The sequence below is a fragment of the Crocodylus siamensis genome, chromosome 8, assembly GCF_052110815.1.
Source record: "Crocodylus siamensis isolate JL-2025a chromosome 8, ASM5211081v1, whole genome shotgun sequence".
Classification (NCBI taxonomy): domain Eukaryota; kingdom Metazoa; phylum Chordata; order Crocodylia; family Crocodylidae; genus Crocodylus; species Crocodylus siamensis.
This window is the reverse complement of record NC_143402.1, coordinates 34361046-34433134: the sequence shown is the minus strand read 5'-3', so window position 1 is coordinate 34433134 and position 72089 is coordinate 34361046.

The window sequence follows — 72089 nt, the reverse complement described above, 5'->3', positions numbered from 1 at the left end:
TGTATTTAAGGGCCTGTGTATTTTTTGTAGTTAATCTTCATGTCCAAATGTCACACTTACACCTAGGCACCTCGATCAGGACCAAGATGTAAAAATCTTATTTCATTTCTGTATAACTGCCGCGCGGCATTCTCACATTTATGTGACCTTGTAGTCTTGGCTGTTAATCAAAATGAAAGCTTTGTAGTTTTCCATGCTTGTACCAAGCTACACATGTGCATTTTATAAGTTTCTTTTCTTATCTGTAAGTGTCATACCTGCAGAAACGAAGCTTATGTAGAAAATCTACCTAGTAACTATTGTGTAAAAGAAACTATCCTATCCCTGTATGCTTAGCTTATATCATAGTTAGTGTCATAGAGGCAGTCCAACCAACATCTATAAAGAGGCAAAGAAGCAGGAAACAGCAGAGACGACGACTGGACAACCCTTCAGGACTGATCACCCTGTAAGCCGGTCCTCAGCCTCCTCGCCTGGGCGTATCCCAGCGAAAACCAAGGCCTCGAAAATCCAACAATCGACAGCGATTCACCGTGTTACAGTTTTATTATTTTTCATCCTGTTCATGAGCTGTTGACTAGCCGTAGGACTAACTAGTGGGCAGCCACACCTATCATTGGACTAGTTCCAGTGGTGGAAAGCAAGGGCTTACTAGTGAACCCTGTGGGCCAACAGACCCCCTTTTTATCCGGCATACTGTAACTGAAGAAACATTGGAGACTCCACTTCTTGACTGCCTCTCTTCATAGCTTAGACAGCATATCTACGCTTCTGTACTTATATTTACCACAACTTCGTTCCAGATGGTCTCCCCTCTTATTCGTAAGAGTGTGAGGCCAGGTGAGTGAATAAAACAAATTTTTACTTCACTTTATATCTACTCCGTAATAACTTCTACTACTAACATCCCATCTCAATGAGCTGTTGACCAGTTCTGGGACCTAAGGAGTCAGCAGCCGCACCTATCATTGGACTAGTTCCAGCGGTGGAAAGCAAGGGCTTGCTCCGGAACCCCGTGAACAAACAGACATCCTATAGACTTATTACAGAAAACTAACAACTTACTCTAACTCATCTACTTGTGCCAACTCGGCAAACCTCAAAGGCGGTTATAAAGCTACCTCCAATCCCGCCCCACAAGCTGCGTGCTCACACAGCTCCATAAAGCCCGTGGCTCCCCAAGCGGTGCCGGAACCGCTAGCCCGGCATTCCACCACACAAGAAAGATTTTTGCCAGCACAGTGAAGAACTTTTCTTTGTGGACTTAGCTAATATGGCTCATTTAACTCTATGCCTGAGAGAAATCTGTAATTGGCAAGCCATTTTAATCAAATGAATACTTCCAGAAATGATGTAACATCTAGTATTGAGGTGTAAAGCTACATAAATATTTGTGTATTCTCAGTAGAGAAATAAATTATGTCTGGAATAGCAAGTCTGCTTTTATTTCTATATCATCCCTTAATACTACTTTTTTATTTTTAGAACCAGCCTATAGACTGCTACCTGCAAATTATGACATTTACCTTAACTCCAACTGATTACATGATCAGTAATCCCCTTTGGAACCCCTCCTTCAGAATAGTGCACTTGAGGTGCTTAGTATCCTGTTTAGCTATCACTTCTCTCATCTAAGATGGTTTTCAACAAAAACTTCCTTACTATCTGGTTGAAAACTGTCTTAAATAAATTGGCAAGAAATACGTCTTTTATCATGGTGTGCTTGATTTCACACACTAACTGGCCCAGTGAAGAGAAGGAGCAAATCTGTGGGTATACAGAGGGAAATATAGAGAAAGGGCATAAGACAATTAATGGGTATTACTGGGCATGTCTGCATGTGCAATTAATGTTCCTGAATTTTCTGCACAGAAAATTCAGGTGCATCAAACTGCAGCCCTGCACACATCTGAAAATGCGCCTATTTGGAGCAAATTTGCTCCTGATGGGACCAGTTCATTCCAGGGCTGCTCCTGCCCTGCTCTGGCCCCTACAGCAGCTAGGGGGAGCTCTAGGCTCCATGAGATGCCACCATGCTCCCTGCCAGCCCAGGGCTGGTATGAGGGGCAGGGGAGAGCTAGCCTGGCAGCCAGGACAACATGTCCCAGCCATGTGGAGATCAACATGCCTGCTGAGCTCCACATGGCTGGAAGACAACATTCCACAGAGCCTGGATAGCTCTCCCTACCCCCTGTGGACCTCTGCTGCCTAAGATGACTGGGAGCAATTTGCTCCCTGTCAGCATCTACACATCTGCTTTGGTGCATTAGTTTAATGTGCTGATTTCTACTACCTGTATGTACAGGTACTAAAAAATGGCACATTACAATAATCTACTGCTCAATAATTGCTGTACACATATAGACAGTGACACTTTACTGCTCATTAGCTTAGTCTAATGAACAGTAAAGCATCTCATTTAGATGCACCCACTGAATGGTAAATAATCATCAGTGATTTGTGAGGGACAGGGAAAGTGGTAAGCATACGAGAGATAGTTATGATGCAAGTGACAATAAATGATCAAATAAATTTCAGCATTATAATCAGTTCTGACAGGTGATAGATACAATTAACTGATGGAAGGAATACTGACCAGGAAGCATTGGTTCTCCCTATCTGCTTTCTAGACATTTAATGTGTTTAACTTTTCTACTTCAAAGGATAACACATAATATACTTTGTTAGTTTTTGATGGGTCCCGAAGATCTGATGTGGGTACAGTGACAGCATTCAGGTTCAGAAATGAGTGCTGCCAAAAGTCTTTCTCAACACATTCCCTGGTAGTATTAGCGTATATCAGTCAAGTCTGTTATCTGCAACTGCAAATGATTGCCCAGATTGAGTTGTAGACACAAAATCAGAAACCACAATTTGTAAGCTTGTCTTGTCTGCCAAATCCAATGAACAACCACAGGAATAGATCTGATTCCCTAACCACAGCACTTATATCTGATCCTGGTCCCAAACTGCGACTAACTACAATGAGAGCAGGACTGGAACCTTAACAAATCTAGGAAATGTTAGCCAAATCCCCACAAGGGATTGTGTAATCCCTTTCTCCTATTAATGAAAATTATTGGAGAATTTTATGCTATTAATTAAAATTATTGGTGAAGGCAAAGGCTTTGTTCCTTTGGGCAAAAAAATGAAAGAACCCATAGGAAAGTCCTTTAGGTAGTATACTGGGATGAGTGAGCAGTAACAAGAAATTCTCATATTTAGAGGACTTTAAATTTGTATTATTTTTTTTATATGGAAACAAAAGACACTTATTTTGGAAGGGTCAAACTGTAAACATTTAAAACTCTTGTCTGACCTTATATCCTGCACTCAGTTTTTTGGTCATTATGTTGACTAGATTTCTTATGTATTCAGCTAATGCTCCTGAACTGCTGCTCCTGAGTTTACAAGCTCTTGAGTTTTTTGGGTTTTTTTCAGAAAAGCCATGAAGCACGGGTAACATACTAATGAAATATTTTGACACTGCTCCATCAAATATTTAACCACTTGCAATTTTGTTTTAGACACTACTTATTCCAGCAGCTCTGCTTTAATTGTTTAGGGCTCAGTTCCCTCAAAATGAAGTGGCATTCTCCTGACCTACTTTTAGTGGCATCTTTTCCAAAGTGTGAATGGGAGACACAGGAATTGGGACAACTGTAAGCAGCTTTCTTCAAAGCTTGAAGAAACTATAACAACAATATCTATTTTATTTAGATATGTAATGATACTATAGACCTAACCAGTTTTCAAAACACAGTTTTTAATTTTTTGTCTGCAGCTTTACTATGTGACATGCTGAAAAGGCAACATTTACATAGCACTAGGGGTAAAAAGATAGATTTGGGAGGCATAACACTTACTAGTAATGGAAACTCACATAATGTTTTGATAGGACCCAATTCTTGGGATTAGATTGCAGGATTGTAACCCCAGGGTGTGGAGTCAGGTTAAGAATTCTGTATACATTTTCTCACTGACTCGTGTCTTTATCGCCTCCAGCTACTCATAGTTAGACATAAGGAAGAACTTCTTTACTGTCTGAGCTTTACTGATGATTACCACATAAATAAGTGTATTCTTTGGGCTGGGCAACATCAGAGGTGGGTTCAGACTCTGAGTATTTCCTCATTCTAATTTTGTTCTTAATCTACTAAACTCTGTGACTTTGGGTAAGGTAAGGATGCATAAGCCACAACCTCATTCTAATTCAGAATGGAAATTGCTTGCTGCCTGTCTTCACCACGTAAAAAGCAGCTGCCAGCCAAATTGCTTGGTTACCCACATTTCAAGAATAGTTCAAACAGATGGCATTAAATACTTCATGTGAAAGAATGGTACCAGTATATGCCATTTTGGAGAGAATTGAAGATTGTAATGAAATCTGGTCTTCTTTTCTATTATGTGTTCTTGCACGACGGAGAAATGCTTGTGTATGGAGTTTTATTTGAGTCTGATGGTGACGTTAATATCCTGGGAGCCTTGATAGAATTCCAATCTGTTTTTCTCACAATTTTCTACCTCACCTTTGTGTGTTCTGTCAGGGGTGTGCCTATGAAACCTAAAGATATAGAAAGGTTTTCATTCCATTTTCTTTTCAAGCTTATTTTGTAAAGATTACTCTGAAGAGAAAAGATTTGAGTGAAAGGAAGGTCTTTCTTCTCTATAAAGTAAATATCAAAAGTAATACTATGTGCTTTTATAAAATAATTATTAAATACCATTTATATTATGCTCATATAAACAGCAGTGCAACCTTTTGAGAGAGGCTGAACAGCTATAAGTCCTTTAAAGTGAATGGGAGTTGCAGGTACTCTGTCACTGTTAATTTCATGATTATGCTATAGAAAAAAAAAATTAATCTCTTTTGAAGTCTTTATTTGGTACCATCACAGCTGCATGAAAATAAATTTGTAGTGGGGAAAGTAGCCTACTAAAAAAATTGAAGGAGGATATAAATATGTTCAATATACATCTAGTGAAAATGAAAAGTATAGTGTTTGAAAAGCAGGAAGAGAAGATAAACAGTGACCAGTGCTATATACAAATATGTTGGAAGGAATTTGGACTAATGTAAATGTTAATTATATATTTATAATTAATAAGCTAATGCAAGGAATTTAATTCGTCTACAACTTGTGCGGGATAAACTGTATTTTGAAAATGTGTAAGTCTCTCTCTCTCTCTCTCTCTTTCTTTTCTGGCATTAGTCCCAGAAACTATTAACAACACAAGACAAAGAATGGAAGAGACTTCCTGAACCATAGTGTGAGTACCCACATGTGGGTGTGTGCTTTTGCCATGGTACAACTAACAGTGGAACATATTTGTGCCACTGCTTTGTGCCCCAGGGCTCACCTGTGCATGCACACTCTGACATACACCAAATTGTCCTAGGTGGAGTAGGGGAGGCTGGAGCCAACACCTGTGCTGGCCCCAGCAGCCTTACCTGGGGTACTGCAACCTTCCAGGGCAGCAGTGGTGCCAATCCAGTTGTACAGAGCCTGGCCAGAAGCCAGACTGTGGCTCTGGATGGCCAGGCTTCATTTCTAGTGGCACACGCTGCTGCTGCATGTGACATACCACTTTTTTTTTTGGCAATGTGTTTTTTTTTGTTTTGTTTTGTTTTGGGGGTTTTTTTGACACTGGGATTTCTCATTGTTAAATTTTGGCATGGTTGCATGTGCACCATATGGAACTTCAAACAGCCTTGTTACTGTTAGGAGGGGGTCTAGACTCTATAGGCACATCCCATCACAGGCAACCATGTTGCATGAAATTATCCAGCTGCATCTTAAAACAAGATAGGACTCTTACCTTCATTTTTCCCATTGGAAAGCTGTTCAAACTTTTAGTCACATTACCCTTGTTGTTGGAAAGGATTCCATTTATGCTTGTATAATTAAATAGGATCTGAAGGATTATGAAGCAACCTTTTCTGCAACGCCCCTCAACCAACAGGAATTAGAATATTAATACCATAGTGCTTGAGAGAGGATGGGTTGATGACCCCGTAGCAGTTCTACACAACCCATGTGGCATACGTATGAGCTGTTCACTCACATAGTTGATACTGTTTTCACACAGCATAATAACGAGAAGATAATCTTCTGTAGGTATGTGTGTCTATGTACTTCTGTGGGCTCTATTCATACATGCTTCATGTTTTTTTCTATTTTCTGAGAAAAGTAACCAGAAGGGCAACATAACACTCCCTATTATCCAGTAAACCTATGTGGTAACTTAGGATGGAGGCCCAGTTAATTTACAGAACTACTACATTTGATAGCATGACTGAGCTTTTATGTAATGGCACACAAGCTGTGAAACTGCCTTTGACAGAGACATGTTACGTAAGTAAGATACTTTCAGAGTGAAGAGAAAAAGAAAATGATCAAAGGTGGCTTTATTAGCATTTGAACCACACACAGACCAAGATCACCATGAAATTCTGCATCTTGTCACAGAATTGATATAAGTGGTGATGCTCACTGATATGATATCGTGGTTGTGGTGATTATTTTTGGATCACTTATAGGTGCAAAGTTTTAGTTTAGGGACTGACAGTCAGACCATCTTGTAAAAACTTTAGACTGTCTTTGGTTTAGTTTAACTTTGTCCTGGTGTATGTGTTTCTTTTGAGACCAAAATCTAATTATCAAGTGATACATGTGCAGCATGAAGTATTTTCCTAAAGAGCTGATGTGGGTTAAAGATGCATTGTCTGCTTAGAATGTGTGCCAGTAGTCCTTTACTCTCAGCTGGTGAATTAGGCCGTAGTGGATACTGGTTCTGAATATAATCTTGGAGCAGTGTTTGTATGTGTCCATGCATGCACATAGATGCATCAGGGAGTTGATATATGTCAGGTCTGAGAACAAAGACCATAAGCTTAATGTGAACATGCTCATAAACACTGGCCATTTCTTTTACAATTTGTTTTCATCAACTCGAATCTCCATGTCAGAAAGGGAAAAAATCATAGACAAAAGAGCTCTAACTGGGAATCTGTTCTTTTTTGGGAATCTGTTCTCCATATAATGCCTCTTAATTCTTGAATTGGATTTAGATTAAATTGGTTTATCAGTACTTTTCTAATCTGACCTGTGATGCACCAAACTGCATTCTTTAGCTGGCTGACTTTGGTGTAGAACTGTGAAGAATAAGAATAAACCTTCTGTCCAGGAGATAAACCTGGTTATGTCTCTCCATGGTGCTAAATATTTTCTTCCTCCATAAGTAATTTAATTTGATAGAGAAAGAGAAATGAGTTTGATATATAGCAGGGGTCAGCAGCCTCTTGCCAGCATGGCCTGGAGCTTATGATCTGATCACTGCTGTGGCCCAAAACTCTCTACCCTATTCATATGGGCAGATCTAGGATTAAAGCGAGTATAGTACACCACCCCTTGGACCATGGTTGGGCATGGTCTGGCATGGAGGTAAGGTATGGTAGGAGCCCTCGGGCCAGCGAGGGACACTGGCAGGGAGTAGATGCAGGAAATGTGGACTTTTCTATACCCCCACAGACCCAGGCATAGGGTGGAGCTTCAGATCTACTCTTCTCCTATCATGGGACATAGTGACTAGAGGGGAGGCTGCAGGGAGCAACTGCAAAGAGTACTGGACTCATCTGGGTACAATGGCAGTGGTGGATTCTTCCTCCTTAAACCTACTCCCTATTCATCTCCTTCCCTGACACCCCCTGCCAGTGTCCATCACTAGCCAGGAATAGGTGCTGGAAGGAACAGCCCACCCTGTCTACAGCTGAGCCTGACATCCTGTGTAGCCTGTCTCTGAATCCTGCAGCTGGAGTGGGGCAGGAGCTGCTCTGAGCTTCCCTTGAGCCTGCATCAACTCTGGACAGTGATGGCAACAGTGAGTGGGTTCCTCCTTTCAGTGCCTTCTCCCAGCCCCTGGGAACATGGGAAGGAGCAGGCAGGGAACCGAAGCAGAAGGAAGAAACCCACTTACTGCTGCTCTGTCCCCACCAAGTTCAGCACCCTGCACAGCCACTACCCATGACTGCAGAGGAGCAGTAGTGGGTCTAGAGAACCAGGTTCTTTGGGACATTGTAGCAGTAGACAAGTTGCCCCTTCCTGTGTCTGATCCTTGCCCAGCTCCCCAGAATCTCCGCACTGGCCTGGAATTTCCAGCTTCAGGGTAAGTTTGCACAAGACACTCACCTCAGCCAGAGACTGGAAGGGGGTTGTAACTTCTCCACTGCATTCCTTTGGATCAACACCTCCAACACCTAAGCATCTGGCTGCCAGATTCCCAGGCCTTCCACAGCAAGGGGAAAAGCTCAGACACTGCAGAGAAGTGGGTTCAGAATGGAGGGGCAGCCCAGCACTGACTGATTTTGCAGACTGTAGGTTGCTGACACGTGGTCTAAAGCATGAGGCAGGTTATCGGCATGTCTATTCCTCAGTCTACATCCCTGTATCCAAGTTATAAGAACCCAGACATATGTCCAGTACATGCTATCTCATCTTCTTTAGACCAGGAATCAAATAGCTGTTAAAAAGATCAATCAAATCAGTAATAGGTACTAGTATTGGATCTGGACTACAAATTTTATATACCAAATTTCTGACATAGCATAGTTCTTGCTTTGATTCTAAGTATGTTCATCAGATCAACTAGTCAATGAGCTGAATCTGATTTCATGTTATAACAAACAGCAGAAAAGGCCCTAGAAATACTTTAGCCAAGCAAACCTTACGTCTCAAAATTTAAACTCATTCTTGCAGACATACCCTTCCAAGATTTTTAGGCATCTGTTGTAAAGAAAAGTGCAGCACTATATTAACAGTAGTTATGCTTCCTTTATACTTAAACTGAGGGCATACTGTCAAAGATACATGAGAATTTAAAAGTGTGGGGGGTTTTTTTAATTTAAATTTTTATTGCATCTAATTCATGTTGACACTTTGTGTTTCATCAACATTACTTCTGTTGTCTTGGGAATTTATAATAAAAAGTGGTAGAATTTTATCATCAGCTTAAATGCCACCTTTTCTGGAACATTTCCAATGTGTCTCTTTTGAGAATGCTCATGGGATGCAACAGGGGTGCCTTTGATATAAGTTTAAAAAAAAACTTGTTTAAAGTTTGATGTTACTATATAGCAATGGTAGCTATATAGTACCTTATATAATGTATATAGTACATTAGAAATTAATGCGTCATTGAATGCAATAAATGAGCTCCAGAGACAATTCAACCTTAAGAAACTCACATGCTATGATAATGAGCCTGGCATACATATCTGGTTAGATCTTCAGTGACTGGAATGTAATTGAGCTGAATTGTGAGCAATTCCCACTGCTGGTTATTTAAAGTGTATAATCAATTGGTTGAACTGAAATTAGTTGCATCAGGGAAAATGAGTACACCAAGAGTAACTATTTAATCTTCTCTGTAAAAGATGAGGAATTGTAAAATTAAACCTTTTTACTTCCTGCTAGAACAGGATGAGAGTCAGTCTCTTCACAAGATAAAAAGAATGACAACTAATATATATATATATATATATATATATAGTATATTGTTATTCTAGTTGTCAACTAATATATATATTAGTTGTCATAGTTGTCACTATATATATATATATATATATATATAGTGCTATTAGCTATTATATATAACTAAACCACTAATAATATATATATATAATAAAATCAGCATTTATCACTCATAGATATAGATATAATTGTCTATATATGTGTTATATAAAATAGCATTTCTGTAGAAGGAGGGAAGGCTCCTCTGCAGTAGCATAGTTTTGCTCTCAAGGTAAAATTTAGGGTGAACTACGTGCATCTACACATGCATATTAATGTGCTGAAATAAACTCTAGTGCTTATTTCACTGGAGTTTGTTGCTCCCGGGTGCACATTTGTGTGTGAGCCTGGGATTGCAGCACATTGAACTGAGTTCCAAGCAACCCTGGCTAGCAGGGATCCTGAGGGGTGAGCCTGCAGACCTGTAACTGTTCCCTCTGGCTCAGAGGGAGTAAATACAAATACTATCCTTCTGCATAGAAAACTAGTTAATTCCAGCCTTACAGAGGGACATGTGTAGACATGCAATGTTAACTGCACAGCTAATTAATCTACTGTGCAGTAAAAGTTTCATGTAGATGTGCCCACTGAGGAATAACATATACCCATGTTCAAAATTGAATTTTATCCATAAAGGTTATTATTCATTTAAAGGTCCAATCATGTTGTTATTGAATTCAGCAACACAACTCTTCTTGACTTCAATGGTGTAGAGCCCAAGGCTACATACAGAAATTACTCATGAACTGGTATAACTGATTGGCAACCAGTCTAAATCTGTAGCAGGACTGAAGTTCAGTTCACACAGACTGATTTGAAAAGACTGGAACCCAATTTAAGATAGATCTGGATAGATGTAGTATCAGATTTAATCAGTTTGGGTTAGACCAGTCTACTGAATTCTGTTCCAGATCCCCTCCCTGCTCAAGATACTTCTCAGTCCTCTAGCATCTCAGGATGCTTTGCAGCCCCCCACTAATTCCATGTCCCCCCTGCAGGGTGGGTCACTAGCCTCCAGCAGTGCTCCTCTGCTCTGGCAGAGCCAGGCTGACCATGCCCACAGGCTGTCGCAGAACCAAGGCAGCAAAGCCTATGCTCCCCACCTTGCAGACTGCCTGTACCTGTTAGCCCAGGGCAGCAGGGGGGAAGGTGGGGGAACACCTTCAGCTCCCCCTGAGCTGGGGTCTGCCCAACTGAGGGAACTCCAGGCAACGGGAAAACCCCCACAGTGTGGATGGGCTGGGCTGCCAAGACCTGCCTATCATGAGTCTGACTTGTGGAGAAGTCCAGACCCTCTGCCCTGGTCCTGATTTCCGCCCCACTCCCGCCTGCCATGAGTTAGTGCTACTCGGTGTGTGTAGATGAAACAAGAGGCATGTGTGCATGACACTTTAAAGTGGGCTAAATGTTTTTGCACTGCTTTAATGGTGTCAGTGTTTGCATGCCTCGGCAGTGCATTGTACATTCATTCCAGCCATTATAGGATATTCAGCAGCATAATATGCCTTAAATGACTTGGGGCACAGCAAACTAAAACTCCTTTGAAGAGTTTTAGTTTGCTTCCCCTACTTCATGCAACTCCATGGCTCTGCAGGAGGCCCTGCAGGCAGCCTGGCAGTAGCCCAAGGAACCAGGCTCTGCCAAAGAAAAGTGGTGAGCTTGATCTCCCCCCTCCTCCCCACCTCCCCTCAGGAGCTCGCCTGCTTGCCTGAGCTGTGTGGGGGTCCAGAGCTCAACCTGGATGCCTGCAGGCAGGTACCACCTGGGGGCACCCACTGCTGCCATGGAGGGAAGCACCAGCCCCACTCCCCCTGTAGCCTAGGGACTGCTCCGCCCACCAGCAGCTCACCCTTCCCTCCCTACCTGAGAGGCAGGTAAGTCAGCAGGGTGTATGATGTGGAGGTTTAATCAGCCCTAAATTGAAGTGGTGTTTTTCAAAACCCACCACTTCAATTTAGGGCCCCTGTTACATCTACACACATTCCCTGACCTGCAAGGGAGGCTTCTGGGGCTGGGGAGCCCAGCCCAGCTAGGGAAGGGGGATACCCCTATGGTGTGGGGATCTTCCCCAGCTGGGCAGACCCCATCTCAGGGAAGGCTAGGGCTGGGCATGGGGGGTTCCATTCCCCTCTATCCTGCCATCCACCACCACTGGGTAGGGAGAGATTGTGTCCTGGCTTCCTCCACCCTGTGATTATACAGCAAGGGGTTGGGGGCATGTGCTGGGCAGCCAATCAGGGATGGCCCCTGCACAGTTGGGCTTGTCTGTTCTTGACAATGGCTGGCAGGCTCAGAGGTTTTCAGTAGATCTTCCAGTCTTCTGGCCATGGCCAATGCAGGCATGTGTTTGCCTTCCCCAACTGAAAAGTGACACTGAGTTCTGTTTGCTACACAGTTGAGAGAAACCTGCAAAGACCAGATCAATTTCTCCTTGAGATTTTTTACTGTCTGAACTTAGCCTAAATGTTCAATGTTATTTACAATAGTGTAACTTGTGAGCCTGTAAATGGAGTAGAGAGGACTTCTATTCAATAAATTAACATCCTTCCAAAATCCAGTAATAAGTAGAGAGTAGATGAGGAGTAAAGTATATATCTAATGTTGCACTTAAAGAAAAGTCATAAGAAATGCATTTTCTGCATATTCATAACTTTTTAAATAATACCTTTTGCAAAGATTTGTGGCCTTGTACATGTGGCTGTAGATGTAGTTTGGGAAGAGAACTAAACCATGTACAATACTAGAGCTGGACATGAAAACAATTTGCAAGCAATCAATCACTTGATGCTAAAGGGCAGAAGAATAATTTCTCCATGGTAACTTAATGCACTCTTTATGATCCTTAATGGAAGTACTATCAAACATCGTTATTTCATTTGACCAGTTAGTCTCCTTTTTTTCATTGCCATCTGTTCTATTAGAAGAACAAATGAATCCAACTATTAGTATTAAAGAGACAATCTTTAATTCAATTCACTTGAATAAAGTATTGAACTACCCAAGGTCAATTCATAAGGCCAGGTTTTCAAATTTTCTTCAAACTAATTTTCCTTAACATTAACTCAGTTGTGCCCAGGTGTCTGTCAGTGCATATTCATTTAAGCTTAATGACTTGCATTAAAAAACAATAAGTTCTGCCATAATATATATCTTTAAGAACATCTCTTCCTGATGTCAGAAGAAAACATCCAAGAGGGATGACTTAGTAATTAACAACTCATTAAATCACATTTACATGTATCATGCTTTTTCCCAAAATATACCTCAAACACCCCATAAACTTGTCTTTGAACAAGCATAACTCCAATCTACTTTCCATTTATAATGCAAAATTAGCACCAGAATTAGCACCAGTTATTTGTCTCTATCTCAGTCTTAACAATTTTTTTCGCCCCTCCACTTTCATCCAAGTCTCACTTGCTATCCCACTTGGTAATTTTCTTGTCATAGTCGAAGTTAGAGATACCAAATAAAATATATAATTGACCAGGGGTTGGCAACCCCTGGCACTTGTGCCAAGCATGGCATGTGAGGCCATTTTCTTTGGCATGCGTTGGGGCTGGGGAGGCAGCAGCTCTTTGCAGCCTCCCAGCTGCATCTGGCACCAAGTCTGGGTAGCTCAGGGGTGGGAAAAATATGGCCCATGGGCCAAATCTGGCCCATGAAACCATTCTATCTGGCCTGCAGGGCCCCTAATTTTTTTTTTAATTAATATTTATCTGTCTTTGGTTCCTGTCAAAAATGACAGGTCCCAGGGGCAGTAGGACCCAGGGGAAGTCTGGCAGGCTCTCAAAACAGCAAGGCTCACCCAGCCCCACTCCACTAGCTGGAAACCCCAGCAGGAGCTTCTGGGCTGGGGCCATGTGGCTGCAACAGCACCAGAGCCTCAGGTAAGTGAGGAGGGCAGGGAAGGAGCCCAGGGAAAAGTGGCCCCTCCCCTGCCCTTTGCTGGTGCTCCCTGCTGCAGCTGCTGACAGTCTGTGTGGGGCTGTCCTGAGCAGGCACAGGCAGCCTCACATGGGTTGTGAGTGGCTAGAGCATTGGGTGCCAGCCATAGGGCAGGGGAGGGGCCGTGCTCAGAACCAGCTTGTAAACCCCCTCTCTCCTGCAGCCATTCTGGGCCCTTTGCCAGCTCCAGGATCACCTGTCAGGGTTGCATGCAGAGGCAGCAGCTGTGGCCCCCCCACCACTTGCTGTGTCAGGTAGTGTTTGCTGCTGCTGCTTACTCAGACATTGCATCCTGGGCAGCCCAAAGGCAACAGTGGCAAACTCCCCCCAGCATGGCAAGTGGGGGGTGCAGCTATTGCCACCGTGGCACAGCCCTGACAGACAAGCTCGGAGCCAGCATAGAGCCCAGGCTGTCAGCAGGGGTGGGTTACAAGCTGGTGCTGAGCATGGGAAAAGCAGCCCCTCCCTGACCCAGTGCACCATCCTTCAGCTGCTTGCAGCCCATGTGGGACTGCCTGTGCCTGCTCTGGACCTTTCCATACAGCCTGTGAGCAGCTGCAGCAAGAAGTATCAGCCACAGGGCAGGAGAGGGGCCACTTTTTTCCCTGCACTTAGCACTAGCTCATTACCTGCCACAGAGGAGGGAGTTGGGGCTGCATGCTGCCCCCGGCCTGTACTGTGGGGCTCAGGGGAAACTGGGAGTGAGTGCGTGCATGGGACCCACACTGGTGTTCCAGGGCCAGCATGGGCAGGACCCAGAACAGGGAGGCAGGAGTACAGGGGTCCTGGGAGGCAGGGGCTCTATGGATTAGGGCCAGCTCCCCCCTCTTCCTGTTGGTGCAGCTAAACCCAGCTCCACAGACCCCTGCCAGCCTGTGCCCTGCTCTGGGCCCCACCACCACTGGCCCTGATACTTTGGTTTCAAGGCATTGGGATATTGGTCTTAAGGTGGTGACCGGGGGCAGGGCATCTGTGAAGGGGTGGGGCTACCCATGCAGCCCCTGACAGCTTGCCAAAACTGGGTAAGCAGCCCTCTGCCCAAAATAAATGGCCACCCCTGGGGTAGCTGCTGCCAGCTGGGAGCCAGGGCAGCTCCCAGCAGGCATCTGGGATGCTGCAAGCTCTGCTGGGAGCAGCCTAGGCTCCATGGCTATCAGCAGCTACCCAGAGCCAGGGCCAGCTACAGCTGGGAGGCTACAAACAGCTGTGGGCCCTGGCCCTGGCCCTGGCCCCAGCCCCAACAGGCACAGTGCTTGCACCTGCTGCCTCCCAGAGTGTGGAGATGGGAGACAGCTGGGGTTGGGGTAGGAGGGCATCAGCTGTTTGTAGCCTCCTGGCTGCAGCTGGACCCACTTCTGGGTAGCAGTTGATGGCCACAGAGCCTGAGCTGCTGCCATGGAATTCCTGCTGCTAGCAGCCTGGGCTCCGTGGCCATCAGCAGCTACCCAGAACCTGGGCCAGCTGCAAACATCTGCTGCCTCTCCACCCTGGCCCTGTCCCCAGCCGGTTTCCAGACCTGGCCCCAGGCTCCAGGGAGGCAATACATACTGGCAATGCTCCCTGCTGTGCTGCCCTTGCTGCTTCTGCAAAACAGTGTTGGAACCCAGTGCAGCAGGGCACAGCATGGGGTGTAGAAAGCTGCCTCTCCCTGTTGCCATGCCACACTTTCCCTGCAGGCCAGGGCAGCAATGAGGGGGCACAACCCTGCACTGCTGCCCACACTGCTCCCATGCACACTGGGGAAGTGTGGCAGGGCAACAGACAGCTGGGAGCAGACAGCTTTCTGTGCCCTCCCACTGTGCCCTGCTGTGCCGGGTTCCAACGCTGATTTGCAGAAGTGGTGAGAACAGCACAGCGGAGAGCATTGCTGTTATGTGCTGCCTCCCCAGAGCCCAAGTCCAGGTCTGGAGCTGGGAGGCAGCCGGGGCCAGGGCCGGGGCTGGGGGTGAAGAGGTAGCAGATATTTGCTGCTGGCCCAGGGTGGGGGTCAGGGGCTTTGGGTGGGGGCAAAGGGCAGCAGCGGTGGGGGTAAGGGTGGGAAGCTAGGGTCATGAGCATGGGTAGGGGCAGGGGCAGAATGGCTGGGGGGCAAGGGGCACAAGGAGGGCATCCTGCCATGTACTCCCTGGTCTCATTTTGTTTTTCTGTATACCGGCACTCCAACACCTTCCAAAGTAGGCATTATGGGGTTTCTCAGCACTCCGGCCAAAAAACATTGCTTACCCCTGTAATAGACTATCTAAGTGGAATAAATACAACTACCTTGTACACACTCAATAAAAAAAAAAAATTCTTTCCCTGTTCAAAGTGCTTTTTATTCTAAGAATATAATGTGTTTATGCCATTTTGCATTAATTTGTATTATGCTAGATAGAAACATGATGCAAGGTAACCCAATGTAATATGACAAAGCACAGAGAAAATTAAAAACAAGATCAGGTCTAATCTATTTATATGGGTTTCTAATTAAAAGTAGAATAAGCAAACAGAAGCAAAGGGACTAGCAAAGTGTGTGTAGCCTTTATAAAGGAGCCTGTTATCAGAATTTGGAAAGTATGAAGTCTCTAAAGATAATCTATGTAAAAGTACTTCTGTATTCCAAATCTCTCTCCAAAGAGTTCTAACTTTTTATTATGTAGCTAAGTGGTTCCCATGAAACTAAACTCCTATTCTAATGCAGAATTGTCAAAAGAATAGATTTTAATAGAACACAATAATGCTAAAAAGCAAGCCTTCAACAGCTGTTCCTCACACCTATTCTTGGAGAACATATTTTACAATTATATCAATAAATTTAAGATAAAGGTGATTTATTTTAGTATATGTGCACTTTTTGTACTGTGCCATATGTATAGTTGATGTGTTCTTAGTGAAAGAGATCCTTACAGAAGAGGGTTTTTTGTTGTTGGTTCCCCCCCTCCCCCGACATAGCACACTCCTAATAAAACAATTAATGGCAGAGAAGTATTTCACTTGTCATATTTTATTACTGAGTTACCTATGTGGACTAAATAGAATATGCTTTCAAAACAATGAATCGCAGCACAAAACATTTAAAATTGTAAGAGTTTTGTTTACTTTCAAATTATAAAGTTCTTTGTTATTGACAGGATGTTTCCTTACACTTTAAATTAGTGACAGTGGATGAATATTTTTATTTATTTACTTCATTCACAAGAAACTTTGTTACTTTCAGACCAGTATTTCACTTGTGGATTTTTCTAGGTTACTGAATGTTTGAGAAGTCATGAACAGGGAAGCGATGGTGAAACAAACACCTGCCTTCCCCACCACTCCTAATATGCGCTATAGCTGAGTAGTCATTAATTTATAGCCTTTTGGAAGGTGAGAGACTATTTCAATTCCCCCCCCAATAACACTCATCTGAAAAAAGGACTCCAGAGATGATCCTGAGAACTATATTGAGCCTCACTTATATTCCTGGCAGATTGATAGAATCTGTAATAAAGCATAAAATCAGCAGAATAAATATGATGTGCTGGGGAAGAGTAAACTTGGTTTTTGTAAAGAGGAAAGTCTGTCTTGCCTATCTGCTGGAACCCCCTTGACCATGTGTTTATTAACATGCTCAAAGAACTCCATCTGATATATATACACATATATACATTAAAAAAACTTTTAAGAAGGTTTGTCACTGGCAACATTTTTACGCAAACAGAGAAAAAGAAAAAGAATTGTCATGGGATTAGAGGGGAAGTTCTTTCATGGTCTGAAAGTTGATTAAAAGATATTAAACAAATGATAGGGTTAAATGGTAATTTTTTCAGCATGGAACAAGGTCAATAGTGAGGCTTCTCAGGGATCTATACTGGGCCCAATTTTGTTCTGGGCCCAAGAAAAGGGAGTGTATAGTGAAATCATGGTGTGCAGACCAGACTAAATTATTTTTGGTAGTCAGATCATAATATAATGGGATTGGGAGGAGCTGCTTAAAGATTTAAGAAAGGTAGGTGAATGGGCAAAAAAGTGACAGATGGTAAGAGCAAAGTAAATCTCATGGGGACAAATATACATACACAGTGCTAGGCACTTACCTAGCTATTATGACTCAGGGAAGAAATGTTGGAATAACTTTTGTACTTTTCTAAGAACTGTCTCAATGTATAGTAGTAACAGAAAAGCCAATAAAATGTTGAATATCACTAAGAGGGGAACTGAAAACAAAACATCATACCACTGTATAATCCACTGTGCACTCATATGTTGAATACTGTGTGCAGTCTCACCTTTCCCATCTCCAAGTGCCTGGATTAAGAAAGGTACAGAGAGGAGTAACAATATTGATCAGGGATATGGAACAGCTGCCATGCCAGGAAAAATTGCCAGGAAAAATTTAAAATTTAAATTTTAAAAGGATAGTACTCTTTAGTATGGAAAGAAGAAAACTGAGGGGCGGTATTATAGAAATCAATAAAACCATGAAGAATATGGATAGTGAATAGGGAGCTGTTGTTCCTCAAGTCCCAGAATAGAAGAACTAAGGGTAGCCTTTTTGAAATTATCAGGGAGAAGCTTTAAAAGAAGCAAGATGAAGTACTTATTTACACAGTGAGAGCATCTATATGTTGCCCTATAGCCGGGGTGGACAACCTGAGGTTCCAGAGCCATATGCTGCTCTTCAGAAGTTAATATGCATCTCCTTGAATCTTTGCACAAGCAGATGGTGACCAGCTTCCAAATGGAAGTTGATAGTTCCAAATGGAAGCTAGTCACTGTGTACTTGTGGAAAGATTCAAGGAGATGCATATTAACTTCTGAAGAGCCTTATGTGGCTCCAGAGCCACAGATTGGCCACCCCTGCCCTATGGTGACATCATTACTGTGCCATGCTTTAGTACATCCTTAAAAAAACAAGATTGTAGACTAATCAGCTCCACAGTAAAGCATTGGTTTTAGGGCATGGTAAATTAATTGACTCCATAGTAAGATAGTATTGTTGGGGACAATGCTAGCTTATGGCAAAGTGATTTACTGAGCTGAAATGCAAGTGTAGATGGTTACCATGGGCATAAATTGCACCTGGTCAGCCCAGCCAACTGGGTCTCTGTTCTACCCTGGCTCAAATTGCTGTTATCCAGGCTGCACATGTAGACTTTATGCCCAGGAGCAGTTTACTCCAGCTCAAACTGCTCATGAGTTTGTCACATTAATTGCATATGTACATGCACCCAAAATGAATTGTATACAATGATTGGGCTAGATGTACAATAGGCATGATTCCCTATGGCAATTTTTATGTTCTTATAATGTGGATGGAGGAGGTATTTGAACTCAGGTTTTGTCATATTCCAGTTAAATGTGTGGTATATGGAATATTCCTTTTAAGGGGCCAGCAGTGTGATGATGCAATCTCTCCCCCTGATGCCCTGTGGGTGTGGTTTGTGATGGTGAGTAGTTCTAGTTCTCCCTGAAAGCTGTCAGCATGTGAGTTGCTGAATCCTTTTCCTAATAAACAGGGATCTGGGTTTTCCAGTTCCCACAGAAAAAAAGGAAAAGTACGGATTCCCTGTTTTTATTGGAGAAAATGTGGAATTCCCTTTTTAGCAAAGAAATCCACAGATTTTCTGATTTTGCAAAAAGCTCTTGCAGGCTGGAACAAGCCTGCAAGAGCTGATTGTGGAAAGGGCAGGAAATCCATAGTTCTACCCGGAGGAGGAGGGAGACAGGGAAGGGCAGGGCCTGAGCCTCTGAGTCAGCCAAGGCTGGGCTCAGGCTCAGACTTGCTCTTCACCCTGGAACCTAGAGGTAAGTGGGGCTTTGGCCAAAACCAAAGGGATTAATGAGCAACTTGTAACAAAAAATTGCTTCTTGAAAGCGTCTAGCAATGGCATATAGTTAATATTTAGCGAAGGCAAAGCTTGCAAAATTGTTTCCTGCAGACGTATCCTGTCTGTGATGTGCATAACTGTAATGTTAAAATTAACTGTCTGTACCAATCATAAGACTAACATGGGCTCCAAGAAGCAGAAGTAAACAACAAAACTGCAAACCTTAGCTGACCTAACAGTTTTTGCTTAAAGGTCAGTAAAAATGACAAACCTGACCACAAGGTATAATTAACACACTTTAAAAAAATTCCAAAAGGAAGTAACTAAGTGGGTTGAACTTAGGCAGGGAAACATGCTCATCTCAGACCCCAAAGTGATGTGGTGTGATTTTGCTTATTGGGTAAACCCAAGTTTAGGCAGTAACCTATTATAATAATTTCGAACACCTTTTAACCCCATAGGGTAACAGCGGTAGGGTAAAATTGTGAGTAGCTCTAAAGCCAACAGATTAGCACAGGAAAAGATATAAAGGAACATGCACATCAGGTGACCAGTATGAAGGATGGAACAGAATGGTCATTGCTGTTCCAAGCCCAGACTCCAGAATCCCAGTGTGAGCAAGGACCAGATCCTGACTGAGGGACTTTCCCCAGTGCTCCGTCTGACAGCATCGATTGGGGATGCCCGACTTTACTGGATCAACTTAATGTGTACCTGGCACTGAGGGACTATCGACAAGTTGCCAGCCAAGTGGGAACTTTTTGTCAATTTGTCTGTCTGTTTTTATTATCACTACCAATTTTTTAGTTTTTTATTACTATATTGTCTGTTTTTTATTAGCTTAACCTTTTTATTAATGGTTATACATGTAAACCATATTTTGCTGCTAAAACATATTTTTGTTGCTATAAGTAAAATTTATCTTTACGGTTGTAAGTGAAACTTGTCTTTGCTTCTCTCCCAACTCTGCTTCCTCAATCCCAAACCAAACAGCTCAGTGGCTAATACAGTTGCAGTGCCCAGTCAACCTACAACTAAATTCATACACTAACAGTGCTCAGTTGGCCTGTGACAGGGCTTGGGGGCTGTGGGGCAGGGCTGGGGAAGGTGGCTGGGGTTGAAGGAGCAGGGGGTGCTGCTGGCCCCAGGTAGCACACTGCAGTCAGGTGCAGGCTACACAGCTCTGGCATGGCTCTGAAAGCAGCGGCAGTGCAGGGAGGTTTTGTGTGCAGCAGCCATCGCCCCAGCACACAGCGGCTGTTGCTGCTTACCTGTAGGGCCATGTCAGCGCTAATGGCCACTGTGTACAAAGCCTCCCTGCACCCCCACTGTGGAGCCACGCTCAGAGCTCTGTGGCTGGCTGCAGGATGGCAGCAGCTGTGGCTGCCATGTGGCGTGGGATGGTGGTGGGGATACTTGTGTGCCGTCCAGCCATCACCACACTGCTGCTGCCCCCTGTGGCTGGCACACAGCTCTGTGGCACCAATGGGAGGTTTTGCACACAGCAGCTGTCTCCGCTGGCATGGCCCTGCAGGTAAATGTCAGCGGCCACACGTGCGAGACCTCCCCTATTCATCATCTTGCACCACTGCTGCAGACCTGGTTGTGGAGTTGTGCAGTCATCCACAAGCCAGCCTCTCCCTCCCCTGGGCAACTAGATAGGTGGCATGCATGCCTTCCACCACTTACCCATAAATCCCCCTGCAGAGGGGCACTCGTGCCCTCAGCCCCCTGCCTTGCACCTGACTGAGGTGTGCCATCCAGGGACAAAGGGCATGGCTTCTCAGTGGCTCTTCATCCCCTGGCTCTGCTCCTGGGAGTGGACACAGGGGCATGCTCCCCCCATTCTTGATCTATCCCCACAGCACCTTCCCTTTCCTCTCCCCTTCCCCCCTGCCACACACACACACTTACCTGCTGGGGTGGAAATCTGTGTATGCCTCTGTGCCTGCATATCTGTAGGTCTGGGGGGCTGTTGTCATGGGCATCAAGTGGGCTGTTGAAGCTGTGGGGGGGAGTGTGGGGCACCAGCAGACCTGGGAGAGGGGCTGCAGGGGGGGCCTTTAATTTTTATCATGGATTTGGGGGTTTTAATCAGAGAATTTGCAATTTTTAATCAGAGAAAACCAGGGTCCCTGCTAATAAAGATAAAGGTGTTTACCACTCCACTGGTCTCTGCTGAATGGTGACTCAAGGAGAGAACCCCAAAGGCTTGGATGACCTATCACTTGGTGGAGTCACAAGCATCCTGATTAAGGGAGTTACATCTTTCATTAAAAGAAAAAAAAAATTAGCATTTCTAGCCTCCACCAGCATTATCCTTTACTAAAAAAACCTGGGGAGAATGGGAGAAGATGGGAACAAAAGCCTCCAGTTATACCTTGCAGTCACAGGCTGAGGAGGAGGCAGAGGATTGCAAAATTGCAGTCATAGATTTCATAGACATTAGGGCTGGAAGGGACCTCGGGAGATCATCGAGTCCAGCCCCCTGCCCAAAGGGCAGGAAGTCAGCTGGGTTCATAGGATCCTAAGCAAGATAAGCATCCAATTTACTCTTGAAGGTGTTCAATGTAGGTGCTTGAACCACCTCCGCTGGCACACTGTTCCAGACCTTGGGGGCTCGGACAGTAAAGAAATTCTTCCTTATGTCCAGCCTGAAACGGTCTTGCAGGAGTTTGTGACCGTTCGACCTCGTCATCCCTTGGCGCGCTCTGGTGAACCGACGTTCCCCCAGATCCTGGTGGTCACCCCTGATAAACTTATAGGTGGCCATCAGATCACCCCTGAGCCTACGCTTTTCCAGGCTAAAGAGTCCCATGGCTCTCAGCCTGTCATCGTAAGATCTGTTTTCCTGACCTCTGATCATGCGCGTGGCTCTCCTCTGGACTCTCTCAAGCTTCTCCACATCCTTTTTGAATTGTGGAGCCCAAAACTGGACACAGTACTCCAGCTGCGGCCTCACCAAGGTAGTAGAACATAGAGGGAGGCAAGAGGGCTTGCTTGAGGCCAGAGCTGACAGGGAAACCAAGAATAGGACCCAGGAGTCCCCACTCCCATGTACCATGGCCCTCTGTACACAGTTTCAATGCTGCTAGTCCAAAAACATAAATACAAATCCTGGGGGTTACTTCAGGATCAAGATGCTCAGTCAAAGCCTCCTGGATCTACAATGCTGGGGACTTGAGCTCCAGCTGTACAGCACCACCTCCAGCCCTAGGTGGGAAAGCAGGAGACATTCAGGGATTCACATTCCCATCCCTGGCCTCAGGGCTTTGCTGTCTGCTTACAGCTCTGGGGAAAACCCTGCCTCACCACCTGTGAGCACAGAGGACCCCGTGCAATGAACCAACTGCATTTTTATTGCATGAGGGAGAAGGCTAGAGTAGCAAGATTTACACAAGCCATGTGCTGCAAGATGGTTCTTTCAGTAGAAAGATTTGACGGAAGGGCAATGCTTCACTGCATTGCGGATAAAGCCCTAGATATTTACAATAACATGCAAGGGGTGTTTGCAGACCCTAATAACAAAACCCTTACAGAGGTGCTTGTAGCCTTCAAGAACTACTGTGAACACAGAAAAAACTCCTGTCTTTGAAAGGCATAAGTTCTGGTAACTCAGATACAATGATGATGCAAGCATAGATGATTTTGTCACAGAGCTCAGAAGCAGAGCACAGCATTGTGAATTTGGACCTGCTGAGGATGTTATTTTGAGGGACAAAATTGTCTTCAGCATAACTGACTGCAAACTCAAAGAAAGGCTTCTGGAAAATGCAACCCTAGGCAAGTTAAAGCCTGCCCTCAAAATGCTGGAAGCTGTAGGAATCATTACAAAGGTGACTAAGCCGACACCCTGGGTCAATAGTCTTGTAACCACACAAAAGAAGGATAGTCCGCTATAACTTTGTCTAGACCCAGGAGACTGCAACAAGACAGTGCTGAGGCAGCACTTTTTGATGCCCGCTGTAAAAGATGTGCAGAAGAGCTTGTCAGGTAAAAAGCCATTCACCATTCTTGATGAAAAGAACGGCTACTGGCAAGTCAAAGTGGACAAGGAATTGGCAAGAGTTGCATACCTTTAACACCCCATGGGGGCAGTACAACTCAATCACCTACCCTTTGGTGTTAAATTGGCTAGCAAAGTAGTCCAACAGAAGAATTGTTAGTGCTTTGGTGACATTCCAAGAATCCACATAATTGCAGATGAAATGCTCATTGCAGTGGCTACCAAAGAGGAGCTGGACACTATCCTGAAACAAGTCCTGGAGAGAGCACGTCTGAAAGCAATAAAGTTTAATGAGGACAGAATACAATTTTTAGTTGACTGCATTAGGTATATGGGCCATATCATCTCAAAAGATGGTGTTAAACCAGATGCTGACAAAGAGGAAGCCATCAACAGGATGCCCTTTCCAACAGATAGAAAAGGCCTTCAGAGACTCCTGCAAACCATTCAGTACTTGGCACAATACATTCCAAATGAGTCAAGCCTACGGCCCCGCTGAGAGTGCTTCTCAGGAATGACATTATCTGGCAATGGGGATCCAAACATCAGGCAGCCCTAGATAAGCTCAAACAAACCATCACAATGGCACCTGTGCTCAGGGACTTCAGCCCAGCAGAGAAGCTGGAAATCAAAGCTGACACATCCAAAGATGGCTTAGGAGCATGTCTGTTTCACCAGAATCAACCTATTGCATATGCTTCGAGGGCTCTAACACAATCAAAGAGAAATTTTATGCAGATTGAAAAAGAACTTCTGGCAATTGTATTCAGCATGACAAAGTTCCACCAATATATGTGTGGCACCTAGGTGCAGGTTCAGTCAGACCATAAATCCCTGGAAGGAATTTTGTGAAGTCTATAGGAAAGGCATGGCTACAGAGAATGCTGTTGCAGCTCCAAAAATATGACATCCAGATTCACTATACCAAAGGCAAAGACATGTTAGTGGCTGACACACTTTCTAGAGCCACAATGCTTACTCCTCCTCCTGAACCTGATCTTTGATGGAAATGGAGCCACTCAGTGACCAGTTACTCCAGCAGTTACAGAAGCATTCAAGGTCTGGCAAGGAACTACACGCCCTTGGAGTGAGCATCATAATGGATGACCAAGCAGGCCAAATGAAGTCAAACCTGAACTAAAGCCCTACTGGGCTCTCAGAGACCAAATCTAGATTCAGGATGATTTGCTTATGATTGGGCTGAAAATAATCATTCCAAGTGGTGCAAGGGCCAACATGTTAACATTGCTTCACTCACCCCATCAAGGCATATAAGGGTCAAAAAGGAAAACTTGATAACTCATGTATTGGTCTAAAATGAATGCTCACATCAAGCAATGGATTGCAAATTGTGCACCTTGTCAAGAGCTCCATCCCCGTAATCAGAAAGAGCCCATGATCTCACATGGGATTCCAGACCTGCCTTGGCTAAAACTGGCAGCAGATGTTTTTGACCTATAGGGACAGTCTTATTTGATCCTAGTCAACTATTACTCCAAGTACCCTGAAGTTTTGCACCTGCCAGACAAAACAGCTGGCATGGCAATAGGCAAAATGAAGTCTGTATTTGCTTGCCATGGCATACCTAAAGAAATTGTCTGTGATCACATGCCATTTTCAAGTTACATGATGAAACAATTTGTGACTGAATGGATTTCATAGATTTCATAGACATTAGAGCTGGAAGGGACCTCGGAAGATCATCAAGTCCAGCCCCCTGCCCAAAGGGCAGGAAGTCAGCTGGGGTCATAGGATCCCAGCAAGATAAGCATCCAATTTACTCTTGAAGGTGTTCAATGTAGGTGCTTGAACCACCTCCGCTGGCAGACTGTTCCAGACCTTGGGGGCTCGGACAGTAAAGAAATTCTTCCTTATGTCCAGCCTGAAACGGTCTTGCAGGAGTTTGTGACCGTTCAACCTCGTCATCCCTTGGCGCGCTCTGGTGAACAAAAGTTCCCCCAGATCCTGGTGGTCACCCCTGATAAACTTATAGGTGGCCATCAGATCACCCCTGAGCCTGCACTTTTCCAGGCTAAAGAGTCCCATGTCTCTCAGCCTATCATCGTAAGATCTGTTTTCCTGACCTCTGATCATGCGCGTGGCTCTCCTCTGGACTCTCTCAAGCTTCTCCACATCCTTTTTGAATTGTGGAGCCCAAAACTGGACGTGGTACTCCAGCTGCGGCCTCACCAAGGCCGAGTACAAGGAGAGAATGACGTCCCGGGATTTGCTCGAGAAGCATCTATGGATGCACACCAGCATTTTGGTCGCTTTACTAGCCGCAGCATCGCACTGGAGGCTCATGTTCATCTTGTGGTCAATGATGACCCCAAGTCTTTTTCTTCTGTAGTGCTAACCAACGTAGCACTGCCGAGCCTATAAGGGTGCTGCAGGTTTTTCCTCCCATTCTAGCCCAGGTTACCCACAATCCAATGGTCAGGCTGAACACACAGTTCAGACCATCAAATCAATGTTTAAGAAAACTTTGCAGGATGGCTCTGATCTATATCTGGCTTCACTCAATTTAACGAATGCACCCATTACTGGTCTTGAGTATGCACCATCGCAGCTTCTGATGGGGAGACTTTTGCACAGTACCCTCCCTGCTACAAAGGTGGTGCTAACTCCTAGTCTACCATCAACTGCTTAAGCACAAGTTTCAGAACATTCAAAGGCACCAAAGGTGTTGTCCCGTTGGGTCAGGCCAATGATCAGGATCTCAATATCACACTGCTAGATGGGAGGGCATGATGTACAATTGCACATACACAAAAATCAATTAGGTGTGCACACACGCTGTAGGTGCACACCCCCCCCACCTGGTGCGCATACATGCCCTACCAACTCAGGCACATACACATCCAAAGTTGCCAGGCTAGGTACATGCAGACCTATCACCAATTCAAGGACCTATATACCATACACACCAAAAGTTAAACAAAATTCAATTGTCAATACCCACACTCCCAATACACATACACAGATCACTAATTCGTATATCATACACATGATGACACACATATATATATATATATATACATATATGTATATTCACCAGTTCACACACAAACCACCCACATACACACAGGTGAGTTCCTAACTTGGATGGTATGGTGTGAGTACATGTGTGCTTAGGGTACTTACGATACTGGGGGGGAAGGTTAAGGTGAGAGAGAGAGTGAGTTAAAGTTGCTGGAACTGGGATTAGAACCAGTATACTAGAGAGAAGCTGGCTGAGGAACTGAGGCTTGGGGCTACTTTAGGTTAATTGACCTTAATTGATTAAAGAACAATGCCCAAAGCCTGCAGAACAGGGGAGTGATGCAGGAGAGAAGCCAGCACAGAAGCTGGGACTACAGCCAGAGCTATGGGGAAGCCAAAAGATAATTGGGGAATGGGAAATTGGGACTGGGGCTGCAGGGGAGCTAGGGAGGGTGGGGAGGGAATTGAAAGCTGGCTCAGGAAACCAGAGCTGTTGGAGAGGGACTGCTGGGGAGCTCATGAAGCTATGGGGGGAAGAGCTGCTATGGGGAGAAGGGATCCAGCTGCCTTGAAAATTGCAGGGCAGCCTAGAGAAGTTGTGGGGAAGTCAGTGGCAGGCCAGAGGACTGCGAGGGAGAGGGAGCAGCTAGAGAGGGTGTGGGAAAAGCCAGAGATCAGAGAGAGAGGGGGCAGGAAAAGTTGGGAAGAGAAGGCAGAGAGAGATAGGGAGTGGGGAGAAGTGGCAGGAGGCAGAAAGGAGCAGGGCCAGGAGGCTGAAAGCGGCATAAATGGTGGGAAGAAGGTTGTGGATGGCAGGAACAGGGCCAGGAAGCTAAAAGCATCAGAAATGACAGGAAGGAAGCAGTGGACAGCAGGAGTGGGACCGGAAGGCTAAAGGTGACAGAAAAGGAGATGGAAGTGAGATGAGATTGAGAAATGAAAGTGGGGTGGAGATGAAACTGAGAGAGAGAGAGAGATCAGAATTTAAAATAGGGAAGGGACCGGAGTTCAGTAAAACATGATCCAACTCAGGGGTTGCAAATGACAGTGGTTTTATTGAACAGGGGAGATGGTGACACAATATCTTATTGGTTCCTTTGTGTGTGCATGCATGCATGTACACACATACACACACACACAATGGCAGTTGGGGTTAAAGAGGCTTGGTGCAGGGGCTGAAGTCCAGGAGGAAAGAGATAGACAGTCCACATTGTAGGAGGAAGTGTGTGGATAATGTCTACCTGTCTCAGGCTGAAGGTTGATCCTCAATGGCCAGTCAGGGTCTCCTTCTGCACAGTGTTGTCCAGAGGGGGTCACCGGCAGGGCCTCTGGGGTGGATAGGCAGTGTGACATGGAGCTGGTCTGATCTGGATGGAAAGTGGTGTTCCTAAGGAGTCAGTGTTCATGGGGCAGACTACTACCTATGATCTTCTATGGGGAGGGTCAGTCCTGTTCCAGAGGGTTCCAGGTGTTCATACTGAGCACGTGCAGCCTTGGCACAATGGTTGGTTGCATCATCTTTTGTTTCTTGAATGCTGAGGGTGGTTTCAATGGCTGGGTCATTGGTTCAGGTATTGGTTTTGATGGTTCGGTCATTCAGAGAGAGCTATTTTTAGACCTACTGACACTGCCTCTCAAGCACTCTCATTCGTCCCCATTCATTCAGGAACCAAGTTACATAGGAGGGGTAGGTATGAGTCATAGGTTACAACATACTTACACAGCTGGTCATGGAGACAAGATGGAGACTTGACAAACAAAATGGAAACTTGACCTGACTTATGCTAATTTACATATGTAGACCTAAATCATATATATCAATAAAACAGTAATATAGAGCAGTAAAAATCAATATAAACATAGTTATACAATATAAAGAAGGAGAAAAAACCCCAAAAAATATAACCTGTTACCAAAATAAAAATGTTGAAGCTTATCCTATGTCTTAGCTCACTTATACTTATCTATAGGGAATAGAGAGGGAGAGAGAAAGTCAGAAATAGTTGGGGAAGGGAAGGGAATGCATATATATATATACCATAAACTGGGTGTTATGTTACAAAAAGAGCACTATGACCTCATGGCTGCATTCTTGCCACATCTACGAGAGGGGGAGAAAGTAAGGTTGAGCACCAGCATCTGTTATGGCAAAAAGGGATGAACTGTGCTCCTATGTAGTAACCGCCCCCCCAGTGGTAATGTCTACAGGAGAAACAGAAGACACTTAAGGAAGGCAGTTGGGAAGCAGGAGCGGAGGGAGCAGGGTGCATGTGTGCCACACATGTACCCACCTTACCTTGGCGGTGAAGGCAGCAGCTGCAGAGGAGACAGCAGTGGGGGCAGCAACAGCTGATTTCCCCCTAAGATTAGTGGGGCAGAGGGTACAGTGCAGCTGAAGCGGATCTGGAGGCGAAGCCCTCTGGAGCCCTTTTAGCTCACCCAACAGGGAGCTGCACGCAGGCTGCGCGAGAACAGGCATGCTCTGTAAGGGCGTGCCGGCATTTGCACCGGTGTTTGCGTAAGATGGGCGTGAGGTAGCTGCACAGAGTGGCACCTCCAGTGAGCAAAAGCAGCAGGCACAGTTCTGCAGACATGGTGCAGACGTGGAGCCCAGCTGCCAGGGGCTCTGCCTGGGCACGGCTGCCTGCCATGGGCTCTTCTGAGGCCTCCACCCAGATGGAGCACATGGTGGAGTCAGTGGCCCCTTGCCCCCCTGTCTGTGGGGGGGGCTCAGTGGGGTCCTAGGGGGGTGGGGCCTGGTGGTTCCCTTGCCTGCCCCTCCTGTGCACAACTTAGGGCCGTGGAGGAGCAGGTGAGGGATCTCCAGGCTGAGGGGGATCAGAGATGCAGAGGATGAAGTTGATGCCTATTTCTGTTCTCTGCAGGCCCGTTCGCCCACTGTACAGCCCCCACAGGAGACGCGTCCAACGCAGGAGTGGCAGAAGGTGTCCAAATCCAGATCTGCTAGGCGTAGAGTGGTGGAAGCTTCCCAGGTTCACCTGGGGAACAGATTTGATGCCCTGGCAGCTGTGATGGAGAAAGACAGTGAAATTGCCTCCGATGGGGACAATGCCACTCCCCACATGGTAAAGAATGGGCAGAGTCCAAACACCAGCAGGAAGAAATGCTGGGTCTTTGTCATTGGAGACTCCATCCTACGAGGACTGGAAGGTCCCATCTGTCGACCTGACCCCATGACGTGACAGGTCTGCTTCGTGCCTGGGGCTCGGGTTAGAGACATCATGGAGAGGATCCCAGCCTACATCCGACCTGCAGACCAGTACCCCATGGTTATCTTTCACGTGGGGATGAATGACATGGCCAGGGGCAACCCTGACCACATTATGAAGGATTTCAACACTCTGGGGGACAAGCTTAAGGAGACGGGAGCACAGGTGGTATTCTCCTCTCTTCTTCCAGTGAGTAGGCGGGGACAGTGAGATGAAGCCTGCATTGGTGAGGTCAACTGGTGCTTACGCAGTTGGTGATGCCAGGCAGGCCTTGGGTTCCTTGATAATGACCCATGCTTTTAGGCGGGGGGCTTGCTGGGGTGGGATGGGCTTCACCTGTCTCCTAAAGGCAAGCGTGTCTTCTCTTCCAGGTTGACTTATCTCGTATGGTGAGCTTTAAACTAGCATCGCCGGGGGAGGGGACCACAGGAAGACGAGGAGACACCACCCAAGCAAGACAGGTAACAAATGCTAGGAGTGCCCAGGTAAGAAACAGGGGTCCAAACAGTCTCCCAAATCAGGGGGTGGCACACGGAGCTAGGCACGGCCTTAAATGCCTATATACCCATACTCGTAGTATGGGGAATAAGCAGGAGGAATTCGCCCTCAGAATAGCCTGTTCAGACCCAGACATAATAGGGCTTACAGAAACTTGGTAGGATTCATCCCATGACTGGGCAGTTAGCATTAGGGGCTTTACAGGCGGGATAGAGAAGGAAAGAAAGGTGGAGGTGTGGCACTCTATGTCAAATAGCAATACACATCCTCTGCCAGCAAAACAGGGTCAGAGGGGCAAGCTGAAGTGCTCTGTGTCAAGATACAAGGGAGCCGTGGGGAGAGGGATCTAATGGTGGGGATCATAGAATCATAGAAGTAAGGTCAGAAGGGACCTTGTAGATCTTTAAGTCCAACCCCCCGCCTGGGCGGGAGAAAAAACTGGACTCAAATGAGTCTAGGCAGGTAGGCATCAAGCCTCTTCTTCAAGATCCCCAGGGTAGGAGCCAGCACCACTTTTCTTGGAAGTTGGTTCCAGCTCCTTGGCACCCTAACTGTGAAGTAGTTCTACTTCTACTGCTACTTCACAAGAGAAGGCGGAGGGGGGACCTGGTGACAGTCTATAAACTCACTAGAGGGAACCAGAAGGGAAGTGGTGCTCTGGCTCCATGATCCTGAAATGTTCCATGTTAAAGTAGCACCTGATGAACATCCAACTATTTAAGAGGGAGCTCCCAGGGTAAAGAAGGGATATGTGGTATATGGAATGTACCTTTAAGGGACCAGCAGTGGGATGATCCACTCTCTCCCCTTGATGCCATGTGGGTGTGGTTTGTGGAGGTGTGTAGTTGTACTTCTCCCTGCAAGCTGTGAGCATGTTAGTTGCTGAATCCTGTTCCTAATAAAGACAAAGCTGTTTACCATCCCACCAGTCTCTGCTGAATGGTGACTCAAGGACAGAACCCCAAAGGCATGGAGGTCTGTGTGAACACCCCATCCCTAGAACTCACTGGCATAGAGTAAACACTATAAAATGCCCAAACCCTGTACTCTAATGCTTCCTTAGTCTTGGTTTGTGAATAGTACTTAAATACCTATCTGACTCTGACCTTCACTTTAATAAAATTGTTATACAATTGTGTGTGTATAGGCCATTTTATCTGGATGATAAACTGTAGATATGCATACACCATAAGTTAGGCACAATAACTAGGCAACGGGCTAGATTTTAAAGGTAATCAGTCACCTAGAAGAGTTGCCAAAAGGAATATAGATGCATATGTGCATCTTTAGGCTACTTAAATACCATTACAATCTTTCTTCAAGTAACTACCAAAGGTTTTGAATGCCAGTAGTAGGTATGTCATATTTGTGTATGTTACTTTACAAATCAGAAGCTCTGCTTCACAGGTTTTTCTCCATGCTAATAAAAACAAACAATCACTACCCAACTGCCTATTACAGGGGCAGGCAATTATTCTGGGTGGAGGGCCACTTACTGAGGTTTGGTGAGCTGTTGAGGGCTGCATGTGTAGCCCTGGTCCTTGACAGATGCCCCACCCCCTGGCCACCATCTTGGGACCGGAAGTCCCACCCCTAACCCCTGACTTTTGCCACTGGAAATCCCTCCCCTTGTCCCCTGGAAATACTCCTTTCGGGAGGGGGGAATTGACATCTTAGAACCAGAAAAAAAGAAACCATACACTGAAAGTCAAACACCTACTATAACATATTTTAATTACAAAAAATATTTTTGTTATGATTTGTGTTTGTGTACTATATATAGAGAGGATTGCATAATAACTCAAAAATAAATTCTTAGTCTTTTATATTGTGTGGGGGTGGTTGGGTGTGTGTGTGTGTGTGGTAGGGTAGGGTGTGGGGGAGTTTGTGAGAGGTCTGGCTGTGTGTGGTGGGGTCATAGGGTATGTTGGGAGGTTGTGTGGCATTTGTGCCATATGGGTGTGTGGCCCTGGAACACACTGGTATCTGGAACCAAACTGTCCTGTCCTGCAGTCAATGCTGGCAACACTCTGTGTGTGTGTGTGTGTGTGTGTGTGTGTGTGTGTGTGTTTGGTTTGTGGGGTATGCTGAAGGGTGGAATGGGTCTGGGCTCCCCCCACATAACCCATGGAGCAGCAGGTGGGAGTGCTGGTGCCTGGTTCTGACCACCACTGCAAGTCACAGCAAGCTACATAGCCCCTGCTGGCTGTTTGTTTCCCCAGCACGCCTTGCACTGACAGGGCACAGGAGGGAAGCCCCAGGCACCAGAGCCATTGCTTTCTCCACCCCATCCAGGCACCAGCCCTGAGCAGAGTGCCTCCAGCCCCAGCTGCTGCTGCTGCTTCCCCCACTACCTGCCAGGGCTGTGCTCTGTGGGGTGGACTGTGGGAAGGGTCTCCATACCCCTCCTCCCTCACACCCACACCCTGCCTACCCAAGCTCCCACTGCTGCCGCTCCCATGGGTGAGGACTCTGAGCTGCAGCCAGCCCCAGCCCTAGCCCCACACTGTGCTCTCATCTAGCTGCAGACCCATCCCCACCTGCAGCTTCCCTACCTGCTGCCCAGAGGGAGCTGGATGCCGGGTAAGCCTATGGTAGCAGCTCCAGCCCATGCAAGCAAGGCCAGCCCTTCCTCCCATGAAGGTGGGAGTGAGGTATAATATATGATATGTATGGGATGGGTGTAAGCACCTCATTTCTACCCTTGGGAGCAGAAGGGCTGGATGGGGCACATTCATTTGCGGGTATTGCAGGACAAATAAAAATGCCTGGTGGGCCAGATCCAGCCTATTAGCTGTATTTTGCCCACCCCTGGCCTATTAGAACATCAGATTATTTTCCACTGCATTTACAGAGGAAATTAGGTCTTATTAGGTCAGTTTTTAGCCTGGGCATATTGACTAGCTCTACTATGAAGGTACTTAAATCCACGATAAACTGAGTTGATTTATAAAGAATTATCTATACAGCAGAGGTAGTGAAAAAGAAGATGAATAGATTCAGCTTTCTGATAATTTTGATAAATGTAAGTGAGGTAAGGTAAATATATATCTTCTAAAAATTCTAATAATCTATTAATTTGGAGGCTTGTATGACACTATAATACAGAGTAAAAAAGAAAGTAATGACCAATACTGCATTTCTTAGACTAGAGTAGAGAGAGCTACGTTGTCTACTCAGTTCTTTGGGAAACTAAACTAGGTTTTAAGTTAAAATGAAATAAGTCTTAGTTTTCTTTATAAATTTGGCAGATTTGGGTTTTCCCCCATCCTACAATTCCCTCTGTATTTATTCTCCAAATCTTGTCCTACATGTATTTTTGTCAGTATATTTTTTCATCTGTTTACAGAATTATTCACTTGTATGCTTGCCTCAAAGATTCCAATTTTTTTTCCCACTGAAAAAACTTTAACAGACTTGTAAAGCATGGGAAATTAACATCCTTCTGGCACCTTCCATAATTCACACTTTTCCTCAGAATTGCTTAAATTTCACATTAGCAAATCCAAATAGAGGGTGTGTATACACACACACACACACATATACACACACACACATACATACACTATATACACATATACACACATATATATTCTCAGGTCCAATTGCACAAGATGTAGTTAACAGAGAAAGAGAAATAAGAAAGAGAGAGGAAAAGAGCTGTTCAGCAAATAAGTGCCATGGACTTAGAAAACGAGGACCAGAAAACTAAATTGGACATACTACTAAATGGGCACACACACACACACACACACACACACACAGAGGATTCTATTTTCCTCCTGCTCTTCTATTTAAAAAAGTAAGTTGTTGGATTTTTTTAAAGGCAGTGATACCACAGTTTCCACACGTATGAATGGAAAGAGCAGGAGTCAGTAAAATTAGGACGTAAATAGCTTGCCTAAAATGCACTCTATGCTTTTGGATTACATTTGGGTTGGAAATAACTGGATTTTACTAATGATTTGCTCTGATTTTTAGACAAATCAGTTAAGCTCTGAACCTGATTTCCTCCTGTTGAAACATCAGGTTCAGAATATGAGTAATACTTTCCTATCCCCCCAAAAATAATATTTATAAAGTGCAATGTTTTTGGTCTACAGTAGAATCATAGATCAAATTTTATTTCTACTTTATCACTGTTTAAATATGGATCCTTGGGCCCATGCTTAGTCTTATATTCAAGGACATTGTACCTATCATGAGTGACAAGGAAATCACTCTAGAGATTTGAACTTCTGCTTGTTTGTTTTTCTATTGATCTTGGTTACTTCAGTATCCCATCTGCTTTCCTTAGCCCTCCAGACAGATCCCATCCATTCAGTTAGCCTGATGTTGCTACAGGTTTTGGTTTTTGTTTGTGGGGAGGGTATATGTGATTTATGATTTCTTTGTTTTTACCAGTGATTGACATTCAAGTTCCTAAAACTTATTCTGAGGGGAAATGCATTTTGCTTATTTTGAATATAAATGTAGCATTGATCAGCTTCTATGATAGTTATGTTTGTGCCTTCGGCACCTGATTGTACTTATTGCAACTTCTCAGTGCCCTGACTCTTCAGTCACATAAAATACTCCTAGAAACCCACTATGTACTGTTCATTTATTTGCTGAATCATAGCCATACTTGTCTACTTCAGCTCCATCCATCTTATTTTAACTCTGTTGTCCAACTGCCCTTATACTGAATTTTCAAACAGCGAACCTTAGGATTTTTCCCTTCATTACTCACTGCTCTAAATCTCAAAAGTATTTCCTGTAGGATACTGATTCAAACACTTATAACATTTTCTGTTGTAGATGCAAATGTAGCACTTTCAACAAAATAATTCCTGTAATTGTTTAACATAACAATTTAGATGTCTTACCTCCAAAGTAAAATAATTGACAGATTCAAAGACTGCATTCCTCCTAAGCTTGTTTGACAGCTCACCGGACAATCCCTAATGTTTAGCAGCTCCCATATATGGAAATATATCCATTCCTTATTACTCAAGGTAAATGAACAATTCATAATAATTTGTTCCTTTTTGGTCACTGAAAAATAAACATGACCTAGTGAACACAAGACTATTATTTGTCTTTTACTGTAGTTAGCCTGCATGTGGCAGGTATGCCATAGTTCACCTCTTTGTTGATTTTCAGCTGTCTTTTAGGAAACACTGTCCATTTACTATAGCCATATTACTAAACAGCTGGAAAATATTTTTTTTCTAACACGTGGAAGAGAAAATTATTGCACAGCAGGGGTTAAATAAATTTTCTGCCAGAGGAATAGATAATTGAGGGGCACAGTGCTGGTTATTAGGTTCAACAGAGGAATGGGGCCCTAAATTATACCTCGTTAGAGGTAGAAACCACATGAATTGTTTCAATAGAAAGAGATGACATGGAGTTATGGAAGAGATATTGTACACTTTGTATTTTCAACTGTAGCAGGTAACTTATCCTGGAAGGTTCAATAATTGTAGAATAGAACTGTAGAATAATAGCTGAAGAAATTCTTAAATTATTTTAGATAATGTTGTCTTCCACAAAGATTTTTATACTTTTTGTTAGCGTGACCGTTTAGGGTACCGTGGGGTCCCCTGGTTCTCGCCTGCCATGACTTTGATCTTGTTAAGAAAATGGGGAGGCAAGTGATGATATGATAAATAGACCACGCTTGGTCTATTTTATAATCTCAGTGCTTTTTCTTCCCTCTTATTTTACAGGAAACCAGTTGGGAGGCAGCAGCTTATCAGGATTGTCCCTGGACTCATCCTCATACTCTACTGAGGACCCCCAACCCCTCAACAGGGACAGTAAGTGCGACAGTGCGCTTCACCTGTTTGAGATGGTGTTGAATATTTAGAGTCCACAGGGTCCCCTCTGCATCCTCTGCCCTGCAAAAGGCGATCTCCGAGCTTCTCAGTCTTGCCTGAGTCCTCTTAGTGATGTATGCCCACATGTCACAACTGCTTCAGGTCTCTTATAGCCACATATGTCACAAATGTCAGTTCTGTGCCAACAGAATCAGTTAGTCTCTCAGGTGCTGCCCTACCCTACTTTCTGCTTTATTTCAGACTAACATGGCTGTTCACCTTCCTGCTTATGTCACTTAAAAAATCGAGTTTTAAGTAACTTAAAATATGGCATATAGTCTCCCAAATCTCAGAGGCAGAAGGGTAATTTCAGGTTTTGATGGTTTTTCTGGAGACTTTATTACCATCTTTCAGTCACCTCAAACATCTGACCTCAAGTTAATCCTAGTTTTCTGATGCAGGACCATTTTACAGCTGAAGAAACAATAAGCCAAACAGGACTTTTTCTATCAGAGACATCAATTCAATTTCTTTCTGATTCTGTCTATTAATACCCAATCACCATAATATTGATGTTCTTTAGCTGAGCTACCGAAACATGTTTGGGCTAGTCTATAGGTATTTGAAAGTATTAAAAGCAGATAAAGATGGTGAATCATTCAATGCTACTAGCGGGGAACCAATAAAGATTGATCAGATGCTACTGAGAGAAGAAATTGATGCTGCATATCCGAGACTTGCCTAACAAAGAAGATACTTGCACAGCATAAGCTGTTACAATATAAGTTTTATTTTTAAAGTAAAACTGTCAGGCCATGAGATTGGTAACTGTGAGTGGTATGGAATGGACAAGAGAAGTTGAGCAGGGTAGTCTGATCTTACTTTTAAGGGAGCCCTTGTGGGTAAGATAGCAATGAGAGTCTTTCCTGGCTGATGTGTAGACTGAGGTTGGCATATGGAATAATTTGCAATCTGGAAAATAACTGTGGCTGCTTTTTAATGCAGCAACCATTTTTAGATCTATGTTTTACAGAAGGTAGAATTGCCAGTTAAACTGTAAGCATAGATTTTATGCCACCCCCCCTCATTGGCAGTAGCATTCATTTTTTGTTGTATGGTGGTATTTCTTTGTTTTCTTTCATTGTTTTTTGACAGAACTTTGAGTTGTACTTTCCAACTATAAAATACAATGGAAAATTTTAATAAGTCAGTTGTTCAAATATTTAATGTATTTCTGCCATGTAGATGCTGGGCATAGCTTTTTGCTACATTTTTTATTCAAACTTTATACAAAAGCTTCTATCAAGTATTAAAATCCGTAAAGCCAGTCATGGATAATCTCCACCTCTATTAAAATCTTGATAACTGTATTACAAGATGTAACCTGTTTTTGTAGTTCTTTGTATCTGGCCTATGCTTGCTTAATATACTCTTTTTTTTGAAACACCACAAATAACTTTTGGTTTTCTTAAGTGGTTATGATTATTGTAGACTATAAATTCCATATAAAAATCAGCTAGCTTTGCAAGGACGTATTTTGTAACAGGAGTTAAATATAGTTAGGCCATAAAATTCATAAAATGATAGGAGCCAAACTGCAGGTAGTCAAATCAGACAATACTCCACAATTTACCCAGTAGGTACAATGAAAGGCTCGTGTCCTGCAGGACAAAAATCCTGCCTCCATTGAATTTACTGGCAACTCTGTCTTTGACTTCCATGAGCTCAGGTTTTCACCATAAAATGACAGTAGCAGATGCCTTATAGGTTAGTCCACATGATGCAACTGAGAAAAGACTTTGGTCCAATGAAAAATATTATTGTGCCTATAGGTGTAAACTGGGGAGTGTTGTCTGTTGCTGCTGTCTCTGTTTGACACCCATGATTGTATTCATTTTAGAGTCTAACTGTATATTACTCTTGTTGAAGAATCCTAGGTGATTTTTGTGGGGAATGAAGCACTGATGGGGAAGCTAAGTGCCAAACAAAACAAAAGAAAGTAAAGAAAGAGATTCTGAATTCATGCATTTAAATGAAGAGAACAGGATTCTAGAATAAAAAGCAACCAGCAATGCATACAGAGGTATTTAGAAACAGCTTCAAGTATTTGCTACCAGAATATTTAGTATATCCAAACATATTTGATACCCATTTTGGTTCTTCATGATTCCCTAAGACTTTTTAAAAATGTGACTGTCAGCAATAAAGACATTATAGCAAGACATCCCCAAGGGTAAACTGAATACAAATTCCCCAGAGCCTATAAATCTATTTGAAGGTGTTAAATTAATCACTAGTATGCCTGTCAGATTTCAAGGGAAGTGATAAGTAAATCAGTAGTTCTGTGAAATATGGACTTTTGCCTATCAAACTTGATCTTTCTCCCTGCTCTTCAACCTTTCTGAACCTAAAGTCTAATAAAACAGTTGTATACAGAGACTAATGTAATGCAGACCTCTCCTTGGTATGCTAGTGGTCTATACAATGTTGAAGTGTGTCACCTATTTGAGGATCAACTTAAAAGCAGGATGTTGGAAAACAAACATAATGTAGCAACACTCATGTTGATAAGTTGAGTTTCCTGTTGTAAGGAAACAAAAGATTTATGGGGAAACTGTGACATCATACTTGCATAATCTATTTTTTTTTAAGTATTTAAATAAGTTTCCCTTGGATGGGGTTTAAGTAATTTTTTTTAAGAACTGAGGCCATGTGTAGATGAAATGAGAGGCATTTGTGCGTGACACTTTAAAGCAGGATAAGTGCTTTTGCACCACTTCAATGGTGTCAGTGTTTGCACACCTCGGCAGCATATTGCACAGTAATTCTAGGCGCTGTAGGAAATTCGGTGATGCAATGCATCTTAAATGACTTGGGGGTGAGGCAAACTGAAACTCCTTTGAGGAGTTTTAGTTTGCTGCCCCTATAGCTGTGGAGTGAAACACCAAGCTCCGTGCAGCTCCGTGGCTCTGCAGGAAGCCCTGCAAGCATCCTGGCAGCAGCCTGGAAAAGCAGGCTCTGCCCAAGAAAAGCAGCAAGCCTGATCTCCCCCACCCCATCTCCAGAGCCTTCTACGTGCCTGAGCTGCACAGGGGCCCCTGGGACTGCCTAAGCCAGGTGCCTGCAGGCAGGTACCACCTGGCAGGGGCCACTGCTGCTGCAGAGGGAAGCACTAGCCCCCCACCCCGGCAGCCCAGGGGCCACTCTGCCCACCTGCAGCTTGCCCTCCCCTCCCCACAGAGGCAGGTAAGTCAGTGGGGTGTGTGTATGACACTGGGGTTTAATCAACCCTAAATTGAAGAGGTGTTTTTTAAAACCTACCATTTCAATTTAGGTCCCCCATTTCATCTACATGCAGACAGTAACAAATGATCAAGTTGAAACCCAATTGAGGAAAGTGATATGGCTCAAGATTTGCACCTGATTTTGTCAGAAGTTTTTAGAGAGAAAATAAAATTTGTAAACCATAAGCATCAAGCATAAACCCAAATATTGCTTCTCTTCCTGGGCAAAAGAGCTTTCTACAAGAAGGCTAAAAATGTTCTATGCAGGAAGTGTGCTTTCATGAGCTAGTTCAAGATCAGAATGAATACCTGCATGCACTTAAGGACTACAACTTTACCTCCTGCTCCCCTGCCAGGCACATTTTTTTGACTTTGCCTTCTCCAAATAAATATATAACAACATGAATATTCAATAAACTAACCAAAACAAGACCCTATGGCACAGTCAACATGCAATCAGATTAAACACTGAATTTGCAGAATACTTGAGATCTAGACACCTTGGGGAAAAAGAGCCGAGATGTTGACAACCAAACTATGTCAGCCCTTGACCAATGTCCCTGAACTTGAAGAAAGCCTATGTATGAAAATCACTATGTCAGCTACAACATCACAATATAGCTCCTTAACTATAGTTCCAGCTCATCTTCTGTGAGACAGTAGGAGGTGAGGAATATTCATGCTCACATTGTTTCCTTTCCCCCCTCCCCTCAGTGGTCCATTGCTTTTATTAGCTGTAAGCCATACTACTTTCTTCATATTTTTTAAGTTTGGGTTATGAAAGTGTGGCAGTACATGTAATCACCTTTACAACCTGTATTAGGTGGCATAAAAAAGTAAGTTCTCAAATTTAAATTGACTTAAATATTATTGGATTAAAAAACTATTAGAGAATGTCCAGAGTTGAAAAGTCCAGAAATATGTAAAATTGTCTTCTGTAGTTACTGGTATGATAGAACTGTTAAATTTCTGGCAGTCAAAAGTGTTTTCTTAGTGTTTATTCTGTCATTGCTAGGGGAGTGGAAAATGTTACCTATACCACAAGAACAGAATTGTAAGAAAGAGAGAGGGCTCTGAGGTGGTGGCAGCCATACTAGAGATTAAGTTAACACCTTCACTTTAGATTAACTGAGCACTGAGCAAGCTGGGCACTGACTTGAGGGGACAAAAAAAAAAGGCTGTTGCTGCAGCTGTGCAATTGCAATTGCAGTGGCAACAGCAACTGGAATTAGCCTCTGCCTCTGTGTGTGGCAGCTGCCCCAGGCACCCAGCACATCATTACAGCTCAGAAAAATAACTTGATTTTGGTCTGTGGTTAGAGTGGTTCCCAGGGAGCTGCTCTAATTAAAACACTACAGCGTCATGTGTATTAAGCCCCACACATGTTTAAAAATGGCTGCAGGATGCTTTAACTAAAACTAATTTGACAAGCTTTAGTTAAAGTGCCCCTGCCACCATTTTTAAACAAATGGGGGCTTAAAACATGTGATGCTGTGGCAATGCTAGAGCATTCTAATTAGAACACAGGGCAGGCTCAATTAATTAAGCCTGCTTCAATGCGTTCTACTTAGAATGCATCAGAGCATGTCTATAGGCAGCCATAGTGCTGAGGCTTTGCAAAAGTAACAATTGCAAATAAAAATTAAGAAAAATATACAATATTTAGCATGGCTAAATCTAGTCATATCACAGTGAAAAATTTGAAATAAGCTTCAACTCATTATTAGGTCAATAAATTAAATTGGAACTTATGTTCAGTGAAAGATCACAACACAGTTACAGGCTCAGCAGTGTTCTCTTGCTAGCACCACATATGAATGAGACCCAGATGTCATGACAGACAACAAAATGAACATGAGCCACCAATAAGATGCCATAGCTGGCAGAGCTAATCAAACACTGGCATGCATCTATAAAAGCATCTCAAGCAAGGCTAAGGATGTCATCCTCCCTCTCTACTTAGCCTTGATAAGACTGCATTGGAGTTCTGCATCCAGTTCTGGGCACTGCACTTCAGGAAGGATGTGGAGAAGCTTGAGAGAGTCTAAAAGAGGGTCATGCACATAATTAGAGGCCTAGAGACTAGGTCATAGGAGGAGAGGCTGAAAGATTTGGGACTGTTCAGCCTGGAGAAGAGAAGACTCAGAGGGGACTTGCTGGCAGCCTGTAAGTATATTAAGGGTATACACATCAGGGCCTGGGGAAGTCTCTGTTCACCAAGGCCCCCCAGGGGAGGACAAGAAATAATGGACACAAGTTGATTGAGTATTGCTTCAGGCTAGACATAAGGAAAAACTTCTTTACAAGTCAAGTACCAAGGGTTTGGAACCAGCTCCCCCCAGAGGTGGTATAGTCACCCAACCTGGAGATCTTCAAAAAGCATCTTGATGCCCATCTTCCTGGGGTCATCTGATCCCAGCAGTCTTTCCTGCCCAAGTGCAGGAGGGCTGGACCCAAATATCTGCAAGGTCCCTTCCAGCCCCTAACAAATATGAAACTATGAAATTTGGAGAATGAATATGATAGTAGCTAATACACTGCATATGTTCTGACTTCCCAGTGAGACCAAAACCATTTTCTGTCTTGCTCCAGTCTTCTTTTTTGGGGGACTTGTAACCAAATACCATAGAATTTAGCACTCAGTTAAGACACTTTGTAAGTTGTGAAATCCTTACCTTACGCCAGAAAAAACATATAGAAAGATAAAGCCAATTTTTTACTTTTAACTAACTTCTTGGTGTATATAGTTTTGCTTCTTTTAAAAAAAAGAAAATGTCCATGGATTGATGGACTTCTCTTAAGCAGAGAATTGGAACCAAACCATTCTAGAATTGTTTTCTCTTTTACCTTTGTTTTCTAGCTACAACTTTTATTGCACATTCTTCTGAAATGTCCCACCCAGTTCAGCCAATTAAGGTGGCCTGAATAAGGTCTGGGAGAATATTTGAAACCTTTGTGGGTGCCTATACGCATGCAGTGAGGCTGCTCTGATGCACTGCACTTACAGTACATCAGAGCAGACTTGATTTATCAAATCTCCTGGAGGGTGGGATTTACCAAGTTTCATCAGACTCCAGTGTCGCATGTACCAGTATCCCCATGCTGAAAAATTGTGGCAGGGACACTTTAACTAAAGATCATTCAATGAGCTTTAGTCAAAGTGCCCTCACCACCATTTTTCAGTGCAGGGACAGTGATATGCCTGATGCTCTGAGTGCTTTAATTAAAGCGGCCCTTGGAGCTGTTTTAATTAAAGACCCCTCCCCACCCCTACCACCTCCCAGAGCATGTGTATAAACACCCTGTATGCCTAACAACACTGAAATGACACTTTGTAATTTATGGACAGGAATTAAATAGATTGGGAAATTTACAGTTCCACAAAACTATGAAGATGATGGGTATTTCAACCCCCTGGATGAAGAGATACAAAGGACAACTTTCCTGTCCTGTAGAGGTTTCAAGGGAGAGGTGGACTGCTCTCTCCACTCCTGCTACCCCTAGTGTTGTTGGTAAAAGAGCCCCAGAACTTGCTAAGACTTTTGCAGTCCTGGGATGTATTACTTAACCCTAACTCTACCCCACCTGTACCCCATGCCTGCCTGCTTCATTGCTGTCCTGACTGGCAGAGCATCAGGTATAGAGGGAGGAAGAGTTTGGATTCGGGTAAGGCATTCCCTTCCACCTTTGGAACAGTACTGGGGAACTATTCAAAATGTGGAAAGCCACACCATTCAGGTTTGACAGGTGGTGCTACAAAACTTCTCCATTCACAGAAGTTGCTGATTAAAAGACTTAAGGGTTTTTTTTTTCTTTATAGAATGTTGTTGCAAGAAAACAACTTTGAACACCTGTGCACTGAATGTTTTTTGTACTAAGAAAAAGGAATATTTCCAGGTACATATGTAATGTCTACCCTTGGCCTTAGTGTGTTATGATCCTAGTATGATCCTCTGGGTTCTTTACTTTTCATTCCATGCAGAAAGAGCACACACCAACTGCAGAAACTTACTTAGCCTGACGAAGGGTTTTTGAACCCAAAAGCTTGCTTAATAACTGTTTTCCAACTATTTAAGTTGGTCTAATAAAAGATTTCAGAGTCACCCAAAGAACCTGTCTGCCTATGATCCTAGTATGACATTGTCTCCACAATAACACAGTGGAAATCTAAAGAGGTTTGGGAGGGAAAGTATTTATAATATAGATAAATAAGCTATGTAAATTATTTCATATGAAATTTTATACATTGTATATAGAGCAGATCTAACTTCCCCACTTCAGAGAGAAGATAGAAGAAAATCCATTGGTTAAAAAAAAAAATCTAAACTTTTCTGGGGCACATTTTCCCCATTCATATAGATGTTTTCTTTTTGTACCTTGGAAGTGCCTCAAAGGCTCAGAGGTAGATTTAGATGCTTAATTCATTTCCATTATTTGTAGGTTTCATTCTACAAGCAATAAAATAAACTCTGTAGTTTGTGAAATGATTTCATTATCATTTATCAGCAGTTTTCCATATATACAGAACACTTTGCAGTGCCACATTGTGAAACACTAAATAGAGGAGTGTTGGTTCCCAGCAGGTCTTTCATTTCTTGATTTGAAAAGAATGCATTTCCATGTTGTGTATAATACTCAGAGACATTAGGGCCACAATGGATCATTATGAATATAATGCGCTCTGATTTTTATGCCTAACAGAGACCATAGTACTCACTTAGCAAAATTCTACTGGAAGTCCATAACTTCTGACTAAGCTCTACCACCACTCTTAGAAGGAAATCCCAAGATGGTTTAAAATTTTCAAGTGTTGGAGCATTTACAACATACCCAGTTCAGTTCTGTTAATTAATAATCTTGTTATAAAATTGGTTTTGTATCTGTGATCTGAGTTTGCTTTGCTTAGCTTTTAGCCATGGACATATCTTTCTTGTCTAGGCTAAAAGCCCTCTGCTATCAATAATTTCTTTCTTTATGGAGATTCTAATAGATACTCTTGTACTTCTCTCACATGAACTAAACAGATTGTACTTTCTTATTTTAATAATTGCCTTCTTTTTTTCTCTCCTTTTTTCATTTGTTGTATGTAAAATGTGAATACCAGAAATAAATGTGTTGTTATAATAATGACCTCACCAATTTTGAGTAAAAAATAGCAGAACAATATACTTATATCTACCTGATATTTACCTGCTTATATGTAAAAGGATCATATTTGCTCTTTTAATAGTAGAGGCTTGTGTTCAATTGTACATCACTTTGTTTTGCAAAAAACAGTTCCTCTTATATTTCAAATGTGATCTACATAAATTATAACTACATGCATTACATCTAGCTATATGAAAAGTCTGATGAAGTGAACCAAGCTTCCTATTTAATCTAGATAGGTGTTTTATCCTTATTTACTGTTCCACTAATTTTGGTATCATACACTAATTTGATTTACAATTACTTATTTTCTTCCATTTGACATGGAATCATCTTAAGTTACCTATCAGCCTAGATAGCAATAGTTGCTATTTAAAAATAATTGAAGAAGAGAAAAGTCACAGGATCACAGTGTCATCTATTCAAACTCCATACACAGATGCAGGAATTGTTATCCCTGAACTGTAACTCCCATAAGCATCTTGTTCCATTGTTCAATTATTCTTACAGTTAGGGAGTTATGTCTATTTGTCCCCTGCCCTGATGTTTGTCCTAAATCTGTTTTATTGTAGCTTCAATATGTGCCCCCTCTCTCCTTATTTTATCCTCTTTCCTTCAAAGTAAACACCTATTTCATTCAGCAGCTTCTCACAGACCTTGCTTTCCAACCCCTCTATCATTTTCATTACTAATGTGTGGGCTTTCTTCAGTTTCTTTACATCCGTCTTAAAATGCAGTGCATAAAACTGGCTGTAGTATTCCAGCTGAGGCCTAACTGGCACAAAGTACAGTGGAGCTTGTTCATTAGTACATTTTTTGTTTTGTTTTGTTTTTTGCAACAGTATCTTGCTGTTCACTCAGTAGGTGCATCTACGTGTGCAATTAGCACAGAGCAATAAACTTTGGCACAGTCTGTGCTACAGTCAGCAGCTCCCGGGTGCAGTATATATACATGCACCTGGGACCACAACAGTTAGAGCCAGGGAGGAGCAGCTCTAGGTTGGTAGCAGCCTCATGGGGGGGTCAGTCCTGGGCTCTGGATCATAGAGTCAGGTGGTGGAGGGGCTAGCTGGGACACAAAGGTGTTACAGTATGGGGCTAGCCAGCAGGCATCCCCTGTAGTGTAGCACACTTGTGCCTTAGCCAGCCCAGGTCACTGTCTACACATGCATTGAGGCAGCTTAAATTACTCCACTGTAAGATAGTTAGTGTATGTCCTAGACAGTATTATCCCATGGGGGAGTTAATTTACTGCACCCTAATAAAGGTGCACATGTAGATTGTGTTACTTTACTGCAGAGGTAATTAGCCAACTCTACAGTAAAGTATGTGTAGATGCACCCAGTGTTTGTAATCCAACATCAGTGCTAATTGGGAGTGATAAATGGCATTTGTTCATTTCTTCCCTATATGTAGCATCTTAATATTACTTTGAACTTCATTTTATTGTCTATAAGCCCAGTTCTCAAATTTATCAGAATTACTTCAAATTTCAGTCTTATCCTCCAGCGTAGTTTCAACCCTCCAGTCCTTTGTCACCTGCAAATTTGATCAGTATGTTCTTCAATATTCCTTCCTAGATATTAATAAAAATACTTGAGAGCACTGAGCGCACAACAGACTTCTATAAAACCCAGCAGGAAAACTTCTGTCAGTCCCATTAATATGTACTCTAAGGTTATGCAAACAATTATGTAGCCACCTAAAAGGAATTCTCATCTTGTCCTCTATTCCCCAAGACTGGATCACAAAGTACCTATCAAATGCCCTACAACTTGTTAAGAGGCCTGTTCTATTTTCCTTGGGTTGGTTAGGTTAGTAAACACTGATAAAATGATTCTACTTACCATAATGTTTCATACAAGCTGGTTAGGATTTGGCACACCTCAGACAGAGAGCCTCTGGACCACACTGGGTAGCTCCATGGTAGCAGGATTTGGTACACAAAGGGCATATCTACACATGCAATTAATGTGCATTAATAAACTCTGGAGCTTATTGCTGCCTGGGCTGCCAGGGCACAAGCGGAGGAGCCACAGGAGACCTGCAGCCACTCAGCTATGTCTGCCTCCACCCAGCCAATCCAAATCTCTGAATCATCACCAAAACAGTCTCAAAATTCTGAAACAGATTTGGTTGCATCAAAACAGAACAGTGATCTGAAACACTGAAACGAAGCGCTATCCTCTGAAATGGCCAAATCTGAAACAAAAATGAAACAGCCATTTTCCACAGCCCTAACATTTACTGTCCACGTAATCAGTCAACTGTTCAGTAAACATCTCGTGTAGATTCACCCACAGAATAGAAATGAGCATATGTGTCACATATGCAACCAGCTCCTAGAAAGAGGTGCAGGTGCTGGTTGCCGGGGAAACTGCAGTTTGGTCAGCTGACTGGAAGGGAGCAGGGCCTGACCTTTATAAATGATCCAGGCTGAGGCCAGAGAGGCAGTTCTCTGCTAGCAGCTGAGGAAGAAGGAGCTCTGCTGGAGTAAGCAGAGTACAGAAGCCTGATGGCCTGAGCAGATTCTGCTTGAGGATACTGGGTGGAGGAAGCCCTGGTAGGGATTTGAATGATGGTTAGCCAGTTGGCGTAGAGTTTATGTTGTAGCCTGGGAGCTTAAGTTTTTCTGTTCGTAGTTTTATAAGACCAGAGGACCGGGTGAGGCTAATAGGGGTTGGAGGAGGCCTCACAGGGTCTCCATGGTAGTGTGGGGACCCCAGTGCCAGGGAGGGCACAGCATTCAGGGGTGCACTGACCTCAGCACTGAGAAGGGGCACAGAGAATTGGGGGCCAGGTAAAGCCAAGGATGCCTGAGCTCCACAGGAACTTATATCCCCAAGGAGGGGATTTGGGGCCAGGCATGGCTACAGCCACCTGGGTCCCAATCAAGAGCAGGCCTCAGAGCGGGCACGGTTGTGAGAGCAGGCCCACAGGGCACTCAAGACTCCAGGAGGGGATTCAGGTGCCAGGCATGGCTACAGCCACCTGAGCCCCAATTGTGAGAGGCCTCAGTGCAGGCACGGCCATGAGAGAGGCCAGGGAGCCATCCGCGGGAGGGTGCAGGCAATTGAGATGATCCCAGGGAACCCATGAGGGTGTGGGCAATTACGAGAGAAGCTGGAGGGCACCCACAAGGGTGCATATAGAATTGACCAAACAACATCCAATACATCTACAAGGCTTGGGGTGTGGTACAGGGGTGGTTGGAGCCATGTGTAGCCCCTAAGGCTTTAGTGCACGGAGCACAGACTTGGATACATCAGGGGTACCATGTCAAAGAGGACAAGAAGGCAGCCTCCCTTAACACTAATAACATCAAAGACGTGGCGGGTGAGATGGTGAGGGTGCATTGACACCGACTTGGCATGGTAGGGGGTGCTAGGAGAGATCACGGCAGTTCCTAGGACCCTGCCTCATGACAATATGTTACATTAAAATCCCTGGGCGTTGTATGGGATAGATACGCCAGCAGTGCCATTTTTTAAGGATTTTATTTTTTCAGTTTAAATTAGACATGTGGCTAATTCAACAATCATGTTTTACAGACCTCATTGGCCATAGTCTGATTAATTTATGTGGTACAATGGAACAAGAAATTAATTTACTGGTGCACAATTCAGCTTCCCACTAATCTTAAGGATCTGTGGAATTGTTTAGAAATAAATATTCTTTCCTATTCTGTTTAGTCCTTCATTGCTCATCTCTTATCCAATTCCATTTGTTCTCATTCTTGAGCCTAATACTCCCATTTGCATCCCTCTCTAGATTATAATTGCAGGAATCTCATTTTCTGCACATTTCTAAAGCATGGGACATGGCTGATATATATTGTGACATACAGAATTTTCATCGATTTCATAGACATTAGGTCTGGAAGGGACCTTGGAAGATCATCGAGTTCAGCCCCCTGCTCCAGGGGCAGGAAGTCAGCTGGGGTCAAAGGATCCCAGCAAGATAAATGCCCAAATGTGTATTAAAGGAGTCAAAAGTAGGTGTTTGGTCAATCGCTTACTGTTACATCGAGAAGAAATGCTGCTAGATAAATAGGCTAGGTACAGACACTCCAGAAGCCTGAGGTGGAATCTGTCTGACCTACATGGTTTTTTGTAGGTGATGTAGTTTAGATTGGTACCAAACAGGGGAAATCTTAGACTAGGTTCTGCCACTTTTAAACCTGTTTGTGTACCAAAATTCTGTTCTGTTATGAATATAAACAGGTTTTGTGTGTCAAAACTTCTGTTCTGTTGTGGGTATAGACCAGTGAAAGGAAACTGATCTATACCATAACAGACCAGAAGTTTTATACCAGTAGAAGTGTAATGTCTGTAAATGGCCATACACAAAGGAAGCATTTCTAAAGTCATATTACCTCAAACCAGTCAATATTTGGGGAGTTCAGATATGTTAGTATTTTATTCTAGCTTTTTCAGCAAGATAGTTTTACTTAGTTTCTGTAGAAATTAGCTACTCTAACCAAACTATTTCTAAATAAACTTTCCTGGATTTTATTAAGTTAAAAAAGAACAAATGGCATATATTAGTTTTGCTCATTAGAATTATAGAAAAGGAATAATACATTTAGCAAATATTTGGGGCTATATGAACTGTCTACCCATCCAAATGGAGAATATTTTCTGAGTTGGAGTTAAGCTATTATTTGTAGATTCATAGATGTTAGGGTCAGAAGGGACCTCAACAGATCATCGAGTCTGACCCCCTGCATGGGCAGGAAAGTGTGCTGGGTTCAGATGACCCTAGCCATAAGCATATCTAACCTCCTTTTGAAGACCCCAAAGGTAGGGGAGAGCACCACCTCCCTTGGGAACCCATTCCAGATTTTGGCCACTCCAACTGTGAGGAAGTTCTTCCTAATGTCCAGTCTAAATCTGCTCTCTGCTAGCTTATGGCCATTATTTCTTGTAACCCCCAAGGGCACCTTGGTGAGTAGAGCATCACCAACTCCTTTCTGCACCCCTGTGATGAATTTATAGGCAGCCACAAGGTCACCTCTCAACCTTCTCTTGTGGAGACTGAAGAGGTCCAGGTGCCCTAGTCTCTCTTCGTAGGGCTTGGCTTGCAAGCCCTTAACCATACAAGTGGCCCTTCTCTGGACCTTCTCCAGGTTATCCACATCCCTCTTAAAGTGTGGAGCCCAAAACTGGATGCAGTATTCCAACTGCGGTCTGACCAGTGCCTGATAGAGGGGAAGTATCACCTCCTTGGTTCTGTTTGTCATGCATCTGCTGATGGACGATAAAGTGGCTTTAGCTTTGCTGATGACTTCATCACACTGACGACTCATGTTCATCTTGGAGTCTGCTACGAGTCTGAGATTCCTTTATGCTTCCATGCTGCCTTAGCAGGTCATTTCCTAGGCAGTAGGTGTGTTGGATATTTTTCCTCCCTAGGTGCAGCACTTTGCATTTCCCCTTGTTAAATTGCATTCTATTGTTTTCTGCCCATTTGTCCAACCTATCCAGGTCTGCCTGTAGTTGTTCCCTGCCCTCCAGTGTGTCAACTTCCCCCCACAGTTTTGTATCATCCACAGACTTGGACAAAGTATACTTCACTCCCTCATCCAAGTCACTGATGAAGACATTGAAGAGTATCAATCCAAGGACCAAGCCCTGCGGGACCCCACTGCCCATGTTGCTCCAGGTTGATACCAACTTGTCCACACCACTCTCTGGGAATGACCCTCTAGCCAATTTGCCACCCACCGGACTGTGTAATCATCCAAGTCACAGCCTCTTAATTTGTTCACCAGTATGGGGTGAGATACCGTATCAAAGGCCTTCCTGAAGTCTAAGTAAGCAATATCTACCCCTACTCCTGTGTCCAGGTGCTTTTGTAACCTGGTTATAAAAAGAGACTAGATTTGTCAGGCGTGATCTACCTGCTACAAACCCATGCTGGTTTCCCCTCAGCATAATTTTTCCTGCTGGGCTTTCACATATATGAGCCTTAATAATCTTTTGAAAGACTTTACCAAGGATGGAGGTGAGACTGACTGACTGGCCTGTAGTTGATTGGATCCTCCTTCCTCCCCTTCCTGAAAATAGGGACCACATTTGCCCTTTTCCAGTCCTCCGGGACCTGGCCTGTGCACCATGAGTGCTCAAATATTCTTGCCAGTGGCTGTGCAATGACATCAGCCAGTGCTTTCCATACCCTCGGGTGGAGCTCATCTGGGCCTGCCTACTTAAACACATCCAGTCCTTCCAAGTGACTTTGCACTACCTCAGGGTCAACGCTTAGTGGACTGGCACCCTGCTGTTGTCTCTCTATGATCCTTTTGTGAGACTTGTCTTGCCTCCTATTTAGGAACACTGAGGCAAAGAACTCATTGAGGAATTCAGCCTTGTCCCCCCTGTCTGTCAGCAATTGCTTTTTGCCCATTCAGTAGTGGTCCTATACCACCCTGGGCCTTATAGTTTCATAGTTAGTAGGGTTGGAAGGGACCCGATCAGATCATCAAGTTCGACCTCCGCTCCCCGCCATGGCAGGAACAGTACTGGGGTCAAATGACCCCAACAAGGTATTCATCTAGCCTCCTCTTAAAGACCCCCCAGGGTAGGAGCCAGCATCGCTTCTCTTGGAAGTTGGTTCCAGATCCTAGCCACCCTGACTGTGAAGTAGCGCCTCCTGATATCTAACCTAAATCTACCCTCTGCCAGCTTGACCATTATTCCTGATCACTCCTGGTAGTGCTTGGGGGAACAGAGACTCCCCCAATGCCTGCTGGTCCCCTCTGACTAGTTTGTAACAGGCCACTAGATCCCCCTTCAGCCTTCTCTTGTGGAGGCTGAACAGGTTCAGGTCCCTTAGCCTATCCTTGTAGGGCCTGCCCTGCTGCCCCCTGATCATGCGAGTGGCCCTCCTCTGGACCCTCTCCATGTTGTCCACATCCCTCTTGAAATGCTGCACCCAGAACTGAATGTAGTACTCCAGCTGCAGCCTGACCAGTGCCGCATAGAGGGGGAGTATCACCTCCTTGGACCTGCTTGAGATGCATCTGTGGATGCATGACAAGGTGCAGTTGGCCTTCCTGACTGCATCCCTACACTGCCAGCCCATGTTCATCTTGGCATTAATGATGACTGCAAGATCCTTTTCTGCCTCTGCACTGATGAGAAGGAAGTTCCCCAGCCTGTAGGTATGGTGCTGGTTCTTCCTCCCCACGTGCTTCCCCTTGCATTTGTCGGTGTTGAATCCCATCCTGTTCTCATCCGCCCACCCTTGTAACCTGACTAGCTCTTATTGTAGCCTATTCCTACCTTCTAGCGTGCCTACATCCCCCCCACATCTTAGTGTCATCAGAAAATTTCAACAGGGTGCTTTTTACCCCCTCATCCAAGTCACTCATGAAGATGATGAACAGTGCGGGCCCAAGGACTGAGCCCAGCAGAACCCCACCGCCCACATACCTCCAGGTTGAAAATGACCCATCCACTACCACTCTCTGGGTACGGCCCTCCATCCAGTTGGCAACCCATTTGACTGTGTAGGTGTCGGCACCACAGTCCCCAAGTTTTTTAATGAGAATGGGGTGAGAGACAGTGTCAAAGCCCTTCCTAAAGTCCACTGCTACCCCTGCATCTAAGGATTTGGTGACCTGGTCATAGAAGGCCACCAGATTGGTTTGACAGGACCTGCCTCTAATGAACCCATGTTGGTTGCCGCTAAGCATAATCTCCCCTGCTGGCCCCTCATGGACATGTGCCAGAATAATTCTCTCAAAAAGCTTACCCAGGATTGAACTAAGACTAACTGGCCTATAGTTTCCCAGGTCTTCCTTCCTCTCCTTTTTGAAGATGGGAACCACATTGGCCCTCTTCCAGTCCTCTGACACCACACCAGAGCACCATGAGTGCTTGTTAAGCCATGCCAGGGATCCCGCAATGACCTCAGCTAATTCCCTCAGAACTCTAGGATGGAGATCATCCAGACCAGCTGATTTGAATACATCCAGTCCCTCCAGAAGTTCCCTAACTAGTTCCTCACTAACCCTTGGCCTAGGTACACCTCTCCTGGGATCTAAGAGGGGGGAATGGCTGTTCTGGTCCCTGCTTAAGAAAATGGAGGCAAAGAAGTCATTAAATAGGTTAGGTTTGTCATCTGGTATGACAACCAAATTTCCTAGCATGTCTTGCAGGGGCCCCACGTTACCTGGAACCTTTTTTTTTTGCCTTCTATGTATTTAGAAAAGGATTCCTGTTGTCCTTGATCTAGGAAGCTAGTCTCAGTTCCACCTCCGCTTTGGCCTTCCTGAATGCCCCCCTGAGTCCCTGAGTAACCGCAGTATAATCCTCCCTGGTGATGGCCCCTCCCTTCCATTGGACATGCGCCTCCCTTTTAGCTAGGAGACATTCCCAAATGCTTTTGGTGAGCCATGGGGGACTTTTGTGCCTTCCTGCCCCCTTTGATCCATGTTGGGATTAGTTCCCTTTGGGCTTGGAGGATTGTCTCCTTAAGGAGTGACCACTCTTTTTGGACACCTGGCTCCCCTCTCCTCTGGGACCTCAGTGCTTCCCTGACTATTCTCCTTAGCTCATTGAAGTCCACCTTCCTGAAATCTAGGGCTTCTGCCTTGCTATAGGACTTTGCCACCTTGTGCTGGATGATGAATTCCAGCAGGTGATGATCACTGTCACCCAGGTGGTCGAGCACCTGCAGCCCTCTCACCAGGTCATCACCGGTGGCCAGCACCATGTTCAACAAGGCATTTCCCCTGGTGGGGCTGTGCACCTCCTGGGTTAGATGGAGGTCCTGTAACTTGGCGAGGAACCTACGTGAGCGGTCAGACCTGATTGACTGCTCTTCCCAGAAGATGTCTGGAAAGTTCAGATCATGCATGAGGACCAAGTCCTTTGACCTAACTACCTCCAGGAGCTGACTTAAGAATTCCTGGTCCAGCTCTTCCTCTTGGCTGGGGGTCTGTAGTAGACCCCACCATTAAGTCTCTTTCCCCTTGACTGCCTTGTATTCCAACCCAGAGGACTTCAGAGTGCCCCTCCTCTGACTCTTTGCTAATTGTTGAGGATGTGTATTCCTCCTTAATGTAGAGTTCCACACCCCCACCTCTTCTTCCTGTCCTATCCCTCCTGTACAGCCTACAGCCCTTGATATTCACTGCCTAGTCATGCATTGGGTCCCACCACGTTTCAGTGAGCCCCACTATGTCTGGGTTGATGTCAGCTAGCAGGAGGGTTCCTTTTGCTTGTTTCCCATACTATGAGCATTTGTGTAGAGGCATTTGAGGCCTCCTGAGGATGTGTGCCCTGGGCCCTGTTACTTACCTGTGTATATGTTCCACTTGTCGGCTGGGCTGTACTTGTGGGTGCTGTTTGGTTTGGCAGTCCAAGGCTGTCTGCCTTTGTCTTCCGCTTCCCTCAATGAGCCTAGTTTAAAGCCAGCCGTAGGAGATCTGCCAACCTAGAAGAAAACACACACTTACCTTTAGGGGAAAGGTGGAGCCCATCCCATCCGAGCATGTCTCTTGTTCTGATGTGTGGGTTGTTGTCAAGGAAGCCAAAGCCCACCTCGAGACACCATTCCTGAAGCCGCCAGCTGGTCTCTGTGATGCACATCTCATGCTGTCTTCCACATTTCTCACTGGTAGGACAGAAGAGAAAAACACCTGTGCACCTACCTCCTTCAGCATGCCCCCCGGAGCGTGGTAGTCCGCCATCAGGTGATCAGGACTTCTCCTAGCCACATCATTAGTTCCCACATGGATTAGGACCATGTGGGTTGAATCACAGCCTGGATCATCCCCTTTATGTCCTGAATCTTTGCTCCGGGTAGGCAGTAGACCTTGTGTATTGAGGGGTCCAGGTGACAGATGGGGCCGCTGTACCTCTCAGGATCAAGTCACCTATGATGATCACTCAACACTTTCTCCTCCGGGACTGTTTAGCTCCTTCGGCCTGCTCGGAGCATGGAGTTGCCTCTTCTCTGGTTGCCTCTTCTCCTTCCTTCTCCTCCAGAGTTGCCAGGGCCTCAAACCTGTTCTCCAGCTGGAATGGAGGAAGTGGTACTGTTGTGTTGTGAGCAGCCCTGGTTCTGGAGGTAACCATCTACCACTCTGCAGTGGAGGGCACTTCCCAAAGGGATGCTTCCTTGGGTGTGTGGCCCTGTAGGGAAAGGAAATAGGCATCACTTTCATCCTCCACTTCCCTGATTCCCCTCAGCCTGCTAACCTCCTCCTGGAGCTCCCTCACTTGCGCCTCCAGGGCCCTAAGGCAGGCACCTGCAGGATAGGTGTGGGGGTCCCCAATCCCTGCCCCCCTAGGCCTTGCTGGACAACTCCCACAGGCCAGGGCTGGGGGGATGCCAGCCCCCCCATGGGCTCTGTCTGGGTGGAGGCCTCAGACAAGCCTCGGGTAGGCTAAGCCCCCCGGGCAGGGGCCCTGGCAGCACTCAGTGTCAACACCATTGTAGGAGTTGCTGCTTGTTTATAGCTTAGTGCCCTAGCAGGAGTCTCCCTCCTGGCCCTTCCTGCTCACCCGCTGGTGCAAACACTGACACAAATGCCAGTGCGCTCTGTTCGCGTGGTGCGGCCTCCTACTGGCTCAGCTAAGAGGAATCTGGGGGGCTTCCCCTCCGGATCCAGCTCAGCTGTGTCCGGTCCCTCTGCCCACTTACCTTAGGGGGATCAGCTGATGCTGCCCCCACTGCTGGCTCTGCTGCTGCTGCCCCCACCTCCACCTCAGGTCAGGTAAGGGGGCACACATGCATGCAGGACACACGTGTGCCTGGATGCCTCCTCTCCTCCCTGCTCCTGAGTGCCAGAGGCTATGTCAAACCGTGGCTTTTAAAGGCCGTGGTTTGAATTTCCTGCCACTGCCCCAACAGCCAATCATGCACTCCAGTCTTCCTGGAAGTGCCTGCCAGCAGTCCCACCCCCTATGCTCCCCTGCTGGACAGATCTGGTGCCTCCCAAGCCTGCTCCCTAAGGGTTAATGCTGGGGGTGCTCCCTCGCTTGGGGGGGACAGTCCCCTCTAACCCACACCCTTTTCGCATGCTCTGTTCGTGCAGCACAGCTCAGGAGTGCGGCTCCCTACCAACTCAGCTAAGAGGGACCCGGGGGACTTCCCATCCAGATCCAGCTCAGCTGTATCTGGTCCTTCTGCCCACTTACCTTAGGGGAATCAGCTGATGCTGCCCCTGCTGCTGGCTCTGCTGCTGCTGCTGTGTCCACCTCTGACTTATCAGGTAGGGGGGCACACATGCATGTGGGACATGCATGTGCCTGGATCCCTCCTCTCCTCCCTGCTCCTGGCCTTCCTTTTATTCCCCATATATCTGAAAAACAATTTTTTGTTATCCCTAACGGCTCCATGGTAGCTTTGGCCTTTCTAACTGTCTCCCTACAACTGCGAGCTGAGGAGGCATACTCCTCTTCAGTAATTTCTCTGCTTATATGCCCCCTGCTTTTTGCCCTTAGGCTGATCTGGATTTCTCTGGTTAACCAAGGAAGCCTCTTGGCCCCTTTTCCCCTGCATTGGGATCATCTCCCACTGTGGCTGAAGAATCACTTTCTTAAGGCACAGCCACTCTTCCTGGGCTCCCATCTCACCAAATCTCTTACTTTGCAGTGCGTCATTGACTAAACACCTGAGCTTGCTGAAGCCAGCCTTCCTAAAGCCTAGCACTTCCACCCTACTAGTTACCATAAGGTGTAGAGTGGGAAAGGTGAATTCTATTATTTGGTTGTCGCTGTCCCCCAGGTGACCACTGATCTGTAGGTCCCCTACCATGTCATCCCCTGTATCCAGTACCAGGTCCAATAAGGCATTCCCCCTAGTGGGACCATGTACCTCCTGCATCAGGTGGAAGTCCTTCACACAGGATAGGAACCTGTGTGAATGGTGGGAATTTGCTGTCTGCATCTCCCAGCAGATGTCAGGGTAGCTTAGGTCTCCCATGACTACCACTTGCCTAGTCTTTATGGTCTCTGAGAGCTGCCTCAGGAGTTCCAAATCTAGTTCTTCTGCTTGGTGTGGGGGTCTGTAGCAGACCTCTACCACCAAATCCCTTTCCCCTTGACTTCCAAGTATCTTAACCCACAATCCTTCTACTTTCTCCTCCTGCAATTCTATATTGATAAGGGTTGATGTATAATGCTCCTTAACATAGAGTGCAACCCCTCCCCCTCTCCTCCCTACTCTATCCTTTCTGTACAGCTTATAGCGCTCAATGTGTACCACTCAGTCATGGGTAGAGTCCCACCAGGTTTCTGTTAACCCCACTAAGTCATAAGTGTTTTCTGCAAGCAGGAGTGCTAGTTCATCCTGCTTGTTCCCCATGCTCCTAGCATTAGTGTATAGGCACTTGAGCCCTGTGACTGGCGTCTTTGTTGCCCCCTGGCTCTGATGCCCAATGGGCCCCTTAATTGCTTACCTGCTTATTTCTTACCTGTGCTGTACTGCTGCATGTCCCATGGATTGCAGGCTCCTGATGTTCTCCTTCTGCCTTCCCACCCCCTGTCTGAGCTAGTTTAAAGCCTGATGTAGGAGATCAGCCAACCTGTTGGAAAAAAAAAAATTACCTTTCGCTGAAAGGTAAAGTCCATAGTGTCCCAGGAAATCTCTTGCCAGGAAGTGTGGGTCATGGTCCAAGTTTATATTGTTGCTATAAAGTTGACAATAAATATGAAGGGGGCGGCGGTAATCAAAGACCTAGTGATTAATCCATTCCAAACAAATGTTTTTACAAGCTGCTAAGAATCCAGGCTTCCAAGGTTTGCACAGCTCTTTGGTAATTTTCATACCTTATTTTCACTCAGTTGTTATTAGAAAATAAAGAGCAATTACCAATTATGAATTGTTGCCTTGAAAACATTTGCCCTGCTGTTGCACTTTTCCATTTTGAAACACAGGGAAGTAATATTCAGGGAAATATCTAATATAGCAAAATGGTTCTGCAAAACTGTCAGGTACTAAGTACCCTCAAGTCTAGCATCTATAAACTGATGAAATAAAAGGTCATACAATTTCTCTGCACTCAACATTATGAAAGATCAGAACCTTCACTCCCATTAGTTTTCTAGCTATTCTAAGCCAACTGGATTCAGTGCATTATATAAGTTGTTGTTCTGGAATTTACATGGCTAGGCTGGAAGAGTTTTTGAACAAAGGTTGAGCAGAAAATCATGCTTGATCTTCTTCAGTAAATCTCCTGGGACTTTCAGGTTTGAGTTGCTATAAAGTGAAACTGATCTCAAGCTGACTTTATGCCATATATTTCTGGTCTTAAGGAAAGCCTTTAAATGACATTGTTCATAACATTAAAGGCACTTTTTATTATGTTAGAAAGTAGGTTGATATGTACAATAAAAAAGGATAACACTTTCATTTCCAAGAATGATTCACATTAAATGATTCACTATCAGTGTTCCAGAAAAAAAAATAGGTAGGTCGAATTTTCTTACTATAGAAATTATTAATAAAAATTTAAATTGTTAGTAATGTTAAATGTTCATAGTAACTGTGTCACTACATTAAAATTAGATAGAGATTTAAGAATAAAAAGTCCAATTATGTACATAGGTATCCAGGTTGTAATCATATTAGTCTAGAAGAAAAAGCAATCGGGGATCATGGTAGAGGTGATATCTTTTATTAGACCAAGATCTTTGCAAAAAAATTCTTTAATTGCAAGCCTGGGGGCACAAACACCCTTCATTTGGCATTGCAGAAAAGACTGTAAAAGTTGTCCTGGGTAGAAGTGATAATTCATATGTCATAGGATTTCACAGAGGAGTCAGTAGATAGAAAATGCCTCTGGGCAGGCGGTTCTTATCTGGTAAGGAGTCTCTCAGCTCTTCTGTGAGGCTATGTTGACTCCTTTGCAGTGGCATACTGATTGCGGGTGGTAAGGGGCCATGGTGCCTGGGAGCTAGCTGGAGAGGCTACGGTGCCTCCCACATTTTGTGTGTGGCTCACCCACCTGCCCTGTGGGTTGTGGCTTTCTTTGGCAATTCTGGCTGGAAATTCTGGTTGCCACCTTTCCCCCCTGCAGCAGGTGTACTGCACTGCTAATTCCTCCATGGAAGTTCCATGGGGCGGGAGGTGGGGCCCTGCACAGGCCAATTTGTGTTTGACCCCACACCTTGCTCGGAACATCCCTGGGGGGAGAGGCGGGCACAAATGCAATCATTGGCCATCAGGGACCATAGACCCACAGTATGCCACTGCTTCTTTGTGAAACCCTATAAAAATATGAGCTTTCATACCCATGACAACTTTTACAATCTTTTCTCTGATGCCTGATGAGGGGTGTTTGTCCCCAAAAGCTTGCAATTAAAGATTTTTTTCTTGCAAAAATCTAGTTGGACTAACAAAAGGCATCACTTCTACCACGAGCCCAGATTATGCACATATACACTAGAGAGATGGTTTTGCACTAAGTGGATTTCTATATGGTTTGGATGAAGCTATGGATCTACAATGTAATGAGAAACAGAACACAAATGTTAGGCCCAAGAAAAAAATACCTAAGGAGAATGCTCCATTTGTCATGTAGTCATCTTGGGGAGAGACAGAAGTTTATTTCCCATGCGATCAGCCCTCTGAAAGCATTCAACAGCTGTGTTGTGAAACATGTGCATGGCTACAGAGTGCTTTTAAAGTGACTGTTTGAGTGGCAAATCAACCCTCATCAAATAAGGGATAAGGTTTCACAGATTTCATAGACATCAGGGCTGGAAGGGACCTCGGGAGATCATCGAGTCCAGCCCCCTGCCCAAAAGGGCAGGAAGTCAGCTGGGGTCATAGGATCCCAGCAAGATCAGCATCCAATTTACTCTTGAAGGTGTTCAATGTGGGTGCTTGAACCACCTCCGCTGGCAGACTGTTCCAGACCTTGGGGGCTCGGACAGTAAAGAAATTCTTCCTTATGTCTACCCTGAAACGGTCCTGCAGGAGTTTGTGACCGTTCGACCTAGTCATCCCTTGGGGTGCTCTGGTGAACAAAAGTTCCCCCAGATCCTGGTGGTCACCCCTGATAAACTTATAGGTGGCCATCAGATCACCCCTGAGCCTGCGCTTTTCCAGGCTAAAGAGTCCCATGTCTCTCAGCCTATCATCGTAAGATCTGTTTTCCTGACCTCTGATCATGCGCGTGGCTCTCCTCTGGACTCCCTCAAGCTTCTCCACATCCTTTTTGAATTGTGGAGCCCAAAACTGGACGTGGTACTCCAGCTGCGGCCTCACCAAGGCCGAGTACAAGGGGAGAATGACGTCCCGGGATTTGCTCGAGAAGCATCTATGGATGCAAGCCAGCGTTTTGGTTGCTTTACTAGCCGCAGCATCGCATTGCAGGCTCATGTTCTTCTTGTGGTCAATGATGACCCCCAAGTCTCTTTCTTCTGTAGTGCTATCCAACGTAGCACTGCTGAGCCTATAAGGATGCTGCAGGTTTTTCCTCCCGAGGTGGAAAACCTTGCATTTTTTTGGTGTTAAACACCATCCGGTTCTCATCCGCCCATTTCCTGAGCTTGTCCAGGTCAGCCTGGATCAGCCGACTATCTTCTGGCATGGATGCTTTGCCCCAAAATTTGGTGTCATCGGCAAACTTGGCCAGTTCACTTCTGACTCCAATGTCCACATCATTAATGAAGATGTTGAACAGTATGGGTCCAAGGACAGAACCTTGAGGGACCCCACTGGTCACAGGGCACCACGATGAGCAACTGCCATCAATTACAGCCCTCTGGGTCTGACCACAGAGCCAATTTCCCAGCCAGTGGATCGTGGTGGAGCCAAGGCCGCTACTGACCAGTTTGGCCAAGAGGTGATCATGGGATACCAGATCAAAAGCTTTTTTGAAGTCAAGATATATGACATCAATCTCTTCTCCCTTGTCCAGGTGATAGGGCACCCGGTCATAGAAGGAAATGAGATTGGTCAAACAAGACCTACCCACAACAAACCCATGCTGGCTATCCCTTAGAATGTTAGCCTGGGCCAGTCCCTCAAGGATGGCCTCCTTAATAAACTTTTCTAAGATCTTCCCCAGGATAGAAGTCAGGCTAATGGGCCTGTAGTTAGCCGAATCCACTCTCCTCCCTTTCTTGAAGATCGGCACTACATTGGCCTTCTTCCAGTCTTCAGGCACTACACCAGAGCGCCAGGAGTTTTCAAAGATCCATGCCAGGGGCTGAGCTATGATGCTCGCCAGCTCCTTGAATACCCTGGGTAGCAGATTGTCAGGGCCGGCTGACTTGAAGGTATCCAGCTTCTCAAGATGTTCCTTCATGAGGTCAGCATTTATGGAGGGTAGGGGATCCCCATCACCTGGATCTCCCTGTCCCATAGCAGGCATGGGCGTCCTATGGGACAGATGAAAGACTGACACAAAGTACCTATTTAATAGGTTGGCTTTTTCCTGGGCATCAGTTGTCAGTTGCCCCATCTGGTTTAGCAGGGGTCCAATGTTGCCCTTGCTTTTCCTCCAGCTTCTTACATATTTGAAAAAGGACTTTTTGTTGTCCTTGATGCTTGAAGCTAGTTGGAGTTCAGTTGCAGCCTTGGCTGCACTTCGAAGGCATCCACTTCGGAGCACCTTGGGGAACTTGTGTTCTCTCGGATTAATTTGTGGTATAACCTGGGCTGGACTGATGCAGCTCAGCTCTGCCCCCTGAGTTGTCTGTAGGAAGGGAAAGGGGGAGGGGGGAAGAAAAGAAAATATGCAACCTTACTACTAATATTATCTCTCCTTTCCCCCTTGTTCTAGAATACCATTTATTGTTCCTTAGCATTCTCACCCCAATATCTGAATTTACAACCCTCAGTTTCTCAGTACCACCAGTGCTATACAGGGTTATTTACAGCTCTTAATCCTCAAAGTGTTTAACTCAGTTCTTTCTAGCTCTTCTTTTTATGTCTTTTTTATTTCATAGTACCATTCACAGTCATTGTGTTTTTAGTTGTGTTGACCTTGCTCAATCCCAGATCATTTAAATTTGATGCTTACCTTCCCAATTAAAAAACTCCAACTGGCATCTTTAGTTATCTCCTCAGGACCTCTGATGTATCTTGACTTCTAATAGTGATGCCTGTGGCCCAAACAGGAAGACCATATTCAGAATATTGAGGTTTTGTTTTCTTGTTAGGAAGATAAACAAGTTATAGTAAGCAAAGGCAGGAATTTTTGTGGGTGATATCATGTATTGTCTATTAAGGCTGTGCAAAATTTCATTGAGTGTTTCATTTCAAAGATGTTTTGATGCATTTTGAGCTCCCAGCAGTGACACTGAAATTAAACAAAAATCTTTGAAACAAAACAGGGGCACACAAAATATTTCAAAAGTTTTGAAAAATTTTGAGTTTTAAAGCCGGGCATACTTGACTTTAATGCTGGTCCCAGGTGGCAGCTAGAAAACTTCCTGTGCTCCCTCATGCCATCCAGCGCACAGATCCAGGGACCCACACTCCTTAGAGGGCTGTGCTGGACTCCTCCCAGTGGCAGCAGCAATTTTCCCTGACACTGGGCATGTGCTTCACCCACAGTCCATTCCAAATGGCAGAGGAAGCCTCCTCCAATCTGGTGCACAGGAGGGCTGTTGAGGTATGCCAGACTTACAGTTTCATAGTTTCATAGTAGCTAGAGTCGGAAGGGACCTAGGTAGATCATCTAGTCCGACCCCCTGCCTTAGCAGGAAAGAGCACCGGGGTCAGATGACCCCGGCAAGGTGCTCATCTAACTTCCTTTTAAAAATCCCCAGGCTAGGAGCCTGCACCACTTCCCCTGGAAGCTGGTTCCAGGCCCTAGCCACCCTGACTGTGAAGTAGCGCCTCCTAATATCTAATCTAAACTTACCCTCCGCCAGTTTGTGACCGTTATTCCTGGTCACTCCTGGCAGCGCACGGGGGAACAGGGACTCCCCCAATACCTGCTGATCCCCCCTGACCAGTTTGTAGCAGGCCACAAGGTCCCCCCTTAGCCTTCTCTTGTGGAGGCTAAACAGGTTCAGGTCCCGTAGCCTCTCCTCATAAGGCCTGCCCTGCTGACCCCTGATCATACGAGTGGCCCTCCTCTGAACTCTTTCCATATTGTCCACGTCCCTCTTGAAGTGTGGCGCCCAGAACTGGACGCAGTACTCCAGCTGCGGCCTGACCAGTGCCGCATAGAGGGGGAGGATCACCTCCCTGGACCTGCTCGAGATGCATCTGTGGATGCATGACAGGGTACGATTGGCCTTCTTGACTGCCTCCCCACACTGCCGGCCCATGTTCATCGTGGAGTCAATGACGACTCCAAGATCCTTTTCCGTCTCCGTGCTGGCAAGAGGGGAGTTCCCCAACCTGTAAGTGTGGTGCCGGTTCTTCCTCCCCATGTGCAACACCTTGCACTTATCAGTGTTAAACCCCATCCTATTCTCATCCGCCCACCGTTGCAACCTGTCAAGGTCAGCTTGTAGCCTATTGCACCCTTCTAGTGCACCCACATCCCCCCACATCTTAGTGTCATCAGCAAACTTGAACAGGGTGCTTTCTACCCCCTCATCCAAGTCACTGATGAAGATGTTGAACAGTGCAGGCCCGAGGACCGAGCCCTGCGGAACCCCACTGCCCACATCCTTCCAGGTCGAGAAGAACCCATCCACTACCACCCTCTGGGTGCGGCCCTCCAACCAGTTGGCGACCCATTTGACCGTGTGGGCATCGACACCACAGTCTCCCAGCTTTTTGATGAGGACAGGGTGAGAGACAGTGTCGAAAGCCTTCCGGAAGTCCAAAAAGACTACATCCACAGCAACCCCTGCGTCTAATGATTTGGTGACCTGATCGTAAAAGGCCACCAGGTTGGTCTGACAAGACCTGCCACTGATAAACCCATGTTGGTTGCCCCTGAGCATGCATTCCCCCGCAAGGCCCTCCTGGATGTGTGCCAGGATAATTTTTTCAAAGAGCTTACCTGGGATTGAGGTCAGACTAACTGGCCTGTAATTTCCCGGGTCCTCTTTTTTTCCCTTTTTGAAGATAGGGACCACATTGGCCCTCTTCCAGTCCTCCGGCACCTCGCCAGAGCACCACGAGTGCTCATAGAGCCGTGCCAGGGGTCCCGCAATGACCTCAGCCAGTTCCTGTAGAACCCTAGGGTGAAGATCGTCCGGACCAGCGGACTTGAACACGTCCAGCCTCTCCAGAAGTACCCTAACTAACTCCTCGCTAACCCTTGGCCCAGGCGTGTCTCTCTCGGGGCCCGAGGGGGGCCCAGCAGGGAGGTGGCTGAACTGGTCCCTACTTAGGAAGACAGAGGCAAAGAAATCGTTAAATATGTTAGCTTTGTCATCTGGCGTGATGACTAAGTTGCCCATCGTGTCCTGCAGGGGCCCCACATTACCCGGGACCCTCTTTTTACCCCCTATGTATTTGAAGAAGGACTTCTTATTGTCCTTAATCCGGGAAGCTAGTCCTATCTCCAACTCTGCCTTGGCCCTCCTGACTGCCCCCCTACATCCTCGGGCGACTATAACATAGTCCTTCTTGGCGATGACCCCATCTCTCCATTGGGTATATGCCTCCCTTTTAGCAAGGAGACATTCCCGGATGCTCTTAGTGAGCCATGGGGGTTTATGTGCCCTCCTGCTCCCTTTGACCCTTGTTGGGATTACCTCCCTTTGGGCATGGAGGATCGTCTCCTTAAGGAGCAACCACTCACCTTCGACATCTGATTCCCTTCCCCTCTGGGTCCTCAGCGCTTCCCCAACTATCCTCCTTAGCTTGTTGAAGTCAGCCCTCCTAAAGTCTAGGGCTGTTGCCTTGCTGCAGCCCTTTGCCACCTTACGCTGGATGGTGAATTCCAGCAAGCGATGATCACTGTCTCCCAGGTGGCCCATCACCCGCAGCCCCCTCACCAGGTCATCACCCATGGCCAGCACTAGGTCCAACAAGGCGTCTCCCCTGGTGGGACTGTGCACCTCCTGGGTTAGATGGAGGTCCTGCAGTCTGGCTAAGAACCGACGTGAGCGATCAGACTTGGCTGACTGCTCCTCCCAGCAGATGTCTGGGAAGTTCAGGTCCCCCATGATGACCACATCCTTAGCCCTCACTGCCTCTGTAAGCTGACCTAAGAATTCCTGGTCGAGCTCTTCTCCCTGGTTGGGAGGTCTATAGTAGACTCCCACCGTTAAGTCTCTCTCCCCTGGACTGCCTTTTACTCTAACCCAGAGCACCTCAGAGTGCCCCCCCTCTACCCCCATGCTAATTAACGAGGAAGTATATTCCTCCTTGATGTAGAGTGCTACTCCTCCACCTTTCCTTCCTATCCTGTCCTTCCTGTATAGCCTATAGCCCTTGACACTCACCGCCCAGTCATGCGATGAGTCCCACCACGTTTCTGTGATCCCTACTATGTCAGGGCTGGTGACAGCTAGGAGGAGGGCGAGTTCCTCCTGCTTCTTCCCCATACTTCGAGCATTCGTGTAGAGGCATTTGAGGCCTTCAGCGGTTGTGCCCACTGACCCCCTAGTCTCAGCAATGCCCCGTCCCCCATCACTTACCTGTTTCTCCCTTTTGACCATTGGTCTGGGCTCGCTGGCTGTTGCTGGGCCTGGTATCTCATCGTCTCCTCCGCCCTCATCTTCCCCCTTCCCCTTCCCCAGATTCCTCCCAAGGGTGTGAGCTCCAAGATCTGTGTGCTGAATTAGAGGAGGCTGCCACTGCCACCTGGGACTAGAGGCAGCACCTATCTTCCCCAGTGGTGGCCACAGACTGTGCCCAGCACTGGTCCCAGGCAGCAGCCTCCTCTCATCTGGCACATAGATCCAGGGGCTTGCACCCCTGGGAGGAGTCTGGCACAAGCCAGCAGCCCTCTTGGGGGTACGAACACCTGGATCTGTGCACCAGATGAGAGGAGGCTGTCGCTGCTAGCAAATGTCAGGAGTTGTATTTTGAACAGTTTGAAGTGTAGTTTCCCAGAAACCTCTGCATCTTTTGCCTTGATATTTGGCAGGCTTCATGCCCTCAGAAGAGGTTACTTTCTCTGCAATTTTCATCCAAACCAGGCAATAAATTACAAAGTTTTAGGCATTTTCATAATTACCCATTATAGCCTATGGGTGAAACTTCAAAATGTGTCAAAACAGTGAAACAGTTTCAGCTAAACAAAACAGGACAGTGCTTTGAAATTAAATGAAATGACAAAATGAAACACTGTCCCTTTTGAATAAGCAAAATTATGCTGTTTTGCACAGCGCTATTGTCTATCTCAGCCATGCAGTTGGTCCACAGCCAAGCTTTTGGGTATCATGGTATTGCAATCCAATCAACGCCTCAGCCCTACATTTGCCATCACTTTGCAGGAAAACATGGTTAGTTCTTGCTCAGCCCTTCATCATGGCCCAGGCATTTAGGTGATTGTTTCTAAAGCTCTTTTATGCTATAAAGCATCTAAATTGTTTCTTTCAATTAACCAGAATGAACTGTAGCTAGAATACCCACTAGCTTCAATTTGCTTATTTTTGAAGTAATATAATACATATTCTTTTATTTTAATATCTTTATCTTTTTAAACAAACCAGAGATTATTTGTTTGTTTTTTTATTGTAAGCAGTCTGAGACTCTTTGAAGAAGGCACCATTTAAATCTAATAAATAAAATGACATAGTTGGCCTAACTGATACAGGGTGGGATTCTACACATGACTGGGCAGTGAGAATTGAGGGATACACATTGTATAGGCAAGACAGAGTAGGAAAAAAAGGCAAGGGTGTAGCACTCCATGTTAAGGAGAAGTACACATAGCTTTCCTATGTTAAGGAGATGGGAGTTCAAGAAGAGTGGTTGCTTCTCAAGGAAGCGATCCTCAATGCACAAGCTAAATCTATTCCAACATGGAGGAAAGGCAGCAAGAAGGCACAGCAGCCCTCCTGGCTCTCCAGGGACCTAGTGGACCTCCTACAGCTAAAAAGGAAAGCCTACAGAGGATGGGATTCACCTCCAAGGAGGATTATTCTGCACTGGTCTGGTCCTGCAGGGAGAAAACCAGGAAAGCCAAGGCTGCAACTGAACTCCAACTAGCTTCAAGCATCAAGGACAACAAAAAGTCCTTTTTCAGATATGTGGGGAGCCAGAGGAAAAGCAAGGGCAACATTGGACCCCTGCTAAACCAGATGGGGCAACTGACAACTGATGCCCAGGAAAAAGCCAACCTATTAAATAGGTACTTTGCATCAGTCTTTCATCAGTCCCATTGGACACCCATGCCTGCTATGGGACAGGGAGATCCAGGTGATGGGGATCCCCTACCCTCCATAAACGCTGACCTCGTGAAGGAACATCTTGAGAAGCTGGATACCTTCAAGTCAGCCGGCCCTGACAATCTGCACACCAGGGTACTCAAGGAGCTGGCGAGCATCATAGCCCAGCCCCTGGCACAGATCTTTGAAAACTCCTGGCGCTTTGGTGTAGTGCCTGAAGACTGGAAGAAGGCCAATGTAGTGCCGATCTTCAAGAAAGGGAGGAGAGTGGATCCGGCTAACTACAAGCCCATTAGCTTGACTTCTATCCTAGGGAAGATCTTAGAAAAGTTTATTAAGGAGGCCATCCTTGATGGACTGGCCCAGGCTAACATCCTAAGGAATAGCCAGCACGGATTTGTTGTGGGTAGGTCTTGTTTGACCAATCTCATTTCCTTCTATGACCAGGTGACCTATCACCTGGACGAGGGAGAAGAGATTGATGTCATATATCTTGACTTCAAAAAAGCTTTTGATCTGGTATCCCATGATCATCTCTTGGCCAAACTGGCCACTTGTGACCTTGGTCCACCACGATCCACTGGCTGGGAAATTGGCTCTGTGGTCAGACCCAGAGGGTTGTAATTGATGGCAGTCACTCATCGTGGTGCCCTGTGACCAGTGGGGTCCCTCAAGGCTCTGTCCTGGGACCCATACTGTTCAACATCTTCATTAATGATATGGACATTGGAGTCAGGAGTGGACTGGCCAAGTTCGCCGATGACACCAAATTTTGGGGCAAAGCATCCACGCCAGAAGATAGGCGGGTTATCCAGGCTGACCTGGACAAGCTCAGCAAATGGGCAGATGAGAACCTCATGGTGTTTAACACCGAAAAATGCAAGGTTCTCCATCTCGGGAGGAAAAACCTGCAGCATCCTTATAGGCTCGGCAGTGCTACATTGGATAGCACTACAGAAGAAAGAGATTTGGGGGTCATCATTGACCACAAGATGAACATGAGCCTCCAACGCGATGCTGCAGCTAGTAAAGCGACTAAAACGCTGGCGTGCATCCATAGATGCTTCTCGAGCAAATTCCAGGACGTCATTCTCCCCTTGTACTCGGCCTTGGTGAGGCCGCAGCTGGAGTACCGCGTCCAGTTTTGGGCTCCACAATTCAAAAAGGATGTGGAGAAGCTTGAGAGAGTCCAGAGGAGAGCCATGCACATGATCAGAGGTCAGGAAAACAGATCTTATGATGATAGGCTGAGAGACATGGGACTTTTTAGCCTGGAAAAGCGTAGGCTCAGGGGTGATCTGATGGCCACCTATAAGTTTATCAGGGGTGACCACCAGGATCTGGGGGAACTTTTGTTCACCAGAGCGCCCCAAGGGATGACTAGGTCAAATGGTCACAAACTCCTGCAAGACCATTTCAGGCTGGACATAAGGAAGAATTTCTTTACTGTCCGAGCCCCCAAGGTCTGGAACAGTCTGCCAGCGGAGGTGGTTCAAGCACCCACATTGAACACCTTCAAGAGTAAATTGGATGCTTATCTTGCTGGGATCGTATGACCCCAGCTGACTTCCTGTCCTTTGGGCAGGGGCCTGGACTTGATCTCCCGAGGTCCTTTCCAGCCCTGATGTCTATGAAATCTATGAAATCTAAGACTTCCATCATCAAGGCAGGGGTAGAGGAGGGGAATACTGAGGCATTGTGGGTCAGGATCTGGGGGGACAGGGGCAGAGGAATATAACTTGGTAGTGGGGGTCTACTACAGACCTCCTCATCAGGAAGATGAGCTAGATGAGGTATTTTCCAGGCAGCTCTCAGAGGCCATTCAAGCAAGGGAGGCGGTGGTCATGGGGGATCTAAATTACCCAGACATTTGCTGGGAGAAGAAGATGGCCAAAACAAACCACTGATATAGGTTCTTATACTGCATGCAGGACCTCCACCTAACCCAGGTGGTGTCCAGTCTCACCAGAGATAATGCCTTGCTAGACCTGGTCTTAGCAACAGCGGATAATCTTGTGGGGAACCTGTGAGTACACAGTAACCTGGGAGATAGTGACCATCACTTGGTAGAGTTCACTATCCAGCAAAGGTGAGAAAAAAATCCAGTGAAGCTAAAGTGTTAGACTTCAGAAGAGCTAACTTTAGTAAATTTAGAAGGCTAGTCATTGAGGTGGTGGGACTCAAGAGCATTGAGCAAATGGGGGTCCAGGGGGATTGGAGGGTTTTCATTGGAGTGATCCTTAGGGCACAAAAGGAGTCTATTCCCTTATTCAGGAAAGGGGTTAAGGGGACAAAAATCCCCCTTGGCTGAACAAGGAACTCCAGGAAAGACTGGGAACAAAGAAAGATTTTATAGGCAGTGGAAGCAGGGGGCAGCCACCAAGGAGTCATACACCTCCCTGGCACACTATTGCTGGAAATCAGTTACACAGGCCAAGGCAGGACTGGAGCTTAGGCTGGCTTCAACAATCAAAGACAATAAAAAGTCCTTCTAAAGATACATAGTGAGCAAAAGGAAGGCACAGAGTAACATAGGCCTACTGCAGAACAAATTCGGACAGTTGGTGGTTGACACAGGGAAAAAGGCGGAGCTCTTCAATGAGTTCTTTGCTTCAGTATTCCTAAGTACTGACCAAGACAATTCCCCCATTTTGAACATAGATAGGTGTCCAAAAGGCATCAGATCACCAAAGGTTAGTTCTGACTTAGTTCAGGAACACTTGGAGGGTCTGGGTGGGTACAAGTCAGCCGGCCCAGATGTCCTCCATACACAGGTGCTGAAGGAATTGGCCAGTGTCATAGATGAGCCTCTGGCATGGCTGTTTGAGCACCCATGGTACTCCAGCCAAGTCCCTGAGGATTGGAAAAGGGCGAATGTGGTGCCCACTTTTAAGAAGGGGAGAAGGGATGAGTCGGGTAACTTTAGGCCAGTCAGTTTTACCTTTATCCTTGGGAAAATACTGGAAAAAAAATCAAAGAGCACAATTGTGAAGGCCCAGCAGGGGAAATGATGCCCAAAGGAAATCAGCATGGGTTCATCACAGGTAGATCCTGCCTGACAAACCTGATAGCCTTTTATAACCAGGTTACACACTGCCTTTACACAGGAGCTGAGGCTGATGTCATCTACCTGGACTTTAAGAAGACTTTCAACATAGTTTTGCATCCTATTCTCATAAGGAAGCTAGCAGGCTGTGGAGTGAATGCTTATGCAGTCAGGCGGGTGGCCAACTGGCTTAGGGACTGCACCCAGAGAGTGGTGGTGGACAGGTCATTCTCAGCCTGGTGGAAGGTGGGCAGTGGGGTCCCGCAGAGTTTGGTCCTTGGTGTTATTTAATATCTTCATGAGCAATTTGGACAAGGGTCTGGAAAGCACCCTCTCCAAGTTCACAGATGTTACCAAGTTATAGGGCAAAGTTAATACACTGGAGGACAGGGAGCAGATACAGGCTGGTCTAGTTAGGTTGGGTCAATGGCCAGAATGAAATAGTTTATCAAGGGAGAAGAACAGGAAATTGGAGATGCGCTATTTACCAGGGCACCCTAGGAGTAACTTGGAATAATGGGTGCAAACTAGTGGTGCGTAGATTCAGGTTGGACATTAGGAAGAAACTTTTTACAGTAAGGCTGGCCAGAATCTGGAATGGGCTTCCAAGGGAGGTGACACTATCACCTAACTAGGAGGTTTTCAAGAGGAGGCTTGATAGACACCTGGCTAGAGCCATCTGACCTCAGTCCTCTTTCCTGTCAGGGGCAAGGCGTCAGACGCAATGATCCTCTGTGGTCAGGGGCAAGGAGTCAGACACAATGATCCTCTGTGGTCCCTTCCGACTCTACAATCTATGAATCTATGAAAAATTGTGACTCTGTCGAGTGTTTCTCCTCTTGAAATGTATTTTTATTTCTTCGTTCTCTTCAACCAAAACAATTTGCCAAAATCTACATGCATTTGTGAAATGTTTAAATCAGCCATAATACACATTTTTCAATGAAATTTGGGGTGAAAAAATGTCACCCAGCTCTAAACTTTTCTTGCCAATTCCTCTCCTCTACTTTAATTATCACTATTGTTTGTAAGCTCTGTTTTTAAACCCAGTAACTAGGGATAACTTTTATTCATTTTCTCTGGATTCTCAGGTTGCCTTGTCTTCTATTTTACCTTTCAAGATGCATCCTTTTTCTTTTTAACTTAACAATGAAAATCTTCAAGTACTCTTTTTTTGTACTACGTAAGCCAATTTAAATCTTCTGACCATAGTGCCAACATGTTTGACTAACCACTAAATCCTTTTACTCCTTTTACATTAAATTCAAATTGCAGCATAATTTCACCCCTCCCTACTTAGGCATTCATTGAACTTCTTCGTCTCCAGAGATGTGCCCACCCATTTATAATCTTATATGGGATTTGGTCGCTTGCATCACAGCAGCTTCCAATGGCCCCTTTAGGGATTAGATCCTTGTTGTTCTAGACCAGTACTTTTCAACTTGTGGTCTATGGAGCCCTGGAGGTCCACAGAGTATCTAAGTAGTCCACAAAAGATGACTATGATCAATCAAAAGTATATGAATACTTACAATTCAAAGGGGTCTGCACCTCCATTCAAAAAGTTTTAAGGGTCTGAAGATGAACAGTGTTTCCAATCTTTTTTCTAAACAACATGGAAAGGTATTGCAGGTCATCTATGTTAGTTACAGCATGAGGTGCAGTGTTGCACAGTATTTCAAACAATATAGTATTAAAAAAGACTGTGTGATAAGTATATTTAACCCTTTTATTTTTATAAAAGATGCATTGATCAAGAAATATATGTAAAAAAAAAATCTAAAGAATATTCTAATGAAAGGTTTTGATTCATGTTCTAAAAGTCCATAATTGCCTAGAAGGGGAAGTGTTTAAATATTGCTGTATTTATTAGGAAAAAGAAAGATAATTCCTTACAAAGGTTGAGATATGCAGTTAACTTGTAAATACTTACCTAAGCATATTACACCTGCTCTGAAGTCTTCATGATATCTCTTTGTTACTTTTCAAATCTGAAACACTTTCCCCCCTCCTTTTAGCCCTTAAGTGCCTGTCAGGTACTAATCTAATATTTAATTTAATCCTAGACCACCCTTCTACTGGTAATATTGTATTTGTTTTTTCAAAGGAAGTATCATAGACATTCTATCAGCTACAGAAATGTTAATTATCTTTTCATTGACATGATATCATGATACATTTCTACAGAATCTTACTATCATTTTACAGGAAACCTTCACATGGATTCACAGAGAAGCTCTGTGTGTGTGTGTGCGTGTGTGTGTGTGCGCGCGCGCACTGCTTCTCTGTTTTCTAAAAAACTACTCAACTTAGCCAAAGCAAGAGAATTTTACAATATATAGCCTGTACTTTGAAACACCTACTACTACTAAAAGTTTCATAGATTTCATAGACATTAGGGCTGGAAGGGACCTCAAAAGATCATCGAGTCCAGCCCCCTACCCCAGGGGCAGGAAGTCAGCAGGGATCATAGGATCCCAGCAAGATAAACATCCAGATGTCTCTTGAAGGTATTCAGAGTAGGTGCTTGAACCACCTTCGGGGGCAATCTATTCCAAACTTTTGGGG